Below are 72089 nucleotides of genomic sequence, written 5' to 3'. Positions count from 1 at the left end.
GAATCCAGGTTTGGTTGAGTTCTCAGATGCTATGTGGTGACTAGGGTAAAGGGCCAATATTATCATGTCTTAATCCCATCCCCCTGGAGCTGAAGGGGAGAACTCTTTGTTATGTAAGGGGACTTTAATGGCCCACTGACAAAATGAGGGGGAGGCAGGAAGCTGCAGGAAGTTACTCCTTAAAATATTTCTCCTTTTCACATCCAAGGAAATATAATATTCTGCCATTTCAATATTTCCTAGGATATTTCATTTTTCTGGGAGAGGGCTGGGTGATAACTTCCTACAGCACACAGAGCATCTCTGAACAGACATTGCCTCAGAATGGCCACTAAGTGGCAGCAGATTGAAAAGGAAGTGAAGGCTGGATGTCTAAAATATAAATATTATTGGTGAAAATGGACATTGATGGAAATATCTTGCTTCCATATTAGAATGTATGAACAGGTTTTGCTCAACTCCCCTCAGTCACAATCCATGTTCCAGTTCCCTATAATATCTTTCAGATTTATAGCAAGAAAGTGGTTTATATAGCACCTTTGTAGTTCTTTAAAACAGCTGCATCTTTTTCAGAAATTACAGAGAAAAAGAAAAAAAAACTTCGAGAAGCCTTTTCTTTTTTTTTATTGCAATATGTTATGCACCCCTAACTCTCAATAATATTGGACATTTTTCTGTGATATCACTCCCAACACTCAACCTTACGTGTGCCCCAGTCGTCATACTATACAAAACACAAATATTAACTGGACACTAACCATGGAAAAACATGGGAAGGCAAACGAAAGATGTATTTCTCCTTTTAAATGATCTATAGCATTCATAGCAGTGTCAATAGCTAACCCTAGTGACTTCAAAATGGTGAAATTTGCCTCACAAAAATAATGGCTGTGTAGTTTGTATAATGTGAGGAAGTGTGTCTTCATTATTTTGAATATGGCTTGTTATGACATTGAAGTTACTATCCATCATTTAAGACATTGTAGGTGGAGAGTCATGTTACTCCATGGGGGCACATTTGAATTGAAATGGATCCTATGAGGTTGGGTGCAAGTTCACGCTTTTAAATAAATTTTGTGAGCCAGAAACGCTGCCACCAGATTTCTGACTTAAGACTTCTTGTTAGTTGTGAAGTCGTGTCCAACTCATTGCGACCCCATGGACAACGTTCCTCCAGGCCTTCCTGTCCTCTAAGCTCACGCCAACTGCTTCAGCCACCTCATTCTCTATCATCCCCTTCTTCTTTTGCCCTCAGTCTTTCCCAGCATTAAGCTCTTCTCCAGTGAGTCCTTCCTTCTCATTAGGTGGCCAAAGTACTTGAGTTCCATCTTCAGGATCTGGCCTTCTAAAGAGCAGTCAGGGTTGATCTCCTCTAGGACTGATTGGTTGGATGGCCTTGCAGTCCAAGGGACACACAGGAGTCTTCTCCAGTACCTGGCCTCATTCAAAGGCCTCCATTCTTTGGCGCTCAGCCTTCCTTTATGGTCCAACTTTCACAGCCATACATTGCAAGTGGAAAAACCTTAAGACTGAAGAGAAACAAATCCTCACTCAAAAGCAAATTCCGTGTCCAAAACTACAGGTAGGCAACAACTTCATTTGGTCAAGCCAAGGCCCCAGAAGAGCCTGCAAGCTTTCAAACTCTCCAAGACTACTGTGATGTGGACGCCATAGCTGTGTGCATTTTACAAAGCACATGTGAACAGGTTGCGAGTCAGATTTCAGGTTGCAACTGGGTTCCGCCTGCAAGTGACTGGACGAACCTCCTTGGGCCAGGTTCAATTTAGGCTTTCTATCCTCTAAGCAACCAATAGGAGGGCTCATGCCGGTCTGTAGGAGCCAATCGGGAAGCTCGTTTCCAGCCAGAGCCGCAACTTTTTTTTTTTTTTAACAAACTGGTTTGCGGTTTATTTTTCTCAATTGCTGCTGTTCGTTTTCTCCGTTCTCACGTGTGAGCAAAAAACCGATCGCGATCCAAGTTTTTAAAAAAAATAATTTCAAACATCAGATCACAACGCGCGAAGATCAGGCTAAGAACACATAGAGAAACAAAGGGCTCCTTTTATAAAAACGCATCCTTCGAGGAATACGTTGCGCCTAATCTAGCATAAGCTACTTTTTAATTTTAAAAAAGTTGCAAACGGGCAAAGGATAAGAAAGAGAAATGTATTCAAAACGTTCGGCTTTTGCTTTGCTCGACCAAGGAATTAAAATAAGATTTTTTAAAAATAAATAAAAATAAGAAAAAATCTCCTTCGAGCCGGAATCGAACCAGCGACCTAAGGATGACTCTAGGAAAGCCTCTACAGTCCTCCGCTCTACCAGCTGAGCTATCGAAGGAACATGGCAGCTACTTCGTATCATTTCCTATATATTGCATTGGGAGGAAATGCAGGGATATATTTTTCCCCCTTTTTCTCATTTCATTTCTCTCATTTCTTTTTTATCCGAGCCTATTCCTACAGTGAATATAGTACATGTTTTCTAACTCTAACGCCAACTCACAGGCCGATCATGGCTTGATAATCTTGACGCAAAGCAACTGAGAAAATATAAACAGAGATTTTCGATTATGCACAGAATTTCACTCCGGTTCATTTGCGAGGGTTTTTATTTTTAAATGCAGTGAATAAATACAGGATTCGGGAGACAATGACCGGTCGCTGCCAATGGCAGAGGACCTGCGGGCGAGCACATTTTGGGAACCACAAGTCGGGAAAGGACGACCCAACTGAATCGCCTGCAAGAAAAGGGTTTAAACCAGTGTTTCCCAACCTTTGGCAACTTGAAGATGTCCGGACTTCAATTCCCAGAATTCCCCAGCCAGCATTCGCTGGGGAATTCTGGGAGTTGAAGTCCGGACATCTTCAAGTTGCCAAAGGTTGGGAAACACTGGTTTAAAATGTGCCCAAGACCATATTACGGTAGGTGGCAGCAAGAAACACATCTATTTGTGTGCCCGCGGGCTAAACGAAACAAGTATCATTGAAAAGATCCAAGTGAATGACCCACCCAGATTCCCGGGAACAAACTTCATAATAGCCGAACAGCCAAACCCCGCTCATCTAGCCACTTCACCGGTTGCCATTCCAGCCTTCCTCCAGCAGAGGGCGTGGCGTCAACAAAGCAAGGAAAGCTCCGAGCCTCCCACGTGCTCAAGTGCAAAGATCCGCGAGCTCTCGTGGGGGCGCTGCCCGTCACCCGGCTTTAAGGTGCTCGAGAGCCTGTGAAGATCTTTGGGCGGCCGGGGTGGGGTGGGGGCTTCCCATGTTTCCTTTAGACTTTCCTGGCGCGTATCGCGCTTGCTTGGAAGCGCATATCAGTTTCAGCGATATTTTTTCACACCCTAGCCCTGAACTAAACATACAGTAAAGAGCAGCGCTGTGTCTGCTCCCTTTTTGCCGAATTCACACGAACCGCCTTAAATTCGGGCGCGGTGTGTGTGTGTGTGTGTGTATTTCATCCGATGACCCCCCCTAAAGTCGTCGGCTCGGGATTGCAAAGGGCCAACCCTTTGCTGACCCGCATTCTATTCTCTCTCCTTTTTTCCCATTTAGCTACGTGGTAGGATTGCACCACTGTTAAAAGTAGTTTCAGGTTTATTAGTTTGTGGGAGGTGGAGAGAGAGATTGCCCACTAGGCGTTATAAATTTCGATGGCTGAAGAATCAAAAATATCCCCCCCCCTCAATGGTCCCATTTCTTTATACTTTCTGAAGGCAGAAAGTGTAGAGATTCTCAGTCATCCAGGTCATAGTTGTCCCAAAGGTGCTTTTTTCAAGAGGCAACTGGACTTCCTTGTTTTTTTTCTTTGAAGACATTTCGTTTCTCATCCAAGAAGCTTCTTCAGCTCTGACAGGATAGTGGGGAATGGAAGGATTTATGCTCCCTGCAGACAGCTGGTCATTTGCATCCTTTTTGAAGCACTTGGAAGCACCTGAGAACCAGGAGGACTACTCAGGTGACCCACCTCCTGGTTCTCAGGTGCTTCCAATTCCTTAAAAAAGGATGCAAATGACCAGCTGTCTGCAAGGGGTATAAATCCTTTCATTCCCCACCATCCTGTCAGAGCTGAAGAAGCTTCTTGGATGAGAAACGAAATGTTTTCAAAGAAGAAACAGGAAAGTCCAATTGCCTCCTGAAAAAGCACCTTTGGGACATTTTTGAAGGCAGCTTGTTCTGAATTGGTTTGTTTATTTATTTGTTTCAGAAGCCTCACAGTTAAAATAAGGCATACTCTATGACATAAAATTAAAAATACAAGATTAAAACATGCACACATTAAACAGATCTTGCCCAGAAACTAGCAGCATTTTGTTCTGTCGCACTGCCATGAAGTCCCCAAGTGTACACTGATCAGGACACAACGGACGGGGGTGGGGGGTGGGTTGTTGTCTGCATGTCACTATAATCACAACGAACAGAAGCCACCAGATAGCCTTATTTGTTAATTTTAAAGTGTCTCTGGATCTGGTACTGGAAGATAGTCTACTCATTGATTTTCATACTTCCCAGCTGTCATCGGATCCAAGTGCCAGCTCCTCAATTGGTTCTATCCAACGTTGGTGTGAATTGGTGATTGACTGAATTCTTAGTTTGAATTGGTGATTGACCGAATTCTTAGTTTGAACTGGTGATTGACTGAATTCTTAGTTTGAATTGGTAATTGACTGAATTCTTAGTTTGAATTGGTGATTGACTGAATTCTTAGTTTGAATTGGTGACTGACTGTAAAATGGCAGAGATCCATGTGGTTCATATCTGATAAACTTGAGAGAAAAAGTACTATATGTTTGCAGGAGCGTGATTGACAACAAGTACGTCTTAAAATTGGCCCTGGCCTTTTTGTTGCTTGGACCATCAGAAGACAAGACAGACGAACATTTTCCTCTGCCCATCTCCCCTTTGAGCATTTCTCATAACTTAAAGAAGTGTCTTTGCCAAAAAAAATTGTAGGAGACTGCCACTTGCTATTGAACTCCCCAATGTGATAGAGAATTGTGAGATGTTGGAAGCACAATTCAGGCTTGCTGGTTGGTACCCACTTTTTGCAAACCCTGTAGAGATAACCTGTTGTTCCTTGCAATGACGAATCAACTCTGTGTGTGTGTTTGTGTATGTGTTGCTTTCCCAGAATTCAAACCATGTGCCAGTAGAGAAAGAACACATTTTTTAAAAAAAGAAACCACTAGCAACCTTTAAAAAAAATTAATTTGGACAGAAAGAGATGAAAGATCAGCAGGGCTCAGAATATGTGTCTTTATATCTTCCTATGATGTCTTGAATTTTGTGCTAAATAAGATTTGCACAGAATGGGATCATTTAAATATCTGCACAGTTCTAGATGTTGATGGGTATTATGGGTTATGAAATGGTGTAACATAATTTTTAATATCCAGGAATAATATATTCTGACACACACACATCCTACTTAGCAAAGGTAGCACTTGGCTACAACTCAGTCAGTGATAATCAATTATTAGACTTTGTGGCTAATCCTTTAATGTTATCTTTTTTCAAGTTTATGCTCCAACCACTGCTGTATAAGAAGAGAAACAAGGCTGATTAGTTTATCAAGTTCAATCTGAAACCAACGAAACATATAAGTAAGTACTCCAGTTTATGCTTTGGTACCGGAATAACAAAGTTTGGAACAATTTAGGAGGAAAGTACTTGGACCATATGGCTGAGGTAACCAAAATGAAACCAGAGAGTGACTTACCACTTTCTGCCAATCCAATTTATTACTAATAGTTTTCAAACAATCCAAATGATGCCTATATACATGGATATCACCAGATGGCGTATAGTCAAGTTGATTGTATTATTACCAGGAGAAGATGAAAGAGTTCATATAACAGCAAAAACATGACTAAGAGTTGATTGTGCAACAGATCATGAACTGATAAAAATCAAGCTGAAGCAAGGGAAAAAAAACAGCTAATAATTTTTCATGATACTATTTTCAGCATATGACCCATCATTTCCAGGAGGAAAAAAAAAACCAGGAATCACTTTGAAGTTCTGAGTCTCATTGGCAAGATCCAGACCAGAGTTTGCTTACACTATTTGCACTAACCTCTAATGTCAGCATTTTGCACATTACGAATTCAGAACGGCCTACAGAAATATGGCAAACCACAGGAAAAAACCAAACCAGGGAATCCAAAGAATGACACAGTGGCCAACAGATTAGAAGAGATCAGCCTACATAGGAATTCCACAAAAAGAAGATTTAATACATTGTATAAACATCCTACAATAGCCTTAATTTCAAATACTAGCAAAACAATGCTTATGAAAATTCAACACAGATTAGAGCTGTAATGGAAGGAGACATGTTCAATCTGGTTTTATATAAAGCCAAAGAACAAGAGACATTATTGCGGATGCATGCTGGATAATTGAGAAAGTCGAAGAATAGAAAGGGGGAAAAAGGCCCATATATGCTTCGCTGATTACACAAAAGCCTTTCATTGTGTCAGTTAGTTGGAATGTCTTTAGCAAAATTCCTAGAACAGTGATGGCAAACCTTTTCAGCACCAAGTGCCCGAACTGGAACACATGTGCATATGTACATGCCAGAGCACCGGAAACCCAAAGACCAGCTGGCCGGCGCGCGCATGTCAGTTTTTTGGCTGTTTTGCGATGTTTTCAGTCTGTTTTTCAGTCCATTTTCAAGCTGTTTTTCAGGCCATTTTCCAGCACTTCAGCGCCCACGAACAGCAGCTGGCAATGGCGCACATGCCCACAGAAAGGGCTCTGTGTGTCACCTCTGGCACGCGTGCTATAGGTTCGCCATCACAGTCCTAGAAGATCTCATTGTGATGATTAGGAGACTGGAGGCTAAAACATATGAGGAACTGTTGCAGGAACTGGGTATGTCCAGTTTAATAGAAAGAAGGACTAGGGGAGACATGATAGCAGTCTTCCAATATCTCAGGGGCTGCCACAAAGAAGAGGGAGTCAAACTATTCTCCAAGGCACCTGAGGGCAAAACAAGAAGCAATGGGTGGAAACTAATTAAGGAGAGAAGCAACTTAGAACTGAGGAGAAATTTCCTGACAGTTAGAACAATTAATCAGTGGAACAGCTTGCCTCCAGAAGTTGTGAATGTCCCAACACTGGAAGTCTTTAAGAAGATGTTGTATAGCCATTTGTCTGAAATGGTGTAGGGTTTCCTGTCTAGGCAATGGGTTGGACTAGAAGACCTCCAAAAACTCTTTGTTTTTTCTATTCTCATGAGAAACCTATACATAGGACAGAGTGCCAGTGTCTGTGGCAAAACAGGCTGGTTCTTCGTCACCAAAGGTTGTGAGAGGAGGCTGTGTATTCTCTCCTTATTTATTCAAACTTTATGCTAAATATTGGTATACATTGACAAAAGATGAATTAGAAAATGAATGAGGTTTTAAAACTGGAGGAACCTGTTTTATGCTAATGACACTCCTCAATAGCTGAAAATGCAAATGATCTGCAAATACTAGTGAGGAGAATTAAATAGCTCAGTGAAAAAGAAACAAGTATAAACACATTCATTTTCTTTCAAATAAAGGATTACAACAGCAATCGCCCTTAGAATTGACAATGAAGATATTAACAGAATAACAGAGTTGGAGGACCTTGGAGGTCTTTTAGTCCAGTATTAAATATTTAGGTGCGCCTGTGTATCGGTGGTGGATATCCTCTGCTTTTTAAGGGTCCTTGTTCCTCTCCGAGTTTTATTGTTCGCTTGCAGACATTTCGTTGCTAAACTGACAGGGCAAGTCACTAGTTTATAAAATGATAGCAAACCCCACTCTCTACTAGCACTGATTATGTTACCTAGTTGGGTAATGAAATGTCTGCAAGAACACTAAGCTCAGAATACACTAAGGACCCCACAGTTAAACTCTGAGCTACAAATGTTCTCTTCTATAAGTTTGACTATCAACAGAAAAGGAACCAGAAGTCAAGGAATATGTCAAAGATTAGGTACATAGCAATAAAATACTTTCGTGGGGAAAATATTCAAATGCCACTATGTGTTCATACCTGCAAAAATCAGAATGGTGCAAGCAGTGATTTTCTCTTTGTGCACTTTGGATTTTGAGGAAACAGGAACAAGTACTTTGAACTTTCATGTTGGAGAAGATTCCTGAGAATACCATGAAAAATCAAGGTATATAATATGTCATAGAATAAACCAATCCACACTTCTCATTCAAAGCACAAATGACCAGGCTCAAATTATTCTATTTTGTTACATTTGCAAAGATCTGAAAATCTAGAGGGGTCCTGGATGCTCTCTGAGCTTGGTTGTTTTCTTGCAGACATTTCATTACTCAAACTAGATATCCATGTTATCCTGAAAATAAGATCATGTCTTATATATATACAAATACAAATATAATAGCAGAGTTGGAAGGGACCTTGGAGGTCTTCTAGTCCAACCCCCTGTCTAGGCAGGAAACCCTATACCATTTCAGACAAATGGCTATCCAACATCTTAAAGACTTCCAGTGTTGGGGCATTCACAACTTCTGGAGGCAAGCTGTTCCACTGATTAATTGTTCTGTCAGAAAATTTCTCCTCAGTTCTAAGTTGCTTCTCTCCTTGATTAGTTTCCACCCATTGCTTCTTTTCTACCCTCAGGTGCCTTGGAGAATAGCTTGACTCCCTCTTCTTTGTGGCAACCCCTGAGATATTGGAAGACTGCTATCATGTCTCCCCTAGTCCTTTTTTTCATTAAACTAGATATACATACCCAGTTCCTGCAACCGTTCTTCATATGTTTTAGTCTCCAGTCCCCTAATCATCTTTGTTGCTCTTCTCTGCACTCTTTCCAGAGTCTCCACATCTTTTCTACATCGTGGCGACCAAAACTGAATGCAGTATTCCAAGTGTGGCCTTACCAAGGCATTATAAAGTAGTATTAACACTTCATGTGATCTTGATTCTTCTATCCCTCTGTTTATACATACATACATACATACATACATACATACATACATACATACATACACACACACACACACACACACACACACACCACCACCACCACCACCACCACCAAAAAAGGCAGATCTTATTTTCCGGGGGAGGGGGGGATGGGATATCATCCACTGACTTGCCTCACTTGCATGTGTCACCCCCCACCCACCCCGACCTCCTTTTTGCCATCAGAGGCCATCAGGAACTTCTTCTGCAGCCCACAAGGCTTTCCTGAAAGTCTCTGCAGTCATAACAGAGCTTTGGATCGATCCAGAGCTCTGTTATTGGCCACAGAGGCCTTCAGGAAAGCCTTGCTGGCCTTGTCAGCTGCAGAAAAAATGGGATGGCAAGGCAGGTGTTGGGGTACGCGAGGTCTGGCTGCAACTATCCAAAGGTAAGTAGTAGGGCAGCTCCATCCCCCATCCCCACTCTGGAAATTTTTACCTGTGCACCCTGGAGTGGGTGGGGTCTTAATTAGGGCTTAGTTTGGGGGGGGTACGGCTCATATTGGGCACACGTCTAAAAATCAAGCTAGGACTTACTTTCAGGGTAGGTCGTATTTTTGGGGAAGCACAGTGACATCACCAGTGCTAAAAAAAAAACCTGTTGGCCTAGCCCTAGGCCTTCCATGCAGGGGAATAAGGTCCACACTTCATCATGCTTGCCATCTTTTTATCTTTGTTATACTTCATTGATTTTATTGTAATTTCTTCCATTGTTATGAGCTGCCCAGTCAGGCAACATACAAATTTGAACAATACCCTGTTTCCCTGAAAATAAGACCTTCCCAGATAATAAGCGCAATCGGGCTTTTGAGTGCATGCGCTAAAACAAGCCCTTCCCCAAAAATAAGCCCTCCCCGAAAATATTGCAACACAGCAGCGGCCATGAAGTGACCACACTTGCCATGTCCTGCACCTCAAAAATAATAAGACCTCCCTGAAAATAAGGCCAAGTGCTTATTTCAGGGGTCAAAAAAAAATAAGACCGTCTCTTATTTTCAGGGAAACGTGGTGGTGGTGGTGGTGGTGGTAGTAGTAGTAGTAGTAGTAGTAGTAGTAGTAGTAGTAGTAGTAATAATAATAATAATAATAATAATAATAATAATAATAATAATAATCACCCTGAACCTTCCACATCTATCTATCCCAGGTCCATGGGAAGATCACAGTGGATAATCAGTGGAGGATCAGGTGGATAAAAATGCCACATCCAGTCTGAACATCTGGTTGACTGTGTGACAAACAATAATAACATAATAATAGCACCAAGGAGGATGACTTGATTGCAGCGACGGTCTTGTGTGGTCACTAGCAGTCAACACCAGCTTGATAGAAGATAAGTAACTCCATTAAAAGAATGTATATGAATGGACAATTGCTCTAAAATCAAGATTTCCAGTCAGCCAAATGGAAATATGGTTATCAGACAGTCACAAAGGGCTATCCCATGACTCTGGATACTGCCACCATCATAAATGTGTACCAGTTTTGAAGTGCCTCAATGATGATCATGTGATTGAGGATGACGAGACAGTCATTAAATAGTCTTTCAGCATAGTTGTAAATTTGAATAGTTGCTAAACTGGGTAGTTGTTAACTGAGGACTATATGTAGGTCAACTGGTACCTTCTAGGATTAAGGGAGAGATCTCTGTGGCTCTCCTGATGTTGTGGACTGCAGTCCTTATTAGTGATTACCGATCATTGTGGCAGCCAAAGAGTTGGACATCTTTATTTGGAGAATTACCAGTCTTCTTTTTGTAGTCCAGATTCGTTTTCTCCAATCTGGCAGCTTCCACATATGTATATTTGATTTGATTTTATTATATTTAAAAGCCTCTAAAAAGTGCCCTCTACAGGAGGAGGCGGGAGAACCACGTGCCTCATTTAGTCTGACTTTATGATCACTCGAGCAGAGTTAAGCAAGGGTTAAAAGCCGAAAAATTCCTTATGTAGATGAGGCACTTGGTTCTCTTGCCTCCTCCTGTAGAGGGCGTTTTTTTAGAGGCTTTTTTAAACAGTTAAACAGAGTCATCCATTGGGGACTCTGGCAGCAGCTAACCCAGCCTGACCTCAGCAGCTCTTGCCTTTTTCCTTTTACATTTTTACATTTTCATCATGGCAGAGAAGAGCAGAGTTGAAATCCTCTGTGAAACAGCTGGAAAAGGTATGTGGGTCGGAGGGAGGGGGAGGAATTCAAAATTAATGTAATTTGTAAGTAATTGTATTATTGTAAGTACTGTGTGTGTGTGTGTGTGTGTGTGTGTTTTACCCGCCTCTGCTGGCACGCGGACTGGCACTTTTTTTTAATGTCGGACATAGTGGCAGGACTTTTGGACATAGCGGCAGGGCTTTTGGACGTAGTGGCAGGGCTTTTGGACATAGCGGGACACCTCTATGCCGGACACAGCGGCAGGGCGGCTTTTGCCTCTAGCGCCAGGGTGGTTTTTGCGCAAAAGCTGCCCCGATGCTAGAGGCAAAAGCTGCCCTGCCACTATGTCCGGCATAGAGGCATCCCGCCCCTATGGTGGACACAGCACCGGCATGTCTGAACGCCCTGCCGCTGTATCCGGCATAGGGCGGCTTATGCCCGCTTGCCTCACCAGCCATAAACCTCACCACACGTCACTGGGTAAAGGTTCCCCTCACACATGTTCTAGTTCTTCCCGACTCTAGGGGGTAGTTCTCATCTCCATTTCAAAGAGCCAGCGCTGTCCGAAGATGTCTCTGTGGTCATGTGACTGGCATGACTAGACGCCGAGGTGCACGGAATGCTGTTACCTTCCCACCAAAGGTGGTCCCTATTTTTCTACTTGTATTTTTACATGCCTTCAAACTGCTTGGTTGGCAGAAGCTGGGACAAGTAACGGGAGCTCATTCTGTTATGCGGTGCTAGGAATTTGAACCGCCAAACTGCCAATCTTTCTGATTGACAAACTCAGCGTCTTAGTCACTGAGCCACCCTTGTTTTACAAGTAATGGTACTCAAAAAAGGAAATGAGAAACCTCTTGGTCTCAATATATTTTTAGAGCCTGTCTCTTTCAGATCACAGCAGTGATCCATTATTGGCCCAGCAATACACATTCTTCAGTGGACAATCAGTTGCCCAAAGAAAGCCTAGAGACCAGGCCTATGGCAGCATGTTCCCATGTCATATTGCTCTTCAGCAACTGAAGGGTTGGGAATAGATAGGGTCCCATATGGGAGCAATCTTCTGAAATGCAGCTGTTTTGGGTTTAAGGGTTAGGGTTCTAGTGAACGTCTAATCTTGCCATTTCTTTATAATATATCCCAGTTAGTTCACAATCTAGTATTCAGGCATGGTATTCACCCAACCCTCCAAATGAAATCCAGGCTCCTTATTTAAAAGGGAACAAGCAAAACAAAACTAGACTTTCTTGCTCTCAAAAATATTGTTAGTTGTCAGCAAAAAAAGTACCGTAACATCTGCTTGGAAAACTTCTCTCTGGGGCTTAGTTTGAGACAGTGAACATGGAAAAAGAGAGGTTCACCTTAGCTCTCTTTTTCTTCATTTTTATTTTATTTATTTATTTGATATCGTTTACCAGATAATAGGTATAAGAATAGACATGAGTATGAATGAAATGGGTACGAATAAATGGGGACAGTAGGACAGGGACGGTAGGCACGATGGTGCGCTTATGCACGTCCCTTACAGACCTCTTAGGAATGGGGTGAGGTCCATGATAGACAGTTTAAGGTTAAAGTTTTGGGGATTTGAAGATGTAACAGTCAGGTAGTGCATTCCAGGAACGAACCATTCGGTTGCTGAAGTTGTATTTTCTGCAATCAAAAAATTTCTCAGGCGTATGATTCTGTCTCTTTTTCTCAGTACTGCCAGAAAGTAACATATTTTCCTCTTTTGCAAAAGGTTGGCTGACACAGGATTTGTAAACTAGTCTTCTGTTTAATTATTAATCTGGTGTCTGAACCTGCCACGTGGCAGAGTAAAATTGCCTGAGTGTAAAAAAAATCAATCAGCATTGCACAACTATTTATTCTTTGGATGTTCTTTTCAGAGTACATATCCTGACGCACAAGAGCAGATTCCCATTAGCCTACTGCCAAATTTTTTTATACCCAATGCCCGCATCCGTATTTATATAAGGCTCAGGTACTTTTCAAGAGCTTTGAAAGCAGTGCCACGGAGGTGCTTTTCCCAAAAAATCTATAAGGAAGGGAGAATGGCAACACTCCACTAGTACTTGCACTAGTAGCTTTTTACCAGTTGCTGCTCCACAGGATTCTGCAAATAATTAAAAAGAAAAAATGAAATTGCTGGAGAAAAACTATTAGAAACAAATGCAGTGTTTGGATTGTTCAATTTGAAACGGAATAATCAAGAAGTAATCCTATAAAAAGCTAACCGAGTGGAACTGTTGTGTGGCGTTTGCATTACCAATATAAATAGCAGCATTCATGCTAAACAAATGCTCATTAAAGAAGTACGTAGAACCTGAGGAGCTCAGAATTCTGGGATTTCAGAAAGCAGCAATTTCTCAATTTGCTATTTCTCAAACTGCATGTCCCCCACCCGTTAAAAAGTGGGAGGAAATCTAGGTTTTGGTAGAAAATATCTTTTTTGCTTCACGAAGCAACATGGGCTGCAACAAGAAGTCATTGGTGTGGTAAAATGCCCTTCCATGTATTTCGTTCAAACACATCAGTACTAAAATTGCCAGGAAGTGTCCTGGAGCTTTGACAGCTGGATTACATAATAATGCTAATAATAATATAGGGCTTTGCATAAATCGAGGATAGCAAGGTAGGAAGCAGGGGTTGGGAAAAGAGAGGGGAGGGGAGGTTGGTTGCTTTTGAAAAGTGTTTGGGAAAATATCAGCAGGTAAATGAATGGTACCTGGGATTCCCATAACAGAATACTCCTTGTTGCTATAGGGCAGTCTCTCTCAACCTCCGCAACTTTAAGACGTGTGGACTTCAGCTCCCAGAATTCCCCACACGTCTTAAAAATTGCTGAGGTTGAAAAACACCTGATCTATCTTCAAAAAACTGGAGGTAAAATTGAAGAACTAGAACACTTAAGACCACTGTGTCCAACCCTCTGCTCAATGCAACCCAAACTCTAGTCTAGAGCATCCTCGAGAGATGGTTGCCCATTGCTTCTTTGACTAGTTAGCCCTATCAAAAAGCTAGAAAAAAACATCACAGTGAAAAAAACAATTGGAATTTGTCTTCCTGTAACTTAAACCCAATATCCCATGTCCCACGCTCTGGAACAACAGAGAAAAGGGTCTTGATCCCATTTCATGTAAAGATATATTTGACATGCCTAGAAATGCCACTTTGGATGCCAGGAGTTTTTCCTGGTTCAAGTGGAGAGTAACAAATGGTCACGTATGCCTCTAAAGAGACATTGTTCTCTCCCCCCCCCCCCCCGGCCGTCTCCTTTGTCGAGTTCCACTTAAAGCATTACCAACGCAATAAATTGCTGCATGAGATCAATCACACAGGGTGTCTGAAAAGGAACGGTTTTTATTTTATTGTGGAAAATAATTCTTTTTTTGCTTTTTAAAGCTCTTCTCACCAATTGTCAACATAAAATTAGCGTCTCTCCATCCAACAACCTTGATTCAAACATCCAGATGTGATGACACTTATTTTTCAGCAGAGATATTTTCAGGAACAGAAGGCAGCGCAGGACAGAAAGGGAGAAAAATGGTGTGGCTGCTGGTGGGTTTTCCTTTCTGCTGGGATCTCCGCTGAGCATCTTCCAATTGTTTCACCAAAATCACAAACTGGAATGGGAAATATGATCATTTCACTGTGATCCAGGACAAAACACTAACACGGACAGTAGGCCAAAGGAGAGAGTTTGGGCTACAGATGGTGTGGATTAAGATACACAGAACTGAGGATTGGTGGGGGGACGGGGGACCCATGATATAGTATCTCTATCCTCCTATTTTCATTTCCATGATTGATTGGCTGACTGAGCACCAGAGGACAGAAATGAAAGGAAGGAACCTGAAAAGAAAATTCCATTTTCCCCTCCCTTCCACTGTTAAGTTCAGTAGCTGCCTTCTACTGAAAGGAGATGGCAGTATAACTTGCAAACTGAGACATCCAGGCCGAGTCCCAGAACATAATACTAAAAGTAAGAACAGCTCTCTTGCTGTTTCTAGTTTTAAAAATGGCAATTCTTCACCCAGCATCCAGCAAATCTTGAAAGTAGGGATTAAAATAATCAGCAAAATAATAATAATAATAATAATAATAATCTGATTTTCCATTACAACCCTCTTCTCCTCCTCACACACCCTCCGCGTCCAGATAAGGTAAGAGCACAATGGTTCCGATGGGGACCAGATTGCAAATGGATGACTCGAGGGATCATTTCTGCATGTATATATTCAGGATGTTATTAAAGTTGAGTAGCATCATGCTGAAAGATCTTTGCTCTCCACAGAGACATTTCCACTCATGGTCTATACACATTTCTGCCCTACTTTATACATTTTTTTTCCAAATGGAAGCCTGACCTAGAAAATCGTTAAACGGTAGTCTCTTGCAGAGAATTAAAGCGAAATCAAGGTATGAACATGTCCAAATTATCAACATCCCAGATGCAGATCACAGTCAGTCTTTTTTTAAAATTTTTTTTTTTTTAGAAAGCCTCTTCCTCTGCAGCATTAGTTTCTTTTTTTTTCCCCAAAAAAGAAAAATCTCAGGACTTAAGCAGATGCAGCGAACCATTCAAAGCAGTCTCCCCAAGGCACCATCTCCTCCTATCTGCCCACTTGCCCAACCAGAGGAGCCAATACACAAGGAAAAAACTCCCCTCATGGAAGTGAAATGCCAAAACGCAATCTTCCCTCCTCCATTCACCACAGAGGTGGCCTTGCGCATTTTTTTTTAAAAGAGAGAAAGTAATAAGCATTCAAACAACACAATATACCTTTTGGTGTGGTCTAAATTTTGGCCAAAGGAGGTCTGAAGTCACTTCCTCATGCCTGCCTCATAAAGTGGCATCTGGAGCAAGGTCAGTGGCAACTCCCAAAGGCAAGAATGGGGAAGACTGGACTGTGCCCCACGGAATAAGGCTGGACTCCTTGCTTGGAGAAGTCCTTTCATGAGATGCTCCAAAGCCTCAAGGAGTCTCCTCCCTCCACTCTACTTTAGTAAATACGTAGCAGTGACCAATTCCAATATGGCCATTCAGAAACAAAAAACCACAGCAATTAAAAAAAATGCAATAGCACACTCCGCCGTAGATCTGGATGAACTTCCTACACCAGGCAAATTAAGGCAGCCTTGGGCAAGTTCTCCTCATAAACCTGGGAAGAGGACATGGCACCGACGTCAAGCCATCGGTCGGCTTCCCTTAAAGAGATATACCGGAAGCCTCTTTATCATTTCAGGTGACAAGTGGAGGCTGGAAGGTCTGACTGCTCCCTCATGCGCCATAAAGAGCTAGCCTTAGGCCTTCCTCCCCCAGCACCGCTTTCAAATTTCATGGCCCACTTGCAGCTCATCGTTTCCCGTTGTAGCTTAAGAGAAAAAGGACCATTTGACAGCAGGCACTGGCTAGAAGGCTGCAAAGCCAAGGCTTTCATGTATCTCAATACCAGGTAAGAGGATGAGAAGAAAATGCCCGCCTCCACCCAAAACTTTATTTAAGCTAAAGTTAACAGGTGCTAGCATGGAGCTATAAAAAGGGTAGCACGTAGCACATGCTCTCTGACTACTCTATCCTAGTGCCCAAATAAAAGCAATAAAAAGAGGCTCTGACTTTCCTTTCCATCTCATCTGAGTGACAATCATATTAAGTTTGTCGTTGTGCACATTGTATCTCCACTGTCCCATTCAATAGGGTTCAATTAGGATATCTAAGAGATCAACATAAAAATATGGCCAATATGGTCAATAAAGATGGTCCTTTTGAGGGTTCAATGATCATCCAAAAGAGCTTCCTGCTTTCCAAACCTTACAGGTGCCCAGGTGAGAGGCGAAGCAGCCTCCAAGAGCTGAGGAAAAAAACCTTTGATGTTCTCCCTACAGCTTTACCTGTGGCCTATCCCGTTGAACGCAAAGTGCCGGTTTTGAATCATAGTTTCTCGGCAACTTAACAAGCTTCCCCATTTTGCTTGGCTAGAATTTAAAGATATGTATGAAGTCTGTGGCCAAACACACTATTTGATTGAGGAGTTACGTCTGCCGTGTGAGATCACAAGTTGCTCTGGCCCGCTGCATATCTCAACAAAACTGGGAAAACTTCAGTGGGTCACTGCTTTGGTTTAGCGTTCACTTTGACCTCAAAATGCACCAATTTGGACAAGCTACCAAGGATCTAATCAGTGGACGGGCAGCCTTGTCAAGAAGGAAGGCAGGCACTGGGGAGAGAACAGAGAACCCAGAACGCTCCTACGATGTTGGGGCTTTGGAATACCCCCACCCCCACCCCCGGTAACCTATCCCTCCTGCCATGAACTCCTCCCCCAAATTAAGTGCACAAAACAATCCTCATTCCTGGAATGCACCTTGAATGCCACACAAGAGAAGAAAATACAGAATTCTGCCCCCCCCCCCAAGCACCCTTTTCCCCAATGGGGTCCAACATGCTCAAAAATCATCAGCTGCTAACTCCAACTGGGGTCATAGCCTGTCCAGCCAGGAGGAGGAGCCAGGAAAACACGGCGGCCTCGGTAAAGGAAGCTGATAATGCCCTGATACCCAGCACGGGGCACTCCTGATTTGAGGTCATCCATAACACCCAAGGCTTTCGCAAAGGCCTTGAAAGAGTCACGAGTGGTGTACTGCACTCGGACAGTACCCAACTCCCGGCGCTGGTTCCCCTGTAATTCTTCGACACGCAACTGAGGGGCATCGTAGACCTGGGCCAAGAATGAGTGTTCATAGTTATTCTTCTTGAGGTAAGAAAGGTCCATCTGGGTGAAAGGCACAAAACGGTCATTGAGCTTGATGAACTTCAGATATTGGTCAAAGAACTGACCGTGGCTCACGCCCTTACGGCCAAAAGTCATTGTGCGTGACACTTCAGGCCTGATGCACGAACGGCCCTGCCGCTGTTCAGGCTGTCGCATCCAGTCGTCCCAGAAAGCCTTGGGCCACTTGGGTTCCAGCTCGTCCCACAAGTCAGAGAGCAGAAGCCAGCCCAGACCAGGGAAAAAATCAGTACGATAGAGAAGTTCGGGATGGGCAACGTCTACCATCTGTTCCTTGCCGTTATCGTTCCAGGCAGAGATACACCAAAGAGTTGGGTCAGCCAGTAGAAGTGGGAAACTCGCTTGAAAATATTCAAAGAAATCAGGAGCGACTTCCAAGTCGTCTTCCACTACAATGGCTGCTTGGTATTTGAAAGTCCGGAAAACCTGGCTCAAGGCCCAGCGATAGTGTCGGGCAATTTTGTAGTATCCTTGAAACTTGCGATGGTCAGTAGGCACAGGGATGTCACTTAAATTGGGCTGCTTGATGTGCATGATAGAATCTCCATAGGAGGCAATGACTCTAGCGGTTTCCTCATGCCCACAGTCCTGGCTTACAATGATGGGGAATCGCTCCTTTGAGGGGCGGTAATGCAATAGTTTATCTAGACAACGGCGGACTGTGCTGCGGTCACAGGCAATCACCACCACAGGCAAAACGGCATCGGGGGATATCTGATTGTGTTGGGGCAAGAGCACAGCTGTGGGAGGCTGGACCGACAGGTGGAGGTTTTTGGCCTTCCGTTTGTTCCAGAGTGCACTATAGCGGTAGATCTGATGTAGAAGCTCCTTTTGGTGCTCTAATTCTACCTCGGCATCCTGGGCCAGTCGGATCACCTCTTCAGTTAAGCGGCTATGGTCCGATAGATACTGTGGCCGAGTCCACAGGAAGAAAAGGATCAGGGCGTTCCAGGCCACAAAAAGCACCAGGCCCCAGGCAATCAGGCTACTTTTCTTCAACATCCTTCACAGGCATAGGCCGCACCCTGTCCTCTTATGTCCACCCCTCGGATGAGCTTCAAATTGCCACCATCAACCTGAAAAATGAGGGAAAAACAGTATTATTGATTCATCTGCCTTTCCCCTCCTTCACCACTCTGATTATCGCCTGGCTGCACTTACATCCATCACAGTGAAACGTTTCGAAAGGCTGATAAAAGTACTTTAATCTATCCAGCCTCTCTCCAGCGTTTGACTCGCTTCAGTTTGCTTATCGGGTGAATTGCTCCACAGAGGATGCTATTTCCTCTGCTGTTCCCCATCTGAGCTTGGCGCACTTAAGAGGAAAAAAAATCTCATGTGTGAATGCCATTTGTCGATTTTAGTTTGGCTTTGAATACAATCACCCCAAAACGTTTAGTACAAAACTGTACACAAGCCTTTAGGGTTTACTACTCCTTTGTGCAATTGGATTTTCACATTGATACACCCCAGAATGTGCGAGTTGGGACTAATATTTCTAACACATCTTTTGAGCACATGTATTCAAAACACACACACACACACAGACACACACACATATATATATAGAGAGAGAGTGAGAGAGAGAGATAGGGAGGGAGGGAGGGAGAGAGAGAGGACATCTGAATTTCATTTTAATGTGTGCCATTGTACACACAAAAAAGTGACAATAAAAGTCTGTCTATCTATCTATCTATCTATCTATCTATCTATCTATCTATCTATCTATCTATCTATCATGATTTGTTTTTAAATATCAGATAAAATTAGATTTTGGTAAAGAGTCTTTTTGAAAGAAGCATTTTAGCTCTGAGTTATATTAGCTGCCCTCTAAAGGGTTCGCAATGGCTTTTGGACTTGCTTCTTAATCTAATCAAAGGCATATAAGAGCCTGCAATTCCCTTTCACTGTAGAACTGTATGTAAGCAGGCACCACCGTTGATTACTAGATCAGAGGTACAAAACAAACAAACCAAAAATTATATTATGAAGGCAAAAGCAATCTGTCTAGATCAGGATAGACAATGTTTTCTTGACTAACGGCCACAAGCCCACTAAATGATGTAGAATCAGTCTAGAATGAGAATAACATTTCATTTATTTCAATTCAATTAATTAATTATGGTTAATGTTATTCTCTAATCATGCTTCTCTTTTGTTAAGTGTAAGTTTTTGCCAGTAGAGAGAACATATCTTCGTGCATTGTATTAAAAGCACACATAAGCAAGTTAACAAGGAAGTAGTTATATGCCTTCATTCACTTTAAACAGCTCTTGCGTAAAGTGGAACAGGAAATCTCACCCCAGAATACAAAAAATGAATTTGTGATTTATGGTTTTGACAATTATAGAGAGGCCAGATTGTAGAAAGAAGAATGTGATGCAACTTTGGGAGAGAGTGGTTAAAATGTAATTTGTACTTGTAACTGCTCTGAAGAATATCAGAAGTGACTTAAGATCATTTTGGTTTATTTTCTATTTTTTTCTTTTCTTGCACTTTCTGCTTTTTCTCTGATTTCTTTTCTTTTTTTCTTCCTTCCTTTATGTTTGGGCTAGTTTTTTTTAATATTCTTGTTGAAAAGTTTTAATAAAAAATTTAATAAAAAAATAGAATTCCTATATTAAAAAGCTTTCTTTCTTTTTTCTTTCTTTCTCTCTATCGCTCTTTCTTTCTCACATAATAAGCTTCAAGTTTCCCTGATATGACTATTCATATAGATGCCGTAACTCCATTAAACCTAGAAGAAGAAAATGAACAAAAGTTTATCATTCCTTGTATTGGCAGGCAGGGAAATCCACTTCCTTATGTGCCAAGCCGGGCTCAAACCAATGATAAGAAGACAAAGAGATCCTTCATTTCAGTAGTGTAGGGTAAAATAAATACCTTACTAAAATACCGTATCTCTTTTCCCCAATTCTGGTAGGCCTTCCAAATAGGTAGGTTTGGAAAGGAAGACAGCCTAATCCTAATTTCATTAGATTAAATGAACCTTTTTCTGCCCCGAGTAAATAATAACAGTACTGCCTTTTATGTTGGTGGGAACAGGAAGTAGTAGTATGCATAGGGATGACAGATCCTCACATATCTTTTTCTGAATTTTATCACCAGAATCTTTTACTCATCTTAACATATCATTTTCATTATGTTTTTTACCTCCACAAAACCTTAAAATTATCCACTACAATGTCCTATCTGTCAATGACTACTTCAACTTCAACCACAACAATACACGAGCACATAATAGATACAAATTCGTTCACCGACAAATGCGCGATAGACATATGCGTGCCGACAAAACTGTGACGGACAAATGAGCGCCGTCAAAATCGCTAACTGATTTTCGACAATAGCGCACCGACAAATGCGCGCTGACAAAATTGCATCATCAACAAACTATAGACAGCCCAGTGAGTGTGCTGGGCCTTTAACATAATGGGATGTATATACGTACATTATAACCCTAACCCTAAAAATTTTTCGATTTGTGCTTGTCATCGTGCTTTTGTCGGCACGATTTTGATGTCGCGTTTTAATCGGCGCTATTTTCTCGGCGCGCAAATGTCTATCTCGCAATTGTCGGGTCACATACAAATTCAAGGTAAACTGCTCCAAACGCAACTGCAGAAAATATGATTTCTGCAACAGGGTAGTCGATGCCTGGAATGCATTGCTTGACTCTGGTTTTTTCCCCAGACCCCAAAAATTTTAACTTTAGTCTGTGTACTGTCGACCTCACCCCATTCCTAAGAGGTCTGTAAGGGACGTGCATAAGCTCACCAACCTGCCTACCGTCCCTGTCGTAATGTTTCTTTTGATTTGTATCCATTTCATGTATCCAAAACCATGGTTATACATACATACATACATACATACATACATACACACACACACACACACACACACACACACACACACACACACACATATATATACTGTTGTCTAATACATGCATGATGAAATAAATAAATAACAAATAAATAACTAAGTACAATTCCAGCTTTTGGAGGAACCAAGTATGAACTTGGTGACTCCTTTCAGACTCACAAAAACCCCTCAACTTGGTTTCTTAAGAAAAGAGAATGGTTGGGCTGTTTTTGCAATAATACATAAAAATAAATAAAATATAAAAATAATAAATTGGGGGGGGGGGACACCTCAAAGGGCAGACTCGATGTACCGGTAGGTCTTTTTCTGCTGTCAATTTTCTATGTTTCTGGGACAATTACATATTTAAGGAACATTTCTTTCTTAAACAATTGGGGCTCCTCTGTAACAGCACCATAAAGGAACAAAGCAGGAAATATTCAGGATGGCTTTGTAATGCATAGCTCATTTAATGTTGTACTTTAATTTCAACAGCTTCTACATTTAGGAACATAGCAAGTGGTTGACATTGAACTCAGAAGATAAATAGTTAAGAAGCAACTGATTATCAACTAGAAATCACACAGGTAGTCCTTGACTTACAACAATTCATTTAGTGACCATTTGATGTTACAATGGCACTGAAAAAAAGTGACTTATGACAGTTCGTCAAACTATCTTGTTTAGCAACTGAAATTTTTGACTCAGTTGTATATCTGCAACAGCTATTTCTTCTGCTTATAAGGAAAACACTGAAGTATACTACTGAAATTACATGCCAAGCCTTAGTTTTTAGTGTTGGAAACAATGTTTTTAAGTCAAATGGCATAGCTTTGATAGTTTAACCAGGCAGGAATCTGAACTCTGATGCAAATGAAATGATATATAATGTCTGACTGGCATTAGTAGGCTGAAAAACACCATCACCTACCTGGACACAATTCAATTAGAACAGAGGAACTGGAGTGGGGGGGGGAGGGCTGTTGGACTCAGTAGATGTTTCCAGAAAGTTTGGTTATTGTTATTGTACATGCTAGAGATGTAATCAATGTAAGTAAAGTTAGTGCCTATCCTCTGGTGGTTTTTTTTTTTTTTGCTAGATGTTACTTTGGGGAATTACATTCTTGGAAAGAAGTTAAGAGCAAAAATATCAATGTTTTGTTAAATTATACTCCTAAAATGTGGAGCATCTCTCTCTCTCTCTCTCTCTCTCTCTCTCTCCCCTTCCCTCTCTGTCTCACACACACACATGTAGTGATAATTATGAATTCGTGGAAGAACACGAACATAAAAGCTGGTATAATGAATCTGTCAACTCTCAGCTTTTGAATTGGCTTTTCTCCATCAGCAGAGAGGAATCAAAGGTGAGATAATTCCATGGTATAGATTTAATCTTCTGCTATAAAAACAAACTGAATAAACTGTTAGGGAGGGCTGCAATAATAATGGGGACTGTTGTTCACTGACCAAGCCCCCCTTTTAATGAGAAGGATGGCAAGATGGCTAACATACTTTTATACATAATGTGTGCCGAGCAGAAATGCATGGAATGAAGTTCCAGAGAATATCAGCATGGAAACCTAAATGTAAGACTGGGATCATTGTGATATACAATGGGGTAAGAATTAGACAATATAAAATGGTTTGCCTGACATTTCAATTTCCTGTGACATCATTTATGCCAAATTTACTGCGGCAAGTGATATCTGGTTCACATCCACCTTCAATTTGTGAGACTTTGAGTGAATCAAGCTCTCTCTGTGCCTGACTTACATCAAAGTAGGATTATTTCAAGAAAAACTGAAAGAGAATGTAAGGGAAAAAAAGGGATATAAACTTAATGAGCAATCGCTTGACTCTGTAGACTCAGTTGGTCTCTTCAAAACAAATCCCCGATCGTCTTAACTCTGCTGTGGCTTCTGCTGCTTAGCAGCTGGATCAGTCGCCTTCTTAATTCCCCCTTCAGCAAAAGTTCCAGCACTGCATTAAGTCTTTTGGGAGACTCCCTATAATTAACATTGCAGGTTTGCAGGCGCTTTGGTGCTTGACTACACTTTTAAAAAACAAACGAAAAGAAAATATTCCTACCTGATATATGAGGTATGATCTATAGAAAGCAGCTATTATCTAGAGCTCTTTGTGAAACAAGTGTGTTGAATGGAAAGAGACACCAATGCCATATTTGGTGTGCTCTATTGGGAACAGGCGTGCAGCCACATCTTAAGGCACAACATATAATAAATAAAAAGTAAAATGAAGAGCAGTGTAAACTGAACTGCAGCCTTCTACAATCTAATTTTCTCCAGACAAAGTAGCTTACGGTAATCTCAGCTAGCACAGGATTTCTGCTGGTTTTTTTTAAAAACATCTTCTTACCCTGTCAACCAACTCCAGTAGTTCCCCCCCTCCCCCCCAAGCCACAAATCAACCGGCAAACCCAAGTTTTAACACTCTTCCAGAAGTCCAAAATGGTGGGAGTAGTTCTCACCTCCAGTGGTAGAGTGTTCCATAGGAATGGGAGCCATAGTTGAAAAGGCTCTTCCCCTTGACCCTGTTTGCCGGAATTGCTTAGCAGACGGGGTCCATAGTAGACTTCTTCTGCTGGAGTGGGGCAGGCTAGGCCAATTGGGGTGAGAGGTCTCTTCAGTTTTCCTGGCAAGATTTCAGAAGTAGCCAATGTCTGCTTCCTAGGGCTGAGAGAGAGGGACTAACCCAAAGTTACCCAGCTAGCTTTGTGTGGGTGCAGAATTCTTGGTCTCTAGTTAAGTGCCTTAACTGGTTCTTTGACAACTTTGCGGTTACTTTAGATCCACATATTTGAATGACATTACATCAGAAAAGCTGTTAAGAGTAGTATCGATATGACTACACTTTGAAACAGCAGAGTGGGAGGAGAGAGAGAAACAGAACTAGGATGATTTCTCTGACATTCTGGGACATTCCCAGAAGTTGCTTTTAACAAAAGATGGCCTTCATTCTTATAATATGAATGAGCTCTATAAGGCTACTAAACCTCTAAAGTTTCCAACAGTTCTGCTGAAGAATTATTGCTCATTTTGCAATTGTTTTTCCGGGATCATAATGCCACTATTTCTTTAATACACACTGAATTTTTTGAGATAATACCACAAAGAAAAGTGCTTACAGCAGAGTAAAACATGTACAGTATTCTGAAGCATAGACACACACAACTTTGTAGCAAAGTATTGTCTTTATGTAACAGTGCATTCCTATACAGATATACATACATAATTTCAATTGCAAAGATTTGCCTTGTCTGATTTCAGCATTTTTCAAAAGGTAACATTCTGTACTTTTAGGCTTTGTGTGTTACTGCCTAAATTCCAGCATCTGTCTCCATAATATAAAGAAGTATAAGTACGTTTCCTCATCAAAAAGCTTGGGTTCCCATTAAGTGTTACATAAGAAGCAATCCATTTTTTACGTGGAACTCAACTCTTCACCAAAGGAGTCTTGAAAACAGAAAACAGAAGACATACTTCAAGAAGATGGAATGAATGAGATGGAATTTTGGAGCTCATTAGAAGTGTGTGTGTGTTATATTAACTACTTTAAGGCTTATGCTATTTTTCATTGCTTTCCTATCACAACATGAAGGGAAACAGTGCTGACAATTTTTAGAAATCACGACCAAAAGAAGTTTAATTATCCCAGGGTATGTAGTCACTCAAATGCAACTGAAACTACAATTCCAAACTTCCTAACTAACGGTTACACTAACTAAAGTTAGTAGGAACTTTAGTTCATCGGGAGGGTTATGGATTAGGGTTTGCTCACCTGGCTCAAGAAATGCCTTGGCTGCTATCTTCCACCCACTTATCTAATTCCAATCAGATTTTCTGAGAACCACCAGCACTGCACTTGACATACTAAATTCACCAAGGTTGACTGCATTTTCCCAAATATACCTGACCTCTGATACAAGCAGTCTGAAGCTTTTTAGGGTGCAAGAGGAAAAGGCATGGGGAGAGTCCCGTTCTACACCATGGAAGCTCATAGATAAACTACTGGCAGCACAATTTCAGGCTGTTTTGGAGTACATTAATCATTAAAACATTTTTTTAAAAGGATGCTAATGGAAAGCTCACCTTCCACAGCTCTCTTTTCATTTTTACCTTTTTAAAAGACAAACAACCAATAATAGTTATAAAAAATAGCAATTTTGCCAGTGATTTTCAGCAGCATGAAAGATTCTTCTCTTGAACCCTGATAGCCAAAATTCCTTGACCAAGGGGCCCACAGCCTGCCTCTTCTGTCAGAGTGGGTGGGGAGTGCTAATCCCATCAGGATCACCCATATGCAGTCTTGTTAACCAAGGGTTTTACTATTTTATCTTTTAAAGCAGAAGAACTGTTTCCTAGATAGTAGTTTACTAAGTGGGAGAAAAATTCTAAGAAGTGGATCAGTCTCTTATTTTTCCTCCTCTTAAATCAACTGAAATTTATCCAAGCAGCAGCAAGTAACTGAGAGTACTCTTTTTTTTAAAAAAAAAAATCCTCAACAAAGTTGTTTTTCCTCTAATAAAAACAAAGTTCAGTTCCTTTTCAGAACAGGAAACTAGATTTTTGTATTTGCCTTGCAAAATAAAGATTAGGATATGCTGACAAAGAGAATTTCAGTATTAGCATTGACTTTCCAGAATGTTCCGTCTCCCCAAAACCTTTTATTATGTTTCAATTTCTTGTCTATGGAGATTCTCAGTCATCCAGGTCCCAAAAGTGCTTTTTCGAGAAGCAACTGGAGTTTCTTGTTTTTCTTTGAAGACATTTCTCTTCTGATCCAAGAAGCTTCTTCAGCTCTGACTGGATTCTGAATCCTTCCATTCCCCTCCATCCAGTCAGAGCTAAAGAAACTTCTTGGATGAGAAGCGAAATGTCTTCAAAGAAAAAACAGAAAGTCTACTTGCCTTTTGAAAAAGAACCTTTGAGTTTCAAATTCTTATTATGTTTCCACTCAATAAAGTTTTTAAAATGGTAAAGAAATCAGGCCTGGTTATGTGGGTGCCTCAACTTATGACTGTTGTGATTTATGACTGAAATTCCAGTCACACTCTCAGTTGTCAGTTGAGAATTACCTGTACTTTCCAACCACAACACAGTTCTATTCACAAAGGAAGACAGAACGTTGTTTCACTAGTGCTTTGACTTTGAACTCCTAACTACATGTTTCTGCTGGCCATTTTGACTGTGACTTACGAGAGCTGAAATTAACAATTCCTGGAGGACACCAGGGTGATTATCTCAGTCTCAGAGCAAAACAGAATAGTGTTTGATTCTCTAGAGACCGGTCCTCTAGAGTACATTAAGTAAGATCTTGGTGATATAAAGGAGCAAAGCATAGCTTTAGTTAGTCTACCTGGAAGCTTCAGAACTTTCTAAGTAGAAGACTTCTAACTTGAAGAAGACAGTTTTAAAACCAAGATAGGTTATTTACTAATTGACGGCAGACTCAGATTTCAGGCAGGAACTGTTGTTTGTCTCACAATGAACTCTAATAGTGTATTAGCACATGCATCCCATAAATTGCACTATAATTATTATCAGTTCTTTAGAAACAAGAGGCAGGAAGATCTTTTTATATTTTGGAGCAAACCAAGGATGATAGTTACAATGGTTGATTTATATTTCAATGCAAAGCAAAATCACTTGAATTGCTCAAATATGCACAGAGCAGAACACTGCTACAAAATACTGTTTTACATTTCAAGTTTCTATGAAGCCATTTTTAAAAAAAAAAGTTTTCACAATTTTTTTTTAAATTTAAAACAGATGTGAAAACACATGTGCCCCAAATGCAAAAATAAATCTGTTTTATGTTCTAGACCCTATGAATCTCTACCAAAACTAGGGTGCTAAATTAATAAACTTTATTACTTTTTATTTAGCTTGCAGGATTCTGCCTTTTGCAACTGAGAGCCAGTCTGGGGCAGTAATGAAGGAACCAGGCTAGAAACCAAGAGATTGTGAGTTCTAGTCCCATTTGTATACACAAAACCATTCAAACATAAGTTAAAGTCCATTTTAAACACAGAACACAAAACCAGATGGGCGAATTTGGGGCAGTCAGTCACTCTAGGAAGGGGGCAATGGCAAACTGTTTCTGAAAATCCTTGCTAAGAAAACTGCAGGGACTTGTCCTGGAAATTGACATGACTGAACAGAAGAAAAACATGTACTTAAATGTGGCATCATGTCAACACCCATCCCCATTAAGAGAAAAACTTTCCAAATGCCCATTGTCTGAGTTTGTAAAATGCAAGTATCAATTCAGTGAGGTTTAACAAAAAAAATTCATGTATGCCTCTGTGGCATTCCATCAAACTTCTAAAAACCAATGGTAAATAAAATTCCATTTTCCCTCAGAACCAGACTAGATAGAGAGTACGTGATTACAATGAAGTCATTTAGCAATCGTGTAAGCCACAATCCCAAGGACAAATACTATACAGCAGAAGAGTGTTTTAGGTATTCACCTCTAACATGCAATAATTTGGGGGTGGAGCGTGGGTGGAGCGTGGGCATTGCACAGAGGTTGACTTAGCACTGTTTAAACAAATGGAGTTTTCTTTCCTCTAAGGAAAAGGATGGTTCTGGGTATTAAAACATGATTAAATAAAGGAAGCAAGCCTTTGTGAATTCATGAGAAATGAAAGGCCAGACAAATCCATTTAGAGAAGTCAGTAACTCATGTTTTGAGTCTTACCACCAAACCAGAGTTTTTTCAGCCTCAGCAACTTTAAGATGTTGGTTTAACCATGTTGGCTGGTTAATTCTGGGAGTTGAAGTCAACACTACTTAAAATTGCGGTGCTTGAGAAACACTGCAGGACTAATAGCTACTAGAATATCAGGAGCATTTATCAATCTGTCAGTGGAAGTTTCTGGCAGCTAAACCAGTTTGATTGCCTACCACTGAACCCTGACCTTATCTGAAAAGGAAATGAGGTTAACGGATCCTGGGTTCCCCCTGCTTCATCTGGTTGCAGCTTGAAGCCTCAGGAAGGAAAATCTGGTCTCAAGCAAGAAAAAACCAAGAGCACATACAGTTCAATTTCTCAAAGTGCTTTGCTCTTCAGATTCATAATTGTTTTGTTTTGTTTTGTTTTAAATATAGCATTTGCTTCAGTAACCATCAAGTAAACATGCTTTCCTCAATTCTTCAAAACAAGAAGAATTCCAAATAATAATTATTGTATGTATGAAAACATGCATGTATACGTACATATGCACTTCTACCTTGAGATAACTGTATTTTTAACCTCAAACATACTTTGCGATGGATTTAGTCTGAACATTGTGACAATTTACAGTTTTATTCATTTGTTTAAATTTAGGCCCTGCCCCGATTAAGCTCACCATAAAACATGCCAAAAGTAGTACAGTATAGAGAAAAATAGAAACCCACATACCCCAGAAATAGAGAACAAGATAGTGATATTGTTGATAATACTGAAAACCACCAAAAAGCCATGGAGCATGAGAACAGATGCACCACCTCCACGCTCCACCATACTAAAGTTGATCTGAAGCACAACTGAAACAATTCTCCAGGCAGATAATCTACTCCCTCTAGGATCCTAGGCATTTTTTAAAAATCCCGCCTTTATTATTTTTATAAATAACTCAAGGTGGTAATGTTTCTAATACTACTTCCTCCTCCTATTTTCCCTATAACAACAACCCTGTGAATTGTACTGGGTTGAGAGAGAATGATTGGCCCAAAGTCACCCAGCCTTCATGCCTTTTGGGGGGAACTAGAGCTCACAGGTTTCTAGCCTGGTACCTTAACCACTAGACAACCTTCCCTTTTTAGGAAACACAAGGATAAAAACTCTGGGTGCAGGGACAGCCTCTTGAGGAGGGGGTGGACTCCCACCTCCTTCAAGATTCCCTCAGAGAAGCTGCCGCATGGTCCCAATTCAAAGTCACCTCCTTGCCAACCCTAAGGACCCAGGAGGGCCACAGATCCAAGAAACAACTGTACTGATAGAGCACCTTAGTATCAGGCAAGAAAATGGTGTCCTATTTGTTGTTTTCAGTGTCCTAGGAAGAGGAATTATGATTATTCCAATTTTCTCCCATTATATATATAAAAACTACTATCAGTATTCCAACAAATAGGTTCATGAAACATTATCTTAGATTGATGTCACAGTTCTAAGCAATTAAAATTCCAGCCCTTACAATTATAGAATGCGGGGATGAAATGCAAGTACTGTATTTTTCAGAGTATAAGACACACCAGAGTATAAGATGTACCAAGATTTTGAAGAGGCAAATTTTTTAAAAAAAGTTTTTACACTCTTCAGACCTCTCAAAAATGGCCCGTTTTTGATAAATGGCCTCCTAAAGGCTATTCATGCCCTCAAAAAAAGGGCATGAATAGCCTTTAGGAGGGTTGTAGAGTACTCCTGGGGGTGCCCCCCCCCAAATGAGCAAATAAATCGCCCGTTTTTCATGAAAATGGGCCCGTTTTTTGTCAATTTTTGTTTTGGGAGGCAAAAATATGCTGTATTCAGTGTGTGACACACCCAGGTTTTCAACCTCTTTTCTGAGGGAACAAGGTACATCTTATACTCAGAAAAATAATTAAGAAATTAAGAAAAAAACAGGATATGTTGATCAAGGTATTGGTTATAGTTGGGGAACTGGGCTCAACTCCACTCTCAGCCACAAAATTCAGTGGATAATTTTGGACCAATTAGTCACTGTCTATCAATTCAACAGACCTCACAGGAATGTTGTAGCAGGAAAGAAAAAAAGGAAATTGAATGTTACGTACTGTACCTTGGCATCTGAAAGGGATATGTTGTTTTTAATAAATAAAAAAGGAATTGGTTCTAACATCACACTTTTCTTCCATTAGAATTAAACTTTATGAAAGTTAGGGAGCTATTCTGAACTGGGTTTGGATCTTCTCATTACATTTATGGAGGATCTGAACATATTTCCTCCATATTTCTAGGGATCTAAATCTAATTACTAATAAAATAAACAGCTAATGCAGCAAATTGTAAATCACAAGGTTAATCAAACTTAAATTCTCTTAAGTTTATTTTGTAGCTCCACCTAGATAACAACTCCCTTTATCCTTGACTAGGATTATATAGGCGATATGTAATCAGAGAGCTGAAGGTATATGAGGAACTGAGGATAGCACCTCTCAAATAGATTAACAATATTAATATCTTTGACAGGAATAAAATTGGGTAGGGAGAGCTTCAGACATATTAAAAAAATGTTGTTCAGCAAATTCTAAATCAAGTCCAGAGAAAATAAAATGTGTTTTCATACTGTACTGGAGCTAAATAAACTAATTTGGGTTATTGAGGAATTCAGTGCAGCTGCAGCCTCAGCTTAAACTTGATGGAAACACCCTCTTCCGTCCTGTTTTATATTCACAGGAACCCAATCCTGCTCTCTGCTCTCCAGGAAAGAAATGGGGGTGGGGTGGGGGGACTGAGAGAAAACAGATGTGTTCCCCTAACCACAATTTTTCAATCTGGAAGGAAGACCAAAAAGCACCAAAACTTACAAAGTCTCAGTAGCCCCAAAATGGGGCAGTCAGGTTCAGCAAACATTGTAACAGCAAAAAGTAAATAGCAACTATCAGCAAGTTATCTCAAGGTATATTAGCAACACAGCCTATGGACATGAATCGCCCTTTAACCTTGAGTTCTAGTTATATTTCTACACCCATGAACAGTGCCCAGAAGGCGCCATAAATTTGTTGCAATTATGGCACAGCTTCAAAGAATATATCCCTTAGGGCATATTACGTGGGGCCAAAATGTGGAAAGATTAATTATAAATACATAGCATGTAAAACTGCCAAATCTTGCCTGCTTGTCTCTTGTCTCTCATGAGTGTAAGTAAGCAAAATCGTATCCATATCTTATTTTAGGCTATATGCACACTGGACCTCTAGCTTGCTTCTCTTACCAAAGAAGCATTTTCAATTCTCATAATTCTCACAATGCAGAGAGCAGGGCTCATCAAGTCTGTTTAGCACAGGGGTGTCAAACTCGATTTCATTGAGGGCTGCATCAGGGTTGTGCTTGACCTCGAGGGGCCGGGGTGAACACGGCCAGCTTGACATCACTCGTGTCAGGGGCGTCTGTGGTGGACCATGGTGCCTCTGCCAGCAAAAACAGGCTCCCAAGCTCTGTTTTTGCTGCCAGAGGGTTGTAGGAGGCTGTCGTAGCTGAAAACGGAGATTGGGAGCCCGTTTTCGCTGGCGGGCTAGATCTAAGCATCCTGCGGGCCTTGAGTTTGACACCCCTGGTTTAGCACCTCACACTAGGAGGGAGAAGCAAAGCTAGAATGAAAAATCAGTGACCATTTATGATTTAGTTTTATTTTCAGACAGCTTATAAATATCTTGAACTGTTATTTTTTTGAAAAGTGTTGAATACAAATATTCGTATAAATAAAACCTTTAGAAAATAAAACTTTTCTCTCAATTTATTGAAAGGAACACATTATCTAATGTTATTACTCCTAATGGAAGGTACAGCTAGTCCTCAGCTTACAACCATTTGTTGAATGAATGAAGTTACATCGAAGGGACTTATGACTTGTACATACAACAGTGGCAGCATCTCCAAGGTCATGTGATCAAAATTGGCCCGCTTGCCAACTGGCATGTATTTACCATGGTTGCAGCATCCCGGAGCCACGTAATTGCCATTTGCAACCTTCCGACAAGCAAAATCACTGGGAGAAGCTGGATTTGCTTAATAACTGCATGATTCACTTAACAACCATGGCAAAAAAGATTGTAAAATTGCATGTGACTCACTTAACAACCACCTTGCTTAGCAGTGAAAATTCTGGTCCCAAAAGTAGTCATATGTCAAGGTCTATCTGCACTGGATTTCAACTCTCATAACCCTACAGCCTACACCAATGGAACCGAGAGGACAATTTCATTAAAGAAACTATTCAAGTTTCTCAATGATTCTGAATATTCATTTTAGGAAAAATACATACAAAATTAGCAGGGATACAACATCCACAATTTACAGAGCATTACTGGGAAATTATATTATTTTAAAAGGTGGGAGGGGGAGATATATGTGCTGTATATGCTAGGTAGCAATCCAAGTCCACACCTGAATATAAACTCCTGCAATCAGTTTTTTCCAAGGTTATGCATGCGTTCCCAAATTTTTGCACAGTCCTGTGATCTTATTCCAATTAAGACAGAGCCACATTCAACATCTAAGACACACATGACTGCTTATACTGCCCCTACACACCATATTTCTTATGATCCTTCTGTGCGCCACAGAGTTACAGAGTACAGCTGGAATTCATCCATTTTAGAAATATTCAAAGGCCCTCACTACTTTAAACTTTTGCGTGTGATGCTCCTTAATCCTTCTCTCTGTATAGCCATTTTGGGGGGGGGGGGGGAGGAAAAAAAGTTCAGCTGCTACCATCACCACCATATCCCTCATCACACACTTGGTACCAGCGTTTTCCTCTCTCTACAAAGCTGTTTAAATCAACACATAGTAAGCAGATTATCGAGCCTACTTTGGAAACATCTCCTGTGTCCCAGCACAGAAATAAACCCAGCTCAAGAACACTCTGCTGTTAAGTTCTGCCTTTACCTGTTTCTTTCTCTTCCCTTTCCTCTACCGCTCTCCATTCCCATCCATTGTGATGAAGCTGCTGTCCGTCAAGCACCATTAATCGCTTGGAAAATCTTTGCTACCAGGATCCAATTCCAATTGGCAGCAAAGTTCCCGCTCTCTGTCAGATCTTGTCTGGGGATGCAGAGTAAAACGGCAAGCAATGCTTGGGCAAGCAGCCCTGCCAAGTCTGAAGCTCTGAACGCTTGTTTCATTTCCCTAAGGGGAAGTCAAAATCGTGACCCCTCCCTTGGAGGGGGAGGGAGGGCAGGGTTACAGAGGTTGCACAGGACAGCCCTCAGCCAGGAAGCCAGGGCCTCTTCTTCCCTCCAACCTGAGCAGAGAAGAAGGCTGAAGCCTCACACACACCCAAAGCCATGGGGAAATACCAGAATAAATAATTTGAATACTCACAAACTGTAAATTCACAGCAGCTGAAGATGGGCTCACACTCACACTCTCACATGGCTGGGCTTTTACTTAGGCCTTTGCGATCCTACAGCTGCTGCCCTGACAAACATGGGAAAAGACGAAGGCTGGGATTTTTACTTCCATTAGTGGCATCGCACTCGATGGCGCAACTCGACTAAAGTTCAAGCAGGAAACAGATTCTAATTCCTTGCTCTCACATCATATGACAGGATCCTTATCAAGGTGCAGTTAGCCAGTTGGGGAAAAATAAAATCAAATGAGGTCTGTTTTATTAGCCGTGCATGTGGGATGGGGCTGGAGTGGAGTCAGTACTTCAAATAGCAGTAATAGGGGAAAGATGAACACAAATTCCCGGTAGAAGATGACTGTTAAAAACGTTGAGAAAAAAACTCTGGTAAACAGCTTTTCTGGAGATGATTAGCTAGCAAAGCGAGCAAAGACCACAATGAGCTAATTTCTGCTGCCACGTTTCACCACAGAAGAAAGTTAACCATTAACTATTCTCTTCCCAGTCTTTGTTGGCTTGTTTCTTTTGGACAATCTAAAGGGAAAGCTGTTCAGGAATAAACAGGATACAGGATGGGGAAGGCAGAACTGTATGGAACCACCAGTCAAAACAAACAGGTCTCTTGTGCATTAGATCCAGACTGTGGCCACCCCACCCAAGTCCTGTAGTGGAACAGGAGCTGGAAGGTAGAGAGGAAGCACGAGCCTTTCACTCTTGCTGGGCTCTATTTGATGATTCTCCCACCAGCACAATGATCTCTGACCGAATGGGAAGGCGCATCTAGTATAAGTTTATAGGTACAGGTAGTCCTTGACTTACGGGCACTATTGAGCCCAACATTTCTGTGGATAAGCAAGAGAGTTGTTAAGTGAGTTTTGCTTCATTTTATGGCCTTTCTTGCCTAGTTGTTAGGGTGAGTCATTGCAGTTGTTAAGTTAGTAAAATGGCTGTTAAGTGAATCTGGCTTCCCATTTTAACTTCGCTTGTCAGAAGGTCGCAAAAGGGGAATCACCCTGGGACATGGCCACCATCGTAAAAAAAACCAGCTGCCAAGTGCCTGAATTTTGATCATGTGACCATGGGGATGCTGTAACAGTTGTGTGAAAAAAATGTTCATAAGTCCCCTTTTTTCCCGTGCCACTGTAACTTCAAGCAGTCACTAAACAATTGGCTGTAAGTCAAAGACTACCTGTATTACCTGTTCTGTGACAGAGGAATTGAAAGAGCTACACAGTGCTTTTAGTTAAACCCCCAAAGGTGCTTCGGACAATAAACAGACCCCATTTGCAATTCTTTAAAGCAGCCGTGTCTTGTCCTGGAATTATAAGGCTATACTCTACAGCGGCTTAAAAAGCTTATGTTCACATATAAAAGCATACCCTTCCGCAATTGAGCACTGTACTGCAGAGGCCTGAGCTTTTAAGCAACCCTAGACTTAAATTAAATTCTTTCCAATTAAAGGTGTGGAATGGAAGGAAGGAGAATTTTGATTTATTCTAATCTATTGGAAATCAAACTGATTTAAGAGGACAAGTTTTAACTATACGCAGATAATGGAAGTTACAACATCTTTTAGTGTTTATATGTCATGTTATATACAAGCAGCACTTCTAAACTGATTTCATTTGGTTTTGCTTTCCAGGCAATTCCATGAAATCAGTTATCAAGAGGGTTGGAATCAAGAGAAAAACACTCTAACTTTCTTTGTGCCCTTCTAATTAACTTCACTTTTATTGGAATAAACCAAACTTCTGTCTGCAACAGAACAAGGACAAAGCCAGACATAAAATAAGGAAAAGCTCCTGCTCCACCTCCATCTACAGCCCAGCTGCCTGAACACTAATGGGAAAGAGAAATCTACATCATGCTTGATCTTCTCTATAATATTAAGATGAATTAAAAAACAAAAAACAGAAAAAAACTGCTTAGAACCATGGAAACTTCTACCCACAAAGATTTAAATCATGGGTTTTTAATTTATTCTTCCTATAATATTATGATTTTTATATCATGTGACTGCTGGCCATGGGAGTAACATGTCTTTCCACAAGAAGAGGCAGGAAGGAAGAATGACTTGAAGGCTAGAAAGGATATCCAGAGAGATAACTGCTATTAATTGATTCCAGACAGGACAAATAGTTTCAGAACTGGTTTCTTGAAAAGACAGAGGGAAAGAGAAGGGGAAGATTGACAGTGCAATTTGGCCTAAAGTGTTTTTATATTGACCTTCAAGGGGGAAAAAAACTCCACCCTCTCTCCTTAAGCCACTTTCTTTCATGTAATTCAGACATCAACAAACTGCTCTTCAAGTTTCTTCTGCCCACCATTACTTGCTTCAAACTGTATGAGAGACTCTCCCATTGCCTCAGCTGCTCACTCCCATTTCCTTACATTTTGGCTCACACAAAGGAATGTGCAGCTGGGATGCATTGTAAGGGCAAAGCTTTTCCAAAGGCTATGCTGCTTAAAATGGAGAGTATTAGTCATCTGTCCAGATCCTGATCAGTCCTAAAGCAGGTTCTCCCACAGATGTGACACCAGTAGCTCTTTTACTCAAAATGCAGCATCTGTTAAGAAGCAGCCACTCAGTGCTGACAGACTAATCAGTTAGGTCAAGTACTTTTCTCACAGTTGGACTGGGTCTCCTCCACAAGGCTAGAAGGCAATGGACTAGAAAGTAAAGGCACTTATAAAAGAAGTACTACATAAATGTTAATATCTGAGCATAAACAGCAATGACGAAAATTCAGCTTAGTCATCAATACAAGTAGTCCTCAACTTTCAACAGTTCATTTAGTGTCCATTCAAAGTTACAATGACACCTTAAAAAAGGGAGTTATGATTGATGTTGATTCACATTTATGATTAATGCAGCATTCCTGATGGTCATGGGATTAAAATTCAGACGCTTTGCAACTGGCTCATATTTATGACGGTTTCAGTATCCCCAGGGTCGTGTGATCGCCTTTTATAACCTTCTGACAAGTAAAGTCAATGAGGAAACCAGATTCACTAAGCAACTGTATACTACAATAACTACTGCAGCAATTCACTTAACCGGTGTGAAAAAAGGTCATAAAATGGGTCAAAACTCATTTAACAAATGTCTCAATTAGCAACCCAAATTTGGGCTCAATTGTGGTCATAAGACAAGGACTATTTGTATTAAATTCTCCAAATCCAATGCACGTGATTCATACATATTGATGGCAAAAGGAAATTCCAATCCTCTACCTTCTAGCTTATCAATGTAATAGAATAATACCTTGATCCCCCACTGACATTTGCTCAAATGAGTCAAATTCTTCATGTAAATAATTTTTTGGACAGCACATGTAGATGTGCCTCCACAACATACACGATGCCTTAGCTGTTTCAACCACAAAATCTGCAGTAAATTCACAATCTTTGCACATGCAGTACTGACTCCTAAATTAACGGAGAGTATATTCATTTCTAATCAGTTTCATTAGCCACTAGTCAGGTTCTGAATAAAATTCAAAGTGATAATTATGACTCACAAAGCCTGATATTCTTATCAATTCAAACTGAGAAACCACAAGTGCATCACATGATCTTACTTAGATTTTAAGAATCTGCAATAGAAGATGTGCAGTCTTGCTTGCTAGCACTTATGGCACATTTTTAAAAAGGATCTGAAAGTAGGCCATCTTGGTTATTACTCCAGATTTCTGGAAGATCATGAAAAGGAAAACAGGACTAGCTCCATTCTCTTAGTAGCTGAGGAAAACATTTTTATTCATGTAATATTCTAAGAGGTTTGCTGAAATATATTTTACAGATTGTTTAGGATTAACTACTTATTTGCTTATTCTATTGTATCTTAATTATAACAGCTTGTTTTCTCTGTATTTTTACTGCTTATGGTTTTATTACCTCAGCTTATATGCTGCTTCATTTCTATAGACACTGAGCAGCTCAGTTAATGTTAAAATCACTAGAAAATAACAATAATAAACTGTAATTAATTAGATGTGCACCATTCAGGGCCAGCATATTCTTCAATTACAGGTATTTACTGTAATTGGGATTGGCAACTTTTTTGCTAAATGACATGGTAGTAAAATGGGGGGGGGGGAGAGGTATCATGTGACCATTAAGGGAAGCACCCAGGTTGTTAGGGTGTGGTGTCAAGTGACTGTCGCTTGTAACTTTCTGCCAACTGCAGGTTGGAAACTGGCTATGGTGGCTGCAGATGGCAATCATGTGACACCGTGGCTGTCACAAATGTGCAGCCAGAACTATGAAAACTGGTTTTAACTCTCCTTATTATGTAGCATTCTAATTTTTAATGCTCAGTGAATGAATGATTGGAAAGCAAGGACTACTTGAATCCCAAAATGTTTAAAAATAACATTGAGGAAGATAACTTTCTGTTAAATTTCTTATCAGAAAGATATAAAAAGATCAATGGACCAACTTATAATTTCACTGAGCTATGCAGTCAAGAATAAAGTCAAACTTGAACAAAGGTGTATAAATACAGCCTTCTCTGGAAACTTCAGGAGGAAGTCCTTCTTGTCTAGCTTATTCCTGCACAATGTTTCCTAATCTAAATGGTCCCTTGCCTACCTATGGCACCCAGCCATAAAGGACCGGGAGAATTAATTATGATAATGCAGGGTGAAATATTACTACAAAGCTTTATATCTATATAAAGAAGAGTTGGGGAAGCAGAGCTGAGAGGTTGGCCTCAAAGAACAGACCATCCTGCATTCCTCAAGCAGCCAGGCCTTTTCTGGAGAAAAACACTTAGCATTTTCAAGAAGGCACCAGATGTTAAACAGGAAAAAAACAGACTCAGTTTATCTTTAGTTGAGCAAGACCATCAAACATAATTAGGACTGGAATTTCTAGCACTAAAAAAAAAAGCTGTTAAGAGCTACTTCAAGTCTACACTTTGCATTCTGGAAACTTTCTGGTTTCTCTGTTTGTACACCTGTTGTTTTTAACGGCAAACTCCGCGGCTGGCTTTGGGCTGTAGAAATCAGTACTCAGAACACTGAACGTGTGTGTTTTAAGCATACTTTGTTCCTTTTTAGCAAGTCCCAAATTCAATCCAGCTTTGTACTGAAACAAATAGGGAGAAGCATGAATGCTGTGAGGAAGGACGAAAAAAAGCGTCCAGGCTTTAACCTTTTATCGCAGTTGCTTGGCCTCAGTAACAAACTAAGTCACGTTCTACAATTTATCTATGAGAACTCCACAAATGTACTTAAGTAATATTATTACAGAAGACCGCAATGTATGCTGACCTAGAATCATGTGTGTTCTCTTTCAATCGTTGTGTTAATATGAACAGTCGTTATGCTTAACTGCTCTACATAAACGTTTCAGTGAACAAATTCAAAGCCTTTCCATCCAATTTCCTTCCTTGTTTCCAATCGTAATTACTGTAACAGAGACAGTGCACCTTCTGAAGTAGGTTCTAGCTCATGACTCAATGAATGTGTGGTAACCTTTAAGATTTCAGAAGATATTTTTATAAGAGTAGACAATTAAGTTGCCCAGATGATTAATTCTAAGTTGGGAAAAATAGGCAGAAGAAGAAGAAAACTTGCTGAGCTGTCTTCTTAGATGGATGAAATCTACCTACTAGATCATTTCTCCTCTCTGTGCTATACCACTCACTTTTGGTTTATATCCATTCTTTTAAATAAACTGTTAAACTGCCTTCCATTGAGGACCTGTATACAGCTTAGGTTGGAAAGAAAGCTGAGAAAGCATCTACAGATGCTCACATCTTGGGCATAAACTGTTTCAACTATTCCCCTCGGGATACTGCTATAGAGCATTGCATGCCAAAACAACTGGTCATGAAGACAGTTTTTCCCCCATGCCATTACTCTGCTAAACACCTAATCCCCACAGCGCTGTCTTACGCCTAAGGATATTTACCCAAGTAGTAGGGCTGTATTGCTATTATCCTTCACATTGTTCCTATTACTTTCTCCTATTGTTATCTTATGATTTATCACTTTGTTGCTTGTATCTTATGATTTATGATTGTGCCTTATAATTTACAATTTATGATTTATCACTTTGTTGTTTGTATGGGCACTGAGAACTTATGCACTTGGAAACTAATTCCGAGAAACAGAATTGGAAGGGACCTTGGAGGTCTTCTAGTCCAACCCCCCTGCTCAGGCAGGAAACCCTATACCCTTTGAGACAAATGGTTATCTAATCTCTTCTTAAAAACTTCCAGTGGGGGAGCATTCACAACTTCTGGAGGCAAGTTGTTCCATTGATTAATTGTTCTGTGTCCAATCACATTTGGCCAATAAAGAATTCTATTCTGTTCTATTAACAAGTACTTTGTATGTCAGTACACATACTAGGTAGTGACCCCCTATCTACTCCATCTGGGGTATCATGCTTGATAATGGCTATGAAGAGATTGAACATCTGAAACAGATTTATAGCCACACATAAGGCAAAATTCATTAGATAGATAGGTAGATAGGTAGGTAGGTAGGTAGGTAGGTAGGTAGGTAGGTAGGTATAAATATAGATATATAAATAAGCCAAATACTACTCACTCATCACGAAATCTTCAGAGCCTACAAACTTGAAATTTGGCATGCATGTTCCTCTTGGCTTCTAGGTGCTCACTAAGAAAGGATTTTTCCAAATTACCATCAGATCATCAGTATTTCCTATATAGTATTATATTAACATGTGTCGATAAGGAGTTAGATGTTCTACTCCCCCTCCCACCTGAAAGGAACTATGTTCCAATTGCCAGTTGCTTTATATGGGCTTGGCCAGCATTTCTCATCCGGTTTGCCGGCTGGCCCGATTACATGGTTTTCTAGCGAAGCACAGATATCCAGCTAGTGTTTAATAAAATAGATTATTTGTGAGAATTTTTTTTTTTTAAATCTATTTTTTTTAAAAAAACAATTTTTTTCTGTGCTAGACACTTCCACCATGAAATACAGTTGGTGGCCTCATGGCATACGGCCTTGTCTAGTCCATGAATAATTCCAAGGCTAATGAAACAAAATTGGATTGAGTGGAACACATTCAGAAGTTCTGTTTATATGTGCCACTTGGGGGACCATAGACAACATGTAGCTAAAAATACATTAATAAAGCATGTCAAATGTCTGCTATCTTTCTGTTTATAAAACTCATAAAAGCAGCATGTTAGTTTAGAAAATGAACAGATAATAGTAAACCAAACGCACAAGCAAGCATTTCCTGTGCAAGGCAAATGTGCCTGTTTTAGTTTCCAACTACTATAATTGGCTCTCAAATTGTTCAAATCTGAAAGTTGTTATGTCATTTTGGACAGACACCTGTTGAGATAATGCATTCATTTTAGCAGCTCTACTCTCATTTCAATGACTTAAAATACTTAAAACAATTTTATTTTAGATCAGAAAGATTTGTCATTTCCAATTTAGCATTTCTCTTTTTCAGTGAAAATCTTTTCCACCCCTTCACAGCTACCATCTTGGTATTTTAACAGACTGATACACACATATGCACATAACAAAGTTTGGAAGAAATCTTCGTTAAATTTTGTAAGCAATTCATTTGTTTAGCTGATAGTGATGAATAAGAATTGTTTCCAGGTGATGAAGCAAATGATTTTGCATGAACAGCAAACAATCCTAAAAGAACGCTTATAAAAATATTAATGGGCTGGTAACCTTGGCAAAACTAAACAAATTTGAATTGGTTCCTTAATTTATGCTATCCCTTGTTGAGGAACATTAATAATGCGCGACTGTATTGAAAAAAGAATTAAAACTACCCTAAAGGTAGTTTTTAAAATATGAGGCGTGTTGCCAACAATCTTGAAAATACTGTCTACTTGAACTTTCAAGTTAGTTTACAGTAAGTATTATTTGGTTATGCTTTGTTCTTTTAAGCAGTGTATAACAACACTGGTTTGCTGCAACATGTCCTTGTGCTGGGAGAAAAATAAAGTACCACAACAGCATTATTTTAAAAAAGTAGGCCTAAAGCTTTTTTGTGCGTTACATGTTTTAAAGTAAAAAAAAGATATATTTGATATTTGCAGTGAAACTGGGATGAAGCCGTGATATTTATTGTTCAAACCTAAAGCCCAACATCTTAAACATGAGAATCCTCATTTTATTTTTATTTTTTGGAAAGTGGGGTTTCCAAAAGGTTTCAATCTAATTCATTGTGCCAAGATTTAACATGTGTTTATACATACTTCCTTTTGCCCCTCTCAACAGGTTGATTATATACTTACTCTGAGCTAATAAGAAAAGCATAAAAATAAGGCTGTAATGAAATACAGGTTTCTGATTTGAATAGAAGTCTGAATAATTCCATCTGTTAACCCATTAGTACCTCATGACTGGCACCTATATGTTGCTTCCTCCTCTTTTACCCAGTATAACCTATGTATATTTCTCAAATCATAATTCCCCATGTACTTAACATATATACTTAAGCAGGGTACTAGATGATGACTGCAAATTCAAAGGAAATTACTAATGTGAACATTTATTTATCTTCTTCCTCCACTTTTGCTTACAGGAGGGAGAGTACAGCAAGCTAACCTTAATCAAGTCATCACATGACTATTTTCTAGGACATGCAAGGGGTCCTTGCTTACTGAAAGTTATTGAGATTGGGAACTCTGTCATTAAGTGATGCTGTCATAAGGTACAATGTCATGCAATCATACTGATTTATGACATTTTTGGTAGTCCCAGCTGCCGCTAGGCAAACCCCATGCCATTGCAGTGACCTGTAATCACATGATTGCCATTTGTGATTGCTTATTTACCTCCATGTTGTTGAAAGTCGTAAATGGTGACCACATGACTGAGACACTGTGACAGCCACTATTACAAGAGCCTGTTGCAAGGATACCTTGTTCAGTGCTATCATAACTCTGGACAAGTGGACATTAAATGAGGAGTATCTATATAAACAATGGAAGCAAAAATAGATCCATATCAAAATGGGAGAATAAAGTAAGACTGAAAGGGTCTCTGGGCCAAAATATGATTAAAAGGTAAAGTATTGCATTACCAAGAATGTTGTTATTCAATTTAGGATGATTATGGACAATAGGTATACAGATAATCTTGGGTTATAGTGGCAATCAGGACTGGGATTGCCATCACTAATGATGCACTTTATGACTTCATTGGTTAGTGACAGCAATCCTGGTCCCAAATATCACTGTAACCCAAGGACTACCTGTATATTTTTGTACACAGCTGTTCTAAGATTGCTGGACAACATCTTGCATATGTCTGCTCACAACTGTGAGCAGTATTTCCTAACTACATAGTTGAGTTATTTTTCCCCAGAGAAAAGTTTATATCATCCAGAATGAAAGCATATAAAAATGACAATGTCAAAGTATTCAAAATCTGTTTCATTTCATTTATAAAACTTTCTAGGCAGTTGTAACTGCTGAAAACAGGTCAGGACTTATAACTACAAATGATTTGCTATGCCTTTCTTGTGAATATTAGAAGACCATGAAACGTTTTCCACAGACATGTGATACTTAAAAAATACAACCTTCCAAAGTAGCTAATATTCACCAGATTCCACTTTTCTGGCACTGCTGATTGCGATCTTCCAAATTTTGTTAAATATTCCATATAATATGCCCATTGGCCATTCTTTCTGGATTGGATCATTTATTAGCACTGGCCACAGAATGGCAAGATCTATCTTCTGTTCAACCACAGAACAGCCAGCATTCATCCTATAAAACTCTTCCATCCTGACCTACTTTTTTAAAGACCTGCCACCAATTGCCAACACCACTCTCTTCAGGGTTTTGCTGCTTTCCCCAATTAAGCTAGCTTTTCCTACGGGCAACTCAAAGCAGAGAGAACAGAGTGTCAGGAACAAAGTGTGCAAAAATATACAACCAAACAGAGCAGTGCACCTTCAGCAAGCCAACCAGACAGAATGTTATTAAACTGGTTGAATGTCAATAGGGAGGTGGTGAGGCAAAGCCAGCTGGCCAGGCAGATATTTTTATTGTGTCTACGTGCAACATCAACTGCTATAAAGAAGGTAACCGTAAGGGCAGCATCTTTTGCACTTCTCAATTGTTTTCAATTTACTCCCTAGCTCAGAAGATATAGGAGGTATATTATGTCCCAATAAACCTAAAATTCAATCTATCCAGTGAAATGGATTCATTTCACAAACGTTTGTGTAACTTATTTTTACTTTTATTTTATTTAAATTGTTTACGTGGCCACCTTTCTCACATCAGTAACTCCGGGCAGCCTGTAAAGATTAAAACACAGACCATTATCATATAAACATGGCATCCAAGATAATGTATTTCTTAGTTGCTAAAGTGCCACATTTGGGGGGGGGGGGATTGCATGGCTACTGTTGTTTTAAGGAGGCAGAGAGAAACAGATCACTGCCTACTAAACACTTTTCAGTATGCATAATGATCTGTTGAATATTGTTCTTTCTTATTATTTTTTTAAAAAATCCCTTTTGAGAAGTGAAGAAGGGAAGTTTGCATCTTCTTGGTGTCACAAATATTGTGCAATTGTTTCAAAGTCAAAAATTAACACAAGTCATTGCCCTGGATCAGTGTTTCTCAACCTTGGCATTTTAAAATGCATTTGAACTTCAACTATGAGATGAAGTTCAAATACCTTAAAATTGCTAAAACTGAAAAACTCTGTCCTAATATTCAGGGCTACCATAGGCCAATGAGCTTATGGTAAGGAGCAGACATTATATTTATGATTTACTTTTATGTATGATTACTCCTGAACTTCAGGCACCCCAAAAGAGACTTTTTCTTTTCCTATATAGGTAGTCCTTGACTTACAACCATTTTACAATGAAAAAAGACTTATAACTGGTACTCGCACTTACAACTGTTGCAGCATTCCCACAGAAACATGAACAAAACGTGGACACTTGGCAACCAGCATGTTATTCATGACTATTGCAGTGTTCTGGGGTCTTCACCATTTGCTACTTTCCCAGCCAACTTCTGATGAGCTTTGTCAATGGGTGAAACTGTATTTACTTGACTGAATGATTCACTTAACAACTGTGGCAAAAGGTTGTAAAATTGGGCATGGCTCACTTAACAACAGAAAGATTGGTCCCAACTGAGATAATAAATTGAGGACTACCTTATTTATTACAATTTTGTTTGTTATGTTGAGGGAAACCGTTTGCATCGAGACTAGCCAGAAAAAAGTTTTGGCTGAGCCAAAATACGAAGCTGTATTACACAGCATCAGAGTTCTTTAAACATTTTTATCAGTGTTTTTCCAACTTGGCAACTTTAAGCAGTCTAGACCTCAACTTTCAAAATTCCCCATCTAGCACACTGGCAATCAAATGCGGAGTATAAAACCTGAGCATAATCAGTCAAAGATTTCTAGCTTTGCAAAAATCTCTGAACTTGGCAATGTTTATTCATACATTCTGCCAAGCCACACAACTCTGCTCAAATGGCTTTCAATATTTAATGCCAATAAAATCAATTATTCTCCAGAACATGTACACATTCTTAGAACACTGAATTCATGTTAGCCTATGCTGAACTCTAAATTTCAGAACTTCAAATAACATAGTGGTCATTATCAACCCACTAGATTTATCAAACGTGTTCAATCAACCTCAGCAATTGAAGGCTCATCACAAAAGTAAAGATCAAGTCAATTTATAAATTTAGATTTTATTTACATCCCACTTTTTATTTTTATAAATTACTCAAGGCTATAAACATACTTAATACTCCTTCCTCCTATTTTCCCCACAAAAATCACCATCAGATGACATATCAGATGATATGTGATTACTTCCATTTAGTTTGATAACTAAATGGAAGTTATCACATATGAAGGGTAGTGTAACTCAGTGTTTTTCAACCTTTTTTGTGCAAAGGCACACTTTTTTCATGAAAAAAAATCACGAGGCACACCACCATTAGAAAATGTTAAAAAAATTTAACTCTGTGCCTATATTGACTATATATAAAGTAATTCTCCCACGGCACACCTTACACTATGTCACGGCACACTAGTGTGCCGCGGCACAGTGGTTGAAAAACACTGGTGTAACTGACCGTTTGCTGATCAGGGGGAAATATCTTCATATTTTGTCTATTGCTTCCTAGACTCTGTTTGAGAATAGGCCATTAGCCAACCCAGTGAGCTGATATCATTCTTGTAAAGGCCATTAAGCTTTTCTTTTGGCAGTTTACTAAATTGTTATGTTTATTTATTTAAAATACACAGTGATTTCTTCCTGGAGCCGTGGTTTTGCTATAGAATAAAGGCACTCTTATAAAAACACAAATAATTATTTAGCAACCCTGGAAGAACTGAATAACTCGTCAGATTGAGCAAAACAAAGAAGCCATTTCCCCCTGCAGTTCTGATAGTAAGAGAGATTTTCTTGAACACAAGTCATTGTTGACACATGAGCTTTTCCTGGATCCATCCACATGTGACTCATACCTGAGCCAAAATGGTTAATCCCAATTTCATGAAAATGAGGTAGTTATATATCCTCATACTGAATTGACAAGCCACCGGGGGAGGGGAGGGGTATGTGTGTGGGGAGAGAGACTCTTTAGGATCACACATGAATTCTTCATTTTTATTCTGGAAGAATTAAAGTGTCTTAAAAAATGAGGGGGGCTTCTAAGAAATAAGACAGAACTTGAAATGTTCATACAGAATCAAGGCAATTTACTAGGATGTACAGTATATATGAGCTCAAAAAATTAAAAAAATTGAGGAAACCAATACAAATTTTTTTATAGATAGTATACAACTCTGTCAATAATTATCAACATTGACAAATCATAGACTAGTAATTATTGGAAATGTCATCAACCTGAAAAAAACATTTTACCAAATGCGGTAGACATGTAAAAAACCCCAAAGTACTGGAAAGAAACACACAGCATTATTCAGAGAATTCTGGAAATCAGATTTGACATCTAAGCACAATTCTTCTTACTAGGCATAATTCCAAAATGTTAACAAAAACAATCACTAAGATACTGTTTATGTCAGCAAGGATAAATTTAGCCCAACATTGAAAAAGAGATGTGTTACCTAAAATATCAGAGTGGAAACTTAAATTTGAGAGAATATGCAATAATAGCAAAAGTAACAGCATATATTCACAACAGAAGTTTAATTAAATTTAAGCAAAAATGGGCCCCACATATATTACATATTGCGCACAGCACAGTAAATAAAATATATGTATCCAGAGTACAACTTTTAAGAGGAAAAAGAACCAATTTCAATTAACTTTTTAAAATGTCTACAAATATTGTATGTTAGGCAAAGTATGACAAATAGTTAAAACCTAATGCTTTATCTATACTTTTTTCAGTAGGTATTCTTTGTATTCTTAAAGAACAAATAGTGGATTTTACACTTAACTCGATATCAAAATTCCTTCTGTTATGTATTCTGTTATGTACTTAAATGCAACTTGTTTTTTATGGTTGATCTCTAGTCAAATATATACTGAGCACTAACTGTACAATCTTAATCATTATTTTGTACACTCACATATGTCTCTGATTTTTTTCTTTTCTCCTTTTGCTCGTTTCTTTTAAAAATACTAGTAAAAATTAAAAAGATGACATGATTTCTTCACAAGCTTTTACACCCCTCTGTGAAAAAAAATCAATATTAAAAGCAACTTAAAAGAACAATATAAGTAAGAATTCTTACTCTGATTATATAATTAGAAGCAGAGTCATGGGTAGGGGAAGTCCTGTATTCACCATACAGATAGTCCTTGAATTTTCATTGCTAAATACGACAACCTTTTTTTTGTCAGGGTTGTTAAATGAATCACCACATTGTGAAGTGAATTTGGCTTCCCCAATTGACTTAGTTAGCAAAGTTGGGAAGGTTGGAAATGGCAATCGCATGACTCAGGATTGCAAATACATATTGGCTGACAAGCAACTGAATTCTGGTTACATGGGAATGTTGTAGTGGTTGTATGTGCAAGAACCGGTCGCCTGTCACTTTTTTCAGCACCACTGTAACTTCAAACAGTCGCTAAATGAATGGTTGAAAGTCAAGGACTTTCTTCTGATAAAGGTGAGCCAAAACCACCTTTGGGGGACCAGCCTGATCAATTATCATGGAAGCAAATTCAGCATCACTGATTTGTTAGTCAACATGTACAGAGCGTGTACTATAACATACATATACTGCATTTAAACACAGAGGCTGCATATGTCTGATTACTCAAATCAATTACTTCAGTATATCAATTCATCAGTTATGCTGTAGACCAGTGGTGGCAAACCTTTTTTTCCTCGGGGTCTAAAAGCGCGCGCAGAGACCCGACACCCATAATCTAATCCTCCCGCAGACCCCGCCCCCTGCACATGTGTGCGCGATCCTCTTGCACTCCCCCTGCATGCATGAGGAACCCCCATTTTGGTGCTAGTAGGCCTCCCTGAAGCCTCCTGGGACAAAAACGGGGCTCAGGGGGACACCGCATCATCTCACCCCATGCACGTGCACGTGACCTACCCATGCGCTGGCGATCCCCCCACCCCGCGCATGCAGTTGCGTCTCCCAGCAGAGACCTGAAAATCATTTGGCCGGCAGGAGGTGCGCGCACATGTGCAGTGGAGCTGACCTGGGTGGCAGCTCACGTACCCGCAGAGATGGCTCCACGTGCAATAGGTTCGCAATCACGGCTGTAGACCATTTGTGAAACAGAGTCTCAAATGATTAGTGGCAAAGAGACTGATAAGAGATCAGTCCATTAAACAGAACTAGGCCCGGTAGAATCTGTCCCTCCTAATCAAAAGGAAGTGGCTTCTAGCCTATTAACGTGGACGCATGAGAGAAAGAGGCACAGAAATTTGAACCTTGATTTCATTATCAACTGAGCTTGTATTTGATATGTAGGTCACTGGAACCCTTTTCATGTTTCATTAATTTAATATTATATGATAATAAATTACTTAGGAGAGCTTGATGTCTTGGAGGTCTACCATAGTTCCTAGTCTTGCTGGCTAAGAGGTCATACCATTTATCATTTCCCTGTACTACTGATAGAAAAAAAAACCTACACAGACTCTTTTATTTTGGCACATCCAGTATATTTGGAGCACCTTTCTTGTCCTTTGTAGTATTTTATTATTCATACTATATTTTATTGTTGTTATAATGTAAGATGCCCGGAGTTATCTGAAATCATGCAGCATATAAATGGAATAAATTAAGTTTATCATTCATGTTCATATTCCAGTTCAAAGTAACTGCCCAATTCAGTATTTGGAATGATTGAGAAGAAATCCACATTCAATTCTCAGAGAATTACTGGATCTTCTGAAACTTGCTACGCTTCAAATAAATTATACAGATATTTTAATATACATGTATTATCAAGATCCCTATAAAGAAGGGTGCTTAAATCTTTGGTCAAAATATATTTGCATCAGAGTACTGCAAATTACACAAACATAAACTAAAAAAACCCTGATATAGGTTATACATAACAGCTTTTACTTGCAAGATGTTGCAGATTATTTTAAGAGTGCATTAACTCATGATATAGGGACACAGTGGCTAAGACGCTGATTTTGTCAATCAGAAAGTTCGGCAGTTCAAATCCCTAGCGCCATATAATGGAGTGAGCTCCCATTACTTGGCAGTTCCAGCTTCTGCCAACCTAGCAGTTTGAAAGCATCTAAAAATGCAAGTAGAAAAATAGGAACCATCTTTGGTGGGAAGGTAACAGCGTTCAGTGTGCCTTTGGTGTTTAGTCATGCCGGCCACATGACCACAGAGACGTCTTCGGACAGGGATGGCTCTTTGGCTTTGAAACGGAGATGAGCACCACCCCCTAGAGTTGGGAATAACTAGCATTTATGTGCGAGGGGAACCTTTACCTTTACCTAACTCATGATATAACTACCATACCAGGATAGCTACTCTAGTTAAAACTGCACTTGAGAAAAGGCAGGATCAATACTGGGCATTGTCCTATTCACACCTTTTCCCAATACAAATGATTATAAAATCTGGTATGATCCAAAACATATGAATAGGAACATATTTTCATATTAGTTTCCAGGAATTAGAGCTACATTGGTCCTGAAAATATTTATCAAACGACTCATCATCATCCTAAAAGAATCCACAAGGACTAATATGTACGATTAGTATTCAATGTAACTATCCTATATATTATTGGCTTGTTCTGCAAAATTTATATATGGCCTTTGTCTGCCCTATATAGCCCCAATTCCTGGATTCCCCTGAAGTTCCTTTATGAAACTGTGGGAAGGTGTAAATTTCTTCACAAACTAATGCCATAGGACCATAAAACCTGTTCTTGCACTAATTACTGCTATCTTTTGGAGGCCCAAGTTCTATATGCAAATATTCAAGTGCTGGCAACATTTTTTTAAAACACTGCTTTTTACCAGAAACTTCAAATATTTAAAGAACTGTGAAGCTAAATTGAAACACTGCCCAAAAATAAATAAATGAAAGCCAAACAAACATCAATTTACCTTACTAGAAGAAAATTAGACACAAAAAGAAATCTAAAGAGAAGAAATTGGCTAACAGGTTCTGTTCCTAGGACCACAAATTTAAAATAATTGTATTAAACATGCCAAAAATGGATCTGAACATTGACATGCAACCACGCTCTTCCAACACTATAAAGTATCTGAAATGAATTATACCCAATCCCATTCCACTAAAATAAATCTCACCTGGTAAACATCCTTGTTCCATAGATGTAGGATGGAGAGCCAAAAACCCTCTCTTGGGGGAGGGGGGGCTCTTGGCACCCCCTCCCCCTTCCAAGCTGCTTCTTGAAGGATCAGTGCAAACAGGTAAAGCAAAATGAGCGATGTTTCTTTAACTGCCTAGATAGATCTTATGCCGGAAATATGAAAAAGTATTTGTGGAATCCCAGCCACTACTTCAGGGTTTGTGACTTGGTTTCCTGATCCCAACGCAATTCCCTTCAAGTCTTTAAGGTTCTTAAAGAATTTTCCATCTCATAACGTAGATGTCCATTCTACAGTATGTGTACTGTTGAGTGCACAAGGCACAATGTCCCATTGTCATATCCTGGCTGACTCCTCAGATCTTGTCTTCAAACTTAAATCTGTCCATGGAGTAGTCTTCAAAGGCAAAAACAAATAAGCACAATTGTTCTGGATTTAAACTATCCATACAGGGTCTTCTTCCAGTTGTTTCAGGCTCGGCCACCATGCCCTGCATAACATGTAAATCCAGATTAGAAAACATTTCTGATCTTGGAATAAGTTACTGCCACATGCTTTGACCAGTAAGTGCTAAATCCAGAAGTAGAGTTTTGGACTTCAATGTTTTCCCTTTATCCAGGTTTCTTTTTTGCTTTCCATAACAAAATCTAATACGTTAGGCTCAGCAAAGACATTTCTCATGACCCAAAAATGGAAGCCACAGAGTTGCTCAGCCACCTCACCTCCAGGGTGAAGGCAAGAAAGAATCAGCCCCCCTCACTATCTCCTCATATAGGGGATGCCCCTGCATCTATAGTGTACACCCAGTCACTCATCCCCTCATCCCCTGCCCAAAAACCAGTCTGGGAGAGATCTCCACTGACATCTCAGGTGCCAACCAGAAAGGCCAATACTAGCCTAGATTAACCAATACTCTGGCCCAATATTAGGCAGCTGCTCATGTTCTCCTATTTACGGTATAAATGCCGCGGTTGCTTTATGCACCCATCTTTTAGGAGTTTTCCTCATGGGTTCCCCTTGGAAAATTGAACGTTATCTCGGCCTTCCTCTCCTCAGCAATGCTGGGGGTTGGGGTCTTCCTTCACCTCGCCATAGGTTTTATGAAATAAGACGGTGGTTATCTGGAGAGAAAAACTGGCGTCCTCCCGAGGTCCACGAGCCCCGCGCCCCCTCCAGGTTCTTCCCCCACACTGCCTCGGTCACGCTCTCTCCCCCTGGGAGCCGTTGTTGCCCTCCCTCCTGCGAGCGGCCAAGGGGAAAAAAAACGGGACTCCCGCCTGCTCCGTCTTCACCCTCCCCCCCCCGCCTCGCTTACACTGACCGACGGCGACGGCGACAGACACCAAGCAGCACCAGAATTCCAGCCACTTCCGCCTGGCAGCGCCGGAAGCGAACCCATGGCAACCAACCGTTCTACCCCCGCGCCCCCTCCCCGCGCCCTCCCTTCCTCACGCTGAAACCACGCCTCTTTCTTCGAACGTAGTGGGCGCACAGGAGCCACACCCTCTCCCTCCTCCCCTGTTTCTTCTGATTGGACGGTGGAGATGAACTCCTTCCTTTACGGGAAACAGCCAGGCCCACTCCCGGCTCGTAGGCGCCACAAAGCGTCTCCTTCCTAATAGCGATGCCCCTCCGTCATTTCTAAACACTAATGTTTATCTAATGACGTAAAAGCCATACACTGTTAGGCTCGCTAGCCACGCCCCACTGCTTCCAGCGCTCCAATCCTCGCCCGGCAGTCTCCCTCGAGCCACGCCCTCTTATAACTACTTTGCGTCTGCGAGTCTCTTGCGCCATCTAGCGGCTGAGAATAGTCGCGTTGGGTCCCGGGTAGAAATGGGAAACGATCAGCCTTTCTCTGAATCTATCTGAAGGGGGAAATGGGCAACTGGTTGGTGCCATTTTTGGCTTCTACGAAAGTTCAAAATGCAGAGTATGAGTCCAGTGTTTATAACTCGCTACTCTAAAAAATACCCCAATTAATTGATTGATTACTTATCATTCAATCATTGTTGACTCTTAGTGATCACATAGCAGAAGTCTGCAAACCTGGCCACTTATAGACTTGTGGACTTCAACTCCCAGAATTCCTCAGCCAATATGGCTGCTTAAAGAATTCTGGGAGTTGAATTCCACAAATTTTCAAAGTTTGAAGACACCTGTCACATAGTTTTCTCCATAATGAGCTGTCATTCAGATCTTTCATTGGTGCCTCATCGTCACTGTAATTGAGCCATGCATCTTGTTTTCTTGGCTGTGTGTGATATTCTGAGGACTCTTCTCCAATGCTGTAGAAAGTCAGCACCCACCCATCCTCCTAGAGAATGAAATATTTTGGGCAATATTAAAAAGGCAGGATAGACTATTTCCCCTAAAGGAGAAATGGGGAAAAATCTTAAGGGAGACAGTCTCCCTGCCTCAAGCAGAAACTGAGGAGGCCACCTTTTAGAAATGCAGATTTAGTAATCCATTCAGAAAGACTGGGTCAGACAAAGACTCCAGATGAGCCACTCAAATAGGCAAGCCAAAGATTGACAAGATTAACTCAGACAAACACTTAGGATTTGCATTTCCTCTTTTGCCTATAGAGTCAGCCATGACCCCTACATGACCCCATAGGAATCAAGAAGGTATAAAAACCTATCCACTCTCAACTCCATTTGGTCAGCTGTCCCAGTGTGTGTGTCAGTTTTGACCATCAATAAACCGAACTTTCTTTCTTAAGCAGCCTTCATTTTATTCCTGGCTTGTAACTGAGCCTGGATTTTTCTTCCAACAACACAAAGGTTCAAAATGTAAATATTGCCTATCCACCTTTCATTTCCATTGCCACAAGGAATACCATCACTTGCACAGTTCTGAGTTTTGAAGGTATACAGGTAGTCCTTGACTTACAACCATTCATTTAGTGACTGTTCAAAGTTATACCAATAGCATTTAGACTTATATAGTACTTTAGCACACTCTGGACAACCCTGAAAAAAGTGACATGGCTTTTTTTCACACTTACAACCATTGGAGCATTCCCACGGTCATGTGGACAAAATTTGAATGTTTAGCAGCTGGCATGCATTTACGACAGTTATAATGACCTCTGTGACCTTCTGACAAGGGAAGTCAACGGGGAAACCAGATTCATTTAACAACAGTGGCCAGACAGCTCGTAAAATGGGGCTAAACTCAATTAACAACCCTCTTGCTTAACAACAGAAATTTTGGACTCAGTTGTGATCGTAAGTCAAGGAGTATCCATATACACATTAGGGTATCTCTTCCAAAGCTTTCATGGCTGTTCTATCATGGCTAGTCTGTTTCTTCATTGATTGTTCCTTTGCTGTTGATGATTGAGCCTAAAAGGCAGAAGTTATCCCACACTTCAATGTCTTCACTGTCAAAAATTAGGTTGCTGTGTCCCTTAAGGTGAACACCATTTCTCCATCACAATTATTTGTTGCATGAAACTCAATTGACTACATGTAACTGTTATGTGTTAGCCTCGGAGACGTGGCTCTGTCTCCGAGTCTCGCCATTGGTCGAGGCACACGCGTGGCAAGAACGGGAAAATTACTGCGCAGTGATTGGCTACCCGGGGGTCAGCCTGCATATAAATTGCTGTCAAGCGGGAACTGTTCAAGCTTGTTGGTTCTAGAGTTGCTGTTGCGTTAGCTGTTGTAATAAAGCCTTGTTATCCGAGTCACTGCCTTGCCTCAGTCATTGCCACCCCTTCAAACTTAATAGTAACATTAGGCAGCTAAAGACAAAGGTAAAGACTTTGTAAAGCAAGATGTGAGAGAAGCATGGTATGGCCCCAACACTCCAATATGGTTAGATTAGGTTAGGTTTATTGGACTTATATCAGAGGTGGGTTCCTACCAGTTCGCACCTATTCGGTAGAACTGATTCATCAAATCTACTGAACCGGTTAGAAGAGGTTCCACCAGTGGACCCGGAAAGCAGGCCACACCTACAGAAGAGGTTCCAAACTTTTTTGAAACCCACCACTGGTCCTTGGATATGATTATTCTACACTATCATGCTCATATTTATAAAACTCAGTGCCTCTGTGAAAGGTAAGGATGACTACTGCGTTTGTGGTGCAATCAGAACATTGCGTATGTTGAAGTTGTTTTAATGCAAACCAAAGATGCCTTTTAAAAAACAAGTTTACATCATATTCTTATGCATGCCAGTGCTGTGTGTGAGGTAATTTAAGGTGGTTCTGACAAGTGTCGTCGGCATCTTCATATACGGTCACATGGGTGGCAAGCCACTCCCATCCAGTCACATGGGCAGCAAGCCACTCCCACAAAAGAGGCCACACCTACAGAGTAGGTTCGAACAATTTTTGAAACCCACCACTGACTTATATGCCTTTGTTGTCCCACCCCAGGGTCTGGGAGGTGGGCTGAATCAAGCAAATATTGCCCTAGGATAAGAGGTGGTATTCAGCAGGTATTGACCAGTTCTGGAGAACAAGTAGCGGAAATTTTGAGTAGTTGGGACAACCAGTAAATACCAACTCTGACTGGCCTGCCCCCATCTATTCTCTGCCCCCTGAGTCCCAGCTGATCGGAAGGAAAGGGGGACTTTGCAGTAACCTTCCCCTGGAGTGGGGAGGGAGTGGGGATTTTACAGTATCCTTCCCCTGCAATGCCCACCAAGCCATGCCCACAGAACCGGTAGTAAAAAAATTTGAACCCACCACCTCCTAGGAATGGTTCTTCTCACACACCTTTTGACTTCCTAATTGGGAGCACCTTTTTCCCTTTACTTGGTGGGTAAAAACAAACAAACATGAATTTTCTGATACAAATCAAATTGAAAAAGAACTTGAATTTCTGGAATTTGATGTTTAAAAAAAGCCAATCTGATATTCTGCCTTTCTGTCTCAAACATTTGTGTTTTTTTTATATAGACGAGCATATGCTTTAAATAAAAATAATCATTAACCAGAATGCTGTTTTGCCATCTTTGAAAACAAACCATGCTGTGTGCTCAGCTATGAGAGAAAGCGTACAGTGCGACTAAGATGTATTTTAATAAGCCATGCGACTAAAAAGTTGAACTGTTCTCACTGTTTGCATTATGGAGCGCATCCAGTTGCAGAAGCTGCCAATAAAAGCTCCTTAAAGTTGGGCAAATGCCAGCAAATTGGCAATTTATCTGAATCCAAGATTGTAAGCCAGAGACTTAAATGAGAGCCAATAAAATCAAGTAAAATACAGAATGTAGATGCCATACAAACTAAGCAGCAACAAACCAGCCATCAAAGCTGGAATATAGTGTGAATTAATATATAATTAGAATTCAACTGAATGCAATTGAAAACCCTGGGGAAAAAATCTTTACTTGATGCCAAAATGATGCTAATGTTGGTGCCAGTCATGCCGAATTCCATACATTATTTATTGTGGCTTCTGTTTATCTAGAGCAAGGGTATCAAAGTTGATTTCTTTGAGGGCTGTACGAGAGTTGTTTTTGTCCAGGATGGGTATGGCCAGCTCGATGTCACTTGTGTTGAAGGCGCCTGTGGTGGCCTGAGGGCTCTCCCACCAATAACGGGTTCCTGAGCTCCATTATCAGCTGCAACCGCCTCCTACAACCTTCTGCCAAAGAAAACAGCTTGGGGGTGGGGCACACATGTTTTTGCTGGCAGAGGCACCACAGGCTGGTCCTTTGCTGTTTCCAGGGTGGCACTGCATGCCAGATCTAAACACCCCGCAGCTCAGTTCCAGCCCCCAGGCCTTGAGTTTGACACCCCTGGCCTAGAGAATCCACTTAGAGTCAGACAGCAAAGAAATATTTGTAATAAATTAGTAACATTGGTGTCTGGGAGAATGGCGTGTTTCTAAAACGTACAAAGAGTTAAGTATTCTGAATAAGGAGTTAAGCCAGTGGTGGGTTCCTAACCAGTTTACTACTTGTTCGCTGAGATGGCTGTCGCTTAGCTCATGTGCGCACTTGGGGGAGACAGCAAGGAAGAAAACAGGAGAGTGAGAGGAAAGGAAAGTGAGAGGAGAGAGAGATAGGGATTCTGAGGGAGAGAGAGTATGGAGAAAGAGAAAGGGGGGAGACAGAGAAAGAGGAAGAAGAAGAGGGAGAGAGACAGATCGGTGGGAGGGGGGAATGAGAGAGAGAGGTAACAAAAACCAGTTGTCAACTCTGAAGCGAACTTGGCGGAAGCCATCTTTTGTTCCCTCACAGTTGCCACAAACTCTGAAGGGGGGAAGGGAGGGGGAAGTAAGACTGGCTAGCAGTCAAAACAAAAAGCTTTCTTGTGGGAACCAAGGTCATCCCAACAGATTTCAGTTCAAGGAGAAGAGGAATGACCAAGAAGCCTGCCAACTACTTTAACTGGACAATGTGACCTGTGACATCTGGGGACGGAAACACTTGCTCTTTTAATTAGGCTAAAACCATGGGAAATGTTAGAGTTGGTTTTCACCAGCTGTGCTGATATGATGTATCCAATAAACATGTTCTTTGAGGAATCTACCTGCTTCGGAGTTCTGCTTTTGACAGATGCATTAGTCGGGACACTAACACCAGTTTGGTGTAGTGCATTTTTTCTCAATTTGGACAGTCTTCAGATGTGGGGATCCCAACTTCCAGAATTCCCCAGCCAGCAGGGAAATCCCCCAGACATGTCCTTCTTTTGCTGAACATTTGATAACCTTCCCCAGGATGGATGAGATACTAAGCTCATTCTGCTCCATCACCCTACAATGTCTGTTTACATCTTGCCATCCCTGAATGGACTCTGCCTTTTTCTCTTGATGCTGCTGAATCCAGGAACGCACCGCCTAAAGGCATGTTGCCTCTCACTTCTTTCAAGTCCTCTTCAGAATTCACTCTTTCTGTGAAGTCTTTGGCACAATCCTTTCATCCATTCTGGAGCCTCACCAAAGAATTTGTGCATTCAATTAGATTCTGCCTGGGAGGCAAGTAGGGAAATCCAGTTGGAGACTACTAGGCTGGGAAACTGAAAAGCCTCTGAAATAAAGTGATGGCAAACTACTTCCATCTCATTGCCAAGAAAATAGCTTGAATGTGTCCAAGAACTGCCCAGAGTCAAGTTTGACTTGAAAACTTTACTTATTTTTTTCCTAACAAAAGGCACTTTGGGATATTCTTCTTTCTTTTGCTCCTCCCCATTTTGTTTATCTTTTTTTTCATTTTAATTTTTTTTACCTACTTGAATGTAGCTGGAGTTTTCCTCTTGTTCTTTATAAAGTCTTAACTTACCTTCCTCCTCCTATTTTTCCCACAATAGCAGGGGCTTAGAAGCCCTTTCTGAGTCTGCAAAGGTAAATAGAACAGCGAGGGGGGGGGTAACAGCTGTGTCACACGATTTAGATTAGCTGGAAAGCAGGATTTCCTGCTTTCTAGCAAATATAAATTGGGCAGCACAACTGATTGTCGCACAGCTGATTGTTGGAACTTTGAAAAAACTGTTTAAAATCATTTTTTAAACTACCTATTTGCCCAAACCGTTAGTAAAAAAAATGCTTAAAAAAGTAAAACAAGGTTCCAACAATCAGCTGTGCCGTGAGATTGTCAGAACCTTTTTATAAAACTTCTTTAAAGCATTTTTTTTACTATCAGTTTGGGCAAACTGGCCTGAACCGATAACATTTCACCCCTGCATAAACCCTTATTTGTAAAGTTACCAGGCCCATAATTATTTCTGTTGGATTCTTAGTGACATTCTTAGTGTCAACACTACCCTGAGGCCAGTTTGGTCAAACTCAGTTCAAAATAGGTCTAGGTAAAATTCTGGGAGATAAAATTTGCAAAAGCTTCATGAGCTTCTGAAAAAATGTTGAGGTGGATAGAATTATCCCAAGCTTCTTCCTTTTGCACATGATTATAGGTTTGCATGATTTATATCCAGTTTATTAGGTGAGTTTTCTCCTCTTCATTCCCTTGCTGTCCAGTTCATTTTCTGCCTACCTTAAACCTATACATTGCACAGGAGTAGTGCTAGAAAATGTGTGGAGTGGTAATTCTCAGAAGAGAATCCCCCAATCTGGTGCTCCCCAGATATGTGGTGCTCTAGATCAGCGGCCCCAGTCTTTTGTATTACTATTCTTCTTCTCATCCTTCCTACTATCTATCTCCTTTTCTACTTATGACTATAACCTTGTTGCTTGTATCTTTACGGTTTATATTGTTTTATTTAGTTTCCTAGTATGATTTTGATTGCTTATATAGTATCCTATGACTATCATCAAGTGCAGTATCTCATGATTCATAATATGTATTTATGATGACTGTGATCATGATTTATCACTTATATCTTTTATGTACACTGAGAGTTTATGCACCGAAGACAAATTCCATGTGTGTCCAATCACACTTGGCCAATAAAGAATTCTATTCTATTCTATTCTATTCTATTCTATTCTATTCTATTCTATTCTATTCTATTCCAGGGACCAGTTTCGTGGAAGACAATTTTCCAATGGACCAGGGTTGTAAGGAAGGGGAAGAAGAGTGTGCAACCTAGATCCCTCACATGTGCAGTTTCATGCTCCTATGAGAGTCTAATGCTTGATGATCTGAGGTAAAGCTGAGGCGGTGATGTTACTGCTGTGGAGCAGCTGCAAATACAGATAAAGCTTCACTCACTCGCCTGACATTCACCTCCAGCTGTGCAGCCTAGTTCCTAATAGGCCATGGACTGGTACACATCTGTGACCGAGAGTTGTGGACCCCTGCTCTAGATTGAATTCCAAGCTAGTGTATTTTGTAGTGTTGAAAGGAATGTCCTTCTGGGTTTGGCTCCAAGTGGGGAAAAAGACACTGGAGACATGGAGGCTGCTTGGAAAGATGGTTTTAATGGTGGACAGAACCACATGGCTTGAGTCCTGAATAGAAAAGGTGATCACATGCTTCAATATTGGTGGAGAAGAAGAGAAGGGAGGCTGAGATGCTGAGTCACTGGTTTTATGCCCTCTCTGGCCTTTGATCTTGAGCTTGTATTCTGATTGGTTGTCAGACTCCCATGGGGCCATGCAGGAGCAACTCTCTAGGCTGCGTTTTGAATCCAGGTTTGGTTGAGTTCTCAGATGCCATGTGGGGAGTTGGGTAAAGGGCCAATATTATCATGCCTTAATCCCATCCCCCTGGAGCTGAAGGGGAGAAGCCTTTATTATGTAAAGGGACGCTTGGCCTTCTTAATGGCTCATTGACAAAGTGGGTGGAGCTATTCTCTCTTTAAAGCATGTTTCTTCCTTTTCACATCCAGGGAAATATAATATTCTGCCTTTTCAATATTTCCTAGGATATTTCATTTTTTCTGGGAGAGGGCTGGGCGATAACTTTCCACAGTAGGATTCCTGGAGTTGAGATCCTAATGTATCTGGAGAGTACCAGCTTAGAGAAGGCTGCCTGAGAGGTTCTCTGAGGATTACAGTATCTCATTAAAACTTTTTCAGAACACTCCGTAGTTAGACACTGTTTGCAACTCATTTGGGATTCATCAAGAAACTTTCTACCATTAAAAATGTGAAGATGTTTTTGTGGTTCTATAATTGTCAATAACTATCGGTGTTAATATAAAACACGCTCCCCCTTCAGGTACCGTTTCCCAGCAGAGAAAAACTAATGAGACCCATTGTGCCAGGATAAAACATTTAAAACAATGAGATATAATGATGACTGGGGATCAGACCCCCTTAGATAATACTTCACTCCTTAGTCATTCAAATTTTCTATGAACACAAATTGCCAAAAAGAAAAATGAAAAGTAAAGAAACATCTAAGGAGATTCAACATAGTGTATACCTGAATTTCAAATCTAATTAACACAAATTGCATATTTAACAGAAGAAACTTTATTTGAGGTGAGGTGAAGTTGGTTCTTCCTTCCTCTGCTGTTTTTTGGAGCTCTTCCTTGAAGTTGCTGGGAGTTTTTCCCACCTCACAGAGGGGTTAATCACAACTTTAAGAGTTGGCTAATTGAGTGACATCATCCATCTAATTTCCTGAATGAAAAATAAGGGAAACTTTGAAAACAAACACTTTTAAGACCAATGCAGAATAAACTTTTCTGGACCTTAGCGGCCCCACTCAATGTCTATGGAGATTCTCAGTCATTCAGGTCATGATTGTCCCAAAAGTGCTTTTTGAAAAGGTAACTGGACTTTCTTGGGTTTTTCCTTGGAGATGTTTCGTTTCTCATCCAAGAAGCTTCTTCATTTCATGGTAGAACTGAAGAAGCTTCTTGGATGAGAAACAAAATGTCTTCAAGGAAAAACAAACTCTAGTTGCCTTTTGAAAAAACACCTTTAAGCCCCACTAGATGGTAACCACTCTCTCTTTCTCTCTCAAGCAAGTGGAAGAAATCTAAAGAAGTTAGTACAAATCTAAACTGAGATTACTTGAACCCTTTGCAATTGGATTTCTACTATAGATCTGGAACTGAGGCAGCCATGGCTGATCTAATAGATATGTCATTCCAAGACAAGGTATACAGTGTTTACCAATATTTGTCCTGTGAGTCTTTACAACAAGTTTTCATATCAATATTAGTAGTAATTTCAGAGTTTCAATTAGAGATAACAGTATAATAGAGTTGGAAGGGATCTTGGAGGTATTCTAGTCCAACTACTACTCAAGCAGGAAACCCTATACCTAAGGTGACCAGATTTTCAGATTGGTAAAGAGGGACACCTTTGACCGCGGGGGTGGTGGTGTTTGATTAAAAATTTTATACGGAGCAACAAAAATTTTCATACAACGCAACATAACTACAATTTACAAATATAAATTGTAACTGTTGCCAAACATCCGAATTTTGATCACGTGACCATGAGGATGCTGCAACGGTTGCTAAGTGTGAAAATGGTCGCTAAGTGTGAAAAATGGTCATCAGTCACTTTTTTCAATGCCATTGTAACTTTGGTCACTATATCACCTTTCTTGCCACAGTTCTTAAGTGAATAAATGCAGCTGATAAGTTAGTAACATAAGTGAATCTGGTTTCCCCATTTGACTTTGTCAAAAGGTGATTATATGACCCCAGGACACTGAAACCATCATAAATACGAATCTGTTGCCAAACATCAAAATTTTGATCGCGTGACCATGAGGATGCTGCAATGGTCGCTAAGTGTGAAAATGGTCGCTAAGTGTGAAAAATGGTCATCAGTCACTTTTTTCAATGCCATTGTAACTTTGGTCACTATACCACCTTTCTTGCCACAGTTCTTAAGTGAATCTTAAGTGAAGATGTTATATCTTAAGTGAATCTTAAGTCTTAAGTGAAGATGTTATACAGTAGAACCTCTGGTCACGAATGCTTCTGACCAAAATATTCACATTCTCCCCGCTGCTGATTTCCCCTTCTGCACCATTTTTTTTGTAAGCGCCAAATTTCCAAAATTAGGTTTGATTCATGACCAAATCAGTTTGCGACCAATGTTATGGAACGAATTATGGTTGTGACCAGAGGTTCTACTGTATTCATGCCTTTACATACTCTATATCACCTCAAAATGTTGCACAGCCTTCATAAGTTTCTAATACAGATAAAATTAAATACAACATCAAAACCATAAAAAAGTAAAATTAACCTGGCTGGAAAATCCTATGCCTGTCTTGCTATTATTACTGACACACTTGCTGCAGTATTTGATGGCTAAAAGAAAAAAAAATATTGTTGAAGTGTGTATTATGTTCACTGCCATGTCTTGTCTGCTGCGTTGATTTTGAATTCATTAAAAGAGCTTATTTTACATCAAATCCCTCTCATGTTATTCTCCTATGTTCAATAAACCCTAAGAGACAGCATACTATACATGAAATTCCTGTAACTGTATATTTAGTAAATTGTGGAGCTGAGTTTATCCAATTAACTCAGTTTTTGGACTTGAGTAATCACATACAATAAGGAAATAAAACTATTTAGAATGAAGTGTAGTTGGCTATTTGTGATTAAGGGTGTCATGCAGAAACAATTATAGTTTTGATCAGGAAAATACCCTAAATAAACCCTTATGTTCTTTCAGGGTTTTTTTAAAATGATTTTTCCATGGCACATCACATATTGTTTTGAATTAAAAAACAGCAGCTGCACATTTTAAAAAACCTACATTATTTTAAAATGCATTAAAAAATAAAAGAAAAAAACCCAGCACACTTACCAGCAGGCAGAAACTCCAAACTTTCAGAGAAACTTTCCCACCATTTTGGAGCAGTCCTCCAACCTCCGTGCCCCTCCCCTCCAGAAAATCCAGGAAGTAACACTGGCGACCTCTCTATGGCAGCTCTATGGTACTAGATCGTTTTTTCTTATAAACCGGCGTGGGGCGGTGGGGGAGGTCTGTTTTGTTGCTTTAACGTTTTAATATCTTCAATGAAAGTACTGAGACACAGAGAGAGAGAGGTTAGGAAAGAGTGTCTTTTGTCTTGCTCCGGTTAGGATTTCTTAAGCAAATCCACTGGGCTTTCAACATGAAGCCAGAAAATCGGGACTTTTTTAAAAGGCAGAGGGACATGGGAAAAATTGTTATAAAGCGTGCTTGTCACGCTGAAATCGGTACGTCTGGTCACCCTACCTATACCATTTCCGATAACCAGTGGTGGGATTCAAATAATTTAGCAACTGGTTCTCTGCCCTAATGACCGGCTGAGTAAGCATGGCCATGGTGGGCATGGCCAGTTCCACCACAAAACCGCGAAGCCCTTATCCGCGGTGACATAAGTGCGGAGGGCTAATCCGCGCCGTCTGAAGCGCTAAGGAAAAACGCGACCCTACCGCGATGACATAACCGCGGAGGGCAAATCCGCGCCTTCCGAAGCACTCAGCACCCTAAACCTAATCCTAAACCTAACCCTAAACCTAACTCTAAACCTAACCCTAAACCTAACCCTATACATAACCCTAACCCTAACCCTAACCCTAATCCTAAACCTAACCCTAAATCTAACCCTAACCTAACCCTAACCCTAAACCTAACCCTAAAGCAAACCCCTAAACCTAATCCTAACCCTTACCTTAATTTAAATTGGCTTTCTGCCGCCGCACTGTTTTAAAGCGCCCTTCTGCCGCTGCGCTGTTGTCGCGGCGGTGATGACGTCGCGGTGATGATGTCGCGGATTAGCGATGCGGTTTTATCACTGCTATTTTGACGAGCGCGGTTTTGTCATGCCACGGGCATGGCCAGAAGGTGTGAGAAGCAGCACTCGGCCTCCTGCACCGCCCTGGGAGCAAAAACAGGCTACAGGGAAGCATACCTCCCTGCACCACATTTTGGGCCTAGTAGGCCTCCCTGCAGCCTCCTTGGAGCTAAAACAGGCCGTCGGGGGGGGGGGTGCACCCTCCCACACCCTGTTTTGGGACTAGTAGGCCTCCCTGCACTTACCTAGGGGCCAAAACCGGGTGTGTGGGGACTCCTAAAAGGGTCAGGCAGGCTAGGAAGGGGAGGAGCCAGCCAGCAATTTAACAACCGGTTCGCTTGAACCGGCCTGAACCGGCTGACTCCCACCACTGCAGATAACCTTCAGATAAGATTATTTATTCATTAGAGGATAGTGTTTATTATTATTTTGTGATAGCTTTTATCCAACAGCAAGCAAGTGCAAGAAGACAGTGATATATGGGGCATCTGTTCCTTTCCTTGGCTTCTGGTCTCTGGAATTCCTGCATTTCTCATCTTATTCTTTCTGTTAATTAAAATAATGAATCTGGAGTTAGGGTTAGGGTTAGGATTTTCCTTTACTTGTGAGTCTGGGGAAATTGTGGCGATTTTGAGCCAATCCAAAACGGAATTAGGGTGGATAGGAACTACTAAGTAACAATTTATTCCAGGCAAGAAAGAAATTATGGTGGTCAACAAGACAATCAGTGTCAGATTTGGTGCACAATCTGTTCTGAGCAGGTTCACTTCGTTCTTCTGAGCCTAGATCTGGCAGTGCTTCTGAATTTCTGGCAACTGCTGCCAGGACAGCTTATTCAGTGCTTCAACTAGTGAACCATCAACATCTTTTCTGGGTTCTGGTTTTCTGGCTTTCCACAAAATCAGTTCTCTGTGGGTCCTGAACACCAATCTGTTATTAGACAAGTTCATGTGTTCTGGAAGCCCCCAAATGCAACTGTCATTAATAAGCAATCATGTGTTAAATAATATTTGCGGGCTAAAGTTAAAAGGTCTTGTTATATATTTATGTAAGTCATCACTGTCCTTTGATGAGGTTCAGTAAAATTAATTAGAACAATGTGATTTGCTATTATAATCCATTTGATATTTTTATTAACAGGATGAATTCATATGGTTAATAAATATGTAGAAAAGAGTAGAAACCTGAGCTCACACTTTGGCTCATGCAAAAAAAGAGCTTTAGGCACCATTATCACCCTATTCTTTGTGTCAGCCATGCACGCACATCTCATTGCCTGCTATGACAGTGGAAGGACTGAACTGAAGCTTTTTTTTGGCACGTTCGAGAAGAGGAGGTCAGTGGTTTGCGGTGCAAGAAGCCTGCAGCCACCGCTGCTGGCTCGCTTCCAGCTGGCAAAGAGGCTGTGGCTGGAGGCTTCTTGCACCGGAAACTACCAAAAACTACAGGCCGAAAAAGAGGCCTGAACTCCCATTGCTGTTTGTTGCGCCAGCTGAGCATATGCCCCCTATTGCCTGCTAGTGCACGTGCGCAGCCACACTCCACTGCCAGACCTGGCCAGGAGAATGGTTTAGGTTTAGGTTTCGTTTTATTTATATGCCGCCCTATTCCCAGCGGGACTCAGGGCGGCGCACAAACCCAAGGGGGGAAAGGGAAACACAAAAACTACAAATACAAGCATTTAAAAAATAACCAACAGCCACACAAATTGAGAGGGGAAGGGAACTCATCAACCCCAGGCCTGCCGACACAGCCAGGTTTTAACGGCTTTTCGGAAGGCCTGGAGAGAGGTGAGAGTCCGGATCTCTGCGGGGAGTTCGTTCCAAAGGGCCGGAGCTGCCACAGAGAAGGCCCTCCCCCGGGTGGTAGCCAGATGGCATTGGCTGGTAGACGGAACCCGGAGGAGGCCAGCCCTGTGTGATCTAATGGGTCTTTGGGAGGTAATTGGCAGCAGGCGGTCTCTCAAGTACCCAGGTCCAATACCATGAAGGGCTTTATAAGTGACAACTAGCACCTTGAAGCGTATCCGGAGACCAATCGGTAACCAGTGCAGCTCGCGGAGGATAGGTGTAACGTGCGTGTACCGAGGTGCACCCATGATCGCTCGCGCGGTTGCATTCTGGACGAGCTGAAGTTTCCGAATGCTCTTCAAGGGCTGCCCCATGTATAGCGCATTGCAGTAGTCCAGTCTTGAGGTCACGAGGGCATGAGTGACTGTTGCGAGTGCCTCCCGGTCCAGGTAGGGACGCAATTGGTGCACCAGGCGAACCTGGGCAAATGCCCCCCTGGTCACAGCCGACAAATGATGTTCTAAGGTCAGCTGTGGGTCCAGGAGGAATGGTCTGCTGTGCCAGAGGGACAGCGTCACAGCGGAGTTACTTGGAAGGCAACTGGACTGTGGTGTCCCTTTAAGGTACTTTGATGTGGTGGGGAGGGGGGACCAAAAGGGACAGGCCACAGGAGCTGCCTTTTCTGCCAGTTCTGTGGTTGTGGCTTGGTGGAGGGGGCATCTTGTGACTGAGTGGGCATGGCCAACTTGATGTCACTCACATTGAATTGGCCACTCCCATTCAGTCACATGACCACCACCAAGCCACACCCACCAAGCCTCACCCACAGAACCGGTACTAAAAAAAATTGAATCCCACCCCTGGTGATCATGATTCTATCCCTCTGTTAATGCAACCTACAACAATACAAGTGAAAATAAATAGATCACCAACGCAACATGGAAGGCTATAAAGAAGTGATATAGAAAGATTTGTGGCTCGACTGAGCAGCAAATATAGCTTGCGACATGAATCTGTGACCTGGAAATATAGTTAAACTTGGTCATAGCTAACTATATCTTTTAGCTCTTCAATCCTCAGTGAATTACTATGTGAGAGGAGAATATAGTAAAAATGTTTTTGCTATCCAGATATTTGAACAGAATTCTTTGTACAGGATTGAACAAGATACGTTTCTTCTTACAAATCTTTCTACCTTGATTAAGAGTGTAAGGTAGTACAAAGGGAATGAAATAAATCAAATCCTCAATATAGTCATAGAACAAAGTTGAAACACCAATAAAACATGTAACCTGTTTGGATGTTAAAACCTAACAAAATCAACTCTGCTTTTGTGAAGCTATAGTTTGATTTAGAGTACCATTGTCAGTGTTCCAGATAACCTCCAAAATTAAATTAGAGTCCAAGGCAACATGCAGCTCCAATTTATTAAGAGAGCCATCCTGGCACATCTGAAGGAAAACCTGAATCTGAAGCTTCTTCCGTTTCCCCCTCAAAGTTAAAGTTCATGATCTTGCCCCCATGCCCACAAGTCCATCACATGGTCCAATCTTCCACTGCCATGCTGGCAGTTCCACCCATCCAGTTCCAGTCAGGTGCAGAGGTGCTGAGACAAAAGATGACCTTGGCAATCTAGAAAGGAATTTTATTTTCACTACATCACATTCTACTCCTTACTATCCCCCTCCCCCCTCCCCACTAATGAAACAGCATAGTAGAAAGAAGTGTGGCAGGCCAAAGATCCAAAAGGAACATGGCTGCAGGCCTGACAACCATTAATAATGTAATTTAAAAAATCAGCAAGCTTTTGATTAAGTCTACCACCTGCTGATTTCTTTATGTCATTATTTCTGTTAGGGCATGTATTCCCACCTTCTCATCGAAAGGCAGCCATTCATGTGAATTTCCCCTAATGTCTTCTCCATTTATCTTTTTCTCACTTCTTTGTTTAAACGTTGCCAACCTTTTGTTCTTTGAGGAACATCTTGCTTTCCCTTGCAAATTCTGTCTCCCCCTTTTCCCTCTTACGTTCTTATTTTCATCTTTTAAAAAAATTTCTGATGTCCCTTTCACCTTACACGTAAAACATTCTCTGAACAAATGATATAAGAGAACAGTAGTATAGTAAGCCTTAGCTCAGAAAAAATTTCTAGTGAGAGAATTTTCATGAGAAACCATCTATGACAGTACAGGTCACCCTGCATGTTGAAAGTACAGGTTACAAATTGGAAAAAAAATATTCATATACAAAATATACAATTAGGATATAATGTAATGTAATAACATAACTTCATAACATAACAATAATTATATATGTAAGAGTTGAACTAGATCAGTGTTTCTTAACCTTCGCGACTTTAAGTCCCGTGGACTTCAACTCCCAGAATCCCCCAGCTAGCTATGCTGGGGGATTCTGGGAGTTGAAGTCCACGGGACTTAAAGTCCCCAAGTTTGAGAAACACTGAACTAGATAATCCATGACCCAATTAAAAACAAACAAACACAATTATGGGTTGTATACCAGACACAGATCGGCACTTTCTTTGTTGCTGATTCAGGGACTCAGTAAACTTCTCTATGTGGCCTCAAGATGATAAAACCAAGCTGGCCAGACTAAAACATTTTCGAAAAAACAATACTCTATATTTAACCTCTGTCCTTTTTAGTCACTTAAATTACTTCTGCAACTTATAGTTCTATCCCATTCTAAGATACTGTATTTTCAATATTCCTCTGTCTTGGGAAGAAGCAGCTTCTTTCCCTCCATATCAAGTTTGTACTGAGGCTAGGAATATCTTTGATGCACCGATTTTGGAATGTGAAGGTCTACAGCTGTATTTTTGTCTTACTGTTTGAATGAGACAGTAAGTAGACAATTTCTCTCTAAAAGAACACAGCGAGAACTTCAGAAGATGCCTTTTTCACAGGGGAAAAAATCCTGAAGAGACAGAGTTGACACAAGTTGAAAGTGTGCTATCTGCAACAACATAAACACACTTCAGAAAGAAAGTCCTGACCCGTCTATTTTGGGGGTTATATGCTCTTTAATGTACAGTCTTGTGCACTGTTAGGGTATCTAAACATGTTACAATTTTATTATGAAAAGAGAAAGAGAAAGGAAGGCACAATCAAAACTATTGCAAGCAGTGGTGGATTGCTAGCCAGTTTACTACTGGTTTGTTTGCGTGCATGCGCAGAATCGTCTGGGCGGTTTACTACTGGTTTGTTTGCGTGCATGCGCAGAATCGTCTGGGCGGTGGGCAGAGCCTCCCATCGCCACCACTACCAATTCAGCCGAATCGGGAGCAACCAGGCTAAACTGGGAGCAACTCACCTCTGATTGCTAAACTAACAAAGATTACTCCTGTCGAACCTTCAAATGCAGTTTCCAGTCATGTGTTTGTTTATTTCTTCATCAATAGTCTTTGGAGAGCCTTATGCACTTCTTTGTTCCTCAAAGTATAGATCAGTGGATTAAACGTGGTGGTGAAAAAGATATAGAAAAGGGAAAAAATCTTGCCTTGATCACCAGGGGTGTTGGAATGAGGCAGCAGATAACTGAAGATGGCCGTGCCGAACAAGAGCCAGACCACTATCAAGTGGGAGGAACAGGTGTTGAAGGCCCTCTTCCTGCCCTCAGCTGACTGGATTCTCATCACTGCAGTTGCTATATAGCCATAAGAGATTGTAATGAGACAAAATGGTACTACGAGGAACATCACACTACCTGCAAGTAACAAAACCTCATTGAGGGAAGTGTCAACACAAGGCAATTTAAGAAAGGAAGGAAGCTCACAAAAGAAATGATCTAAGTGATTTCGCCAACACAGCGGAAGTCTAAGAGTCATCACTGTTTGAATTAGTGAATGGCTGAAGCCGCTTAACCAGGAGACAGAAGCCATTGTGATACACACAGAGGGGCTCATAATGGTAGTGTACTGCAGTGGATGACTGATAGCGGCATAGCGATCATAGGCCATGACAGTCAACAAAATGCACTCCACAGAGCCCAGAGCAAGGGAGATGCAGAGCTCAGTTAAACAGGCACCATAAGAGATGGCCTTGCTTTTTCTCCAGAAGGTCACCAGCATGCGGGGCCCAATGCTGGTGGTGAAGATGATGTCAAGGAAGGAAAGGTTGTTGAGGAAAAAATACATGGGAGTGTGGAGCCCGGGATCTAGTCTCGACACCACAATGATGGTTGTGTTGCCTAGGAGATTCATCAAGTAGCAGACAAGAAGAAGGGCAAAGAGCAACATCTCCAAGCGTGGCCGGTCAGCCACTCCCACCAAGATAAATTCTCCTTGGAAGCTTTGGTTGCTGTGTCCCCACATGGTTTCCATGTTTATTGTCTAAATAATTAGAACAAGTAATGTCATAAAAAAGGAATCCAGTACAAAACAGATAGCATGATCAAATGGTTCCCATTTTTGGAGTGAGGCTTGAATGTGGTCTCCAGTAACCTAGATTGATGCTTAATTAATAGACTCTATGGAAATGATTGGAAGACCAGATCCATTGCAGGGGTGGGTTGCTGCCGGCATTACTGCCGGTTTAGTGCATGTGCACTTTTGCTCCATGCTCATGCACATTTGCCCATAAATGCAATTAAAATTGTTCTGCACATGCACAGAACTGAAAAACAAGATGGCAGCACCATCCGCGCCACCCGGGGAACCAGTTTGGGGGCATGGCAGGCCTGAGTCGCTGTCGGTTCCAGCGACCCAGGCCGCCAAACCATTACCAGTTCGGCTGAACCGGTATGAACTCACCACTGATCCATTGGCACTGGGAGCCGAAATGGGGCTTGTGGGGATCCTGGAAGGGGTGGGTGAAGGTAAGGTTGTGAACCCGGTGGAGATGGTGGGGGAAGCGCAGCAAGCTCCGAGATGGGGTGGGGGGGCAGTGAGCCTTACCTATAGGCAGAAGGAGGCAGCTAAGTTGGGGCACAGGTTAGGCACTATGTGGCAGTTTAGGCAGGCAAGGGAGTTTAGGCAGCTTGGGCAGGGAAGCCGCTGAGGAGGTGAGGAGTGACCCAGGAGGGGCGAGTGTCCAGGGAATCGGTTCAGGGGCGTGTTAGGCCTGGGTCACTGCCGTTTCCAGCGACTCAGGCCGCCAGGTTACTACCTATTCGTATGAACCAGTAGAAACCCCCTCTGTGATGGAGATCACCCATCCCTGTCCGGCTAAATACCACCACTGGTCATGACCTTCAATTCTGGAAGCCGGGGGCAGGTCTCAGCATCCCGTATGTTTTATTAGGATTTCAGCAATTAAATATACTAAGATTTTGTCAATCGACCGCATCCTTCATTTCCAACACCATTTCCAAGATATGATCACCTGTCTTACACAAGTAGGTTCTCCAGAAGCTTCCTCCAGGTTCTTTATGACAGTGAAAAAAGGCTGTTCCAATTAGGTCCGTTCTGCTAGATCCTCTCCCCACCTGTGAGATATTTATTGATATATTTATTCACTTATTTGTTGCATTGATGTCCCGCAACCTCTAGACTCTGAGACATTTCAACAATAACACTATCTGAAGTACTTATTGCAGGATGAAGAAAAGTTTCCAGAAACAGCTAAAATGTCATCTCCAAAGGGAATAATTACATCACTAGGAATTACAAAGGGCATTAAAAACTGGAGAGGTAGATACACAAAAGAAGATCAGGTTCTTGCGGGTTTAATAGTGAATGAATTTCAACAGGTACAGAATCAAAGCAGGTACAGAATCAAAGAAAGAGAAATCTGAAGCAAATTTTAATGTGCAAGGGAAGAGAAATGAAAAAACACTCCATTCTCCTGCCTCCCTAGTTGCCCTTTTCTCTTACCATCCAGGAGTCTTGCCTGTCCAAAAATTAGGACAAATCATATTTTTTCTCTTTCACACTATTTATGCATTACATTCATATCCCACCTTTTATTCAGGAGTTCACAGCAATGGCCATTCTTCTGTAAATTGTGCAAATTAATAATAAACTACAAATCAAATTAGTTTCGTCAATATTTCTAGCACGAGTATCAGTGCTTGCAATGGAAATATATCCATTAAAAAGTGACATTTTAAAATAAACAGATACATTCAAAAATAACACTGACAACTTGGAACAGAGACCAGCAGACATAAAGACCCAGAACAACTGAGACACGTATGCTAAAATGGGTGACTAAGAAATTTTATTAAAAAATAAAAGCTTGCCTTTGATGAATTTGGCTGTAATCAAAGAAAAGCCAGATTGTAGCATATTTCATGAACAATGTTTATTCAGTCTACAGAACATTCAAAAATATTGAAAATATATAAAATATTCAAATGAGTTCTAAAAGCAAAAAAAAAAAATATGCCTTCATAATTTAGAAAAAGTAGTACTCATGATAGGAATATGACATGTGTGTGTGTGTGTGTGAGAGAGAGAGAGAGAGAGAGAAAGAGAGAGATAGAGAGAAATTGTGTAAGGTCACAAAAAAAAAAAACCAACCACATAATATTTTCCACATAGAAAACCCCAGATGGATAAGATAT

General features: G+C 40.8%; 2 protein-coding genes and 1 non-coding gene across 10 annotated transcripts; all 3 read right to left on the bottom strand.

Annotated features, from left to right (window-relative positions):
- Positions 1-2251: 2251 nt before the first annotated feature.
- On the bottom strand, positions 2252-2340 carry TRNAY-GUA (transfer RNA tyrosine (anticodon GUA)). The gene is given in 2 exon segments: positions 2252-2287; positions 2304-2340. It is a non-coding gene; the product is annotated as a tRNA-Tyr (tRNA).
- A 12128-nt stretch (positions 2341-14468) lies between these two features.
- On the bottom strand, positions 14469-52073 carry MGAT1 (alpha-1,3-mannosyl-glycoprotein 2-beta-N-acetylglucosaminyltransferase). 8 transcript variants are annotated; one of them, XM_087708592.1, is made up of 4 exons: positions 51964-52073; positions 50628-51138; positions 40444-40515; positions 14469-18995 (listed from the first exon to the last, which is right to left on the bottom strand). In XM_087708592.1, the coding sequence occupies exon 4, from the start codon at positions 18919-18921 to the stop codon at positions 17593-17595; it is 1329 nt and encodes a 442-aa protein (XP_087564718.1). In that variant the 5' UTR covers positions 18922-18995; positions 40444-40515; positions 50628-51138; positions 51964-52073; the 3' UTR covers positions 14469-17592. The 8 variants fall into 8 exon arrangements, with proteins under 8 accessions (XP_087564718.1, XP_087564720.1, XP_087564717.1 ...); XM_087708594.1 differs by having other exon boundaries at positions 51970-52046; XM_087708591.1 differs by lacking the exon at positions 51964-52073 and adding an exon at positions 33856-33951 and having other exon boundaries at positions 50628-51874.
- Positions 52074-68967: 16894 nt separating this feature from the next.
- Positions 68968-69906, bottom strand: LOC106553516 (olfactory receptor 2G3-like). Its single transcript, XM_014072036.2, has one exon. It carries the CDS (start codon positions 69904-69906, stop codon positions 68968-68970), a length of 939 nt encoding a protein of 312 aa, XP_013927511.2.
- Between the last annotated feature and the right edge of the window lie 2183 nt (positions 69907-72089).

The sequence above is a fragment of the Thamnophis sirtalis genome, unplaced genomic scaffold (genome assembly GCF_051295495.1).
Source record: "Thamnophis sirtalis isolate CommonGarterSnake01/CBP01778 unplaced genomic scaffold, rThaSir2_p1.2 scaffold_3, whole genome shotgun sequence".
In the NCBI taxonomy this organism is placed as follows: Eukaryota; Metazoa; Chordata; class Lepidosauria; order Squamata; family Natricidae; genus Thamnophis; species Thamnophis sirtalis.
Note: the sequence above shows the minus strand (reverse complement) of the source record. Positions and strands in the feature narration are given on the sequence as shown.

Excerpts from the sequence above, each read along its gene's own strand:
- LOC106553516 (XM_014072036.2), bottom strand. The coding sequence starts at position 69,906 with ATGGAAACCATGTGGGGACACAGCAACCAAAGCTTCCAAGGAGAATTT.
- MGAT1 (XM_087708592.1), bottom strand. The coding sequence starts at position 18,921 with ATGTTGAAGAAAAGTAGCCTGATTGCCTGGGGCCTGGTGCTTTTTGTG.